The sequence below is a fragment of the Castanea sativa genome, chromosome 11 (assembly GCF_040712315.1).
Source record: "Castanea sativa cultivar Marrone di Chiusa Pesio chromosome 11, ASM4071231v1".
Lineage (NCBI taxonomy): Eukaryota > Viridiplantae > Streptophyta > Magnoliopsida > Fagales > Fagaceae > Castanea > Castanea sativa.
In genome coordinates, this window is record NC_134023.1 from 2,432,786 (window position 1) to 2,504,874 (window position 72,089).

The window sequence follows — 72,089 nt, forward strand, 5'->3', positions numbered from 1 at the left end:
TAACATGGAGAACTCTACTAGATTGCTGAAATGGAAATCCAAAGATAAAGAGCTCTCCATGAAGAATCCCAACTTACATAAGGCAAAAGCTATTAGCTGATAACCTATCACTTGTCCCCAAATCCATTTGGAAAATATTCTAATCATTGAATTATTATTCTAACACTTCCCATCACTTCAAAAATACATATTCAAATACCATAATAAACTACCATTTGTCTCAAAAGTTTAAGGTGTTTAACCATTATTCTAACAGTAATGATAATAATAATAATCCTTACATGGCCACACCACTATTTTTCCACAATTTATGTTAGTAAAAAGAGAACAAGTTATGATTGATGCACAGGAAAAACCCATTTACAAATCTCAAGACTGAATAAATCCAAATATTGGTGGACAAGATGGTTATAAGTGCAATGACAGACATTACCAAGCATGAGAGAAGGAGCAAGTTCTTGTAACCAAGAGATGAGTCACAAAGTGGCAACCACAAACACACCAATTAGGCAAGCCCATGAAGTTAAATGATGGAGGTAGGCTAGTGATGATTGAACTAGGTCATTCAAGGCCCATTCTAATGTGTTGGCCTTGTCAACAGGCCCATGCTATCAAGGAGATTTCCAAACATTGGAGCTTAAATATTTACATGTGATATTAGGATGGCTTGTATGAACTGGGCAGGCCCAAAAGCTCCTAAGCTTTTGGGTTTCATAGGAACAAAACAATGCTAGTGATTTAAAGTTGTGTTCAACAACTTGGCCTTTCGACATACTAGTTGGATGGCTACCATAGCTGCCCATTTAGTATTTACTTAGGACATTACTAAGGCCAGGAGGCCCGAGACTCAGGAGTACCTGACATAAATTGTCAATCTATGTTCACTAATTCAAATCTAGTGCATGAAATTTTACATTATCGAAAATTTTCTTCCACTAAAAGTTTACTACAGTAATTTTTTTTTTTTTTTTTAAATTCATAGAAAACATCCTCTGCAACGATCACTTTCTTACAATCTTGAACTAGGCAATTGAGAGGGAATTTTTTTTTTTTTTTTTTTTTTGGTATAATGGAGAGGATACTGTTCTATAACTGGAAAATGATCTTCTCCATTTTTCTTTCTTTTTTTTTTTTTTTTTTTAGAGAGTTTCAATATATGACGTCCGCTCCTGATAATAGCTCTTTATTATCAGACCAAGACACCAATCAGTTTAAAATAAGTTATCATTTCATATTTAGTATAATGAATTAAATAACGAAAGCCAAGTATGCAACTTCCCTCACACAAGTTTTAGTATTTAATATTCTTCTCACTTTCCTTATTGTTGGGATGCTTGGAAGTTGGATGTTAATCTTTTAATTATCAGTCACATATGAGCTCACCATAATCTAGGGGTGTCAATTTAGGTTAGTGTGTCGGGTTCATGTCGGGTCAAGGCAAGTGTATTCGACTAAATGGTTCAACCCTAACCCGACCCATTTAATAATCGTGTCATGATCTTTCAACCCTAACTTGATCTGTTAATAAGGCGGGTTGACCTGACCCAACCCATTTGACTCGCTTAATAAACAAGTTGTATTGGGTTGACACGAATGTAACACAACTCATTTCAACCTGCATAATATTAAATATAACATTCATCTAATTTTTTATTATTATTTTTTTTTTACATTCCAAAAGCAGTGCATACACTTCAAGTCTTCAACCCACATTCAAAATAATATAGTTCAACAAAAGTATAACATTCATCTAGAAATAAGCTCTTTACACTCTGAAATAAATGCATACAATTAAACCCAAATTCAAAATAACATAGTTTAACAAAAATAAAATAACATAATTTAACAAAAATATAATATCCTTGGAACTCGTCAAATGCTAAGTATCAATATTGAAAAAATTGGAGCAAATAGTAGGCTAATCCCGACTATGACTACGATTATCATCCATAGATTTTAGTTTATAAACTATCTCAATAAACTCACTTGCAAGATATGCAGACGGTGTCCAACACTAATACAAACACACGGCACAAGACAGAAGCTACAACCATGGCTTTAATCAACAATTGATATATCTCATATATTAACAACAGCACATGGGTTCAAAGTATATAGAACAAAAACATTATGTAGAAAAAATTACTGCTGAATTTTGAAATACTAAGAAAACGGTTTTCTTTAATTCTAAAGCTCACTAAACGCATGAGAGAGAGAGAGAGAGAGAGAGCAATAACCAGTTTGAAACTTTAAGTTTGAGAATTGAGCGTGAGACTATAAGATAGTAGAGTGAGTAGTACGGCTGAAATTAAAAAAATAAAAATAGATATTTATAAGAAGGTTTAGAGATTTGTAAAATTTTAATTTCCAATTATATCCCTTATAAGTTTTTGTAATTACTTACTTTTTTTTAAAATTAAAATATATGTTGGATATAAAAGGTATTTAACAAATCTAAAATAAAATGAATATTTATTTGTTATACGGGTTAAACGGGTTGTGTTAAGTGGGTTATTTCGGATTGACACAAATAAATTGACGTGTCAAACGTGTCTATTGAGGGCTATGTGGGTTGACCCGCTTATGACACGTTTCATATCCTGTCACTTTCGGGTTGATCCGTTTATGACCCAAACCCATTAAGACCCAACCCTAACCTGCAAAAACTTATGTCGAGTTCGTGTCTTGTTCGCGGGTTGGGCCGAACATTGACACCCCTACCATAATCTGTAATTTAAATATCTTTCATTAAGGATCTATTTGGAATCTATTTATTTTGCTAAAACTAAAATTTTTTTTCTAAAAGTACTGTAAATAAAAGTAAAAATTAGTTGAAACAGTATAGTAAGCAACAAAAAAATTAATGGGGTTGTCTCCAATTGTCAGCACCCATCACTCTTCTTCCAGCTTCAAAACATTTAATACTTGCCATTGACGAAATCAAGGCTTGTATGAACTGGGCAGGCCCAAAAGCTCCTAAGCTTTTGGGTTTCATAGGAACAAAACAATGCTAGTGATTTAAAGTTGTGTTCAACAACTTGGCCTTTTGACATACTAGTTGGATTGCCACCAAACCTGACTATTTAGTTTTTACTAAGGCCACGAGGCCCAAGACTCAGGCGTCTGAGGTACCTTACATACATTGTCAATGTATGTTTACTAATTTAAATCTAGTGCATGAAATTTTACATTATCGAAAATTTTCTTCCACTAAAAGTTTACTACAGTATTTTTTTATTTATTTTATAAATTCCTAGAGAACATCCTTTGCAATGATCACTTTCTAACAATCTTGAACTAGGCAAGTGAGAGGGAAAATTTTTTGTATAATAGAGAGGATACTGTTCTATAATTGGAAAGATGATCTTCTCTATTTGTCTATAAGAATTAGTTTTGATATGGTAACATTTAAATTATCATTCCATATTTAGTATAATGTATTAGAAAATTTATTGAATACTTTGAGAGTATTATAAATGAGTACTTCTTCCTCTCACATGAAGTGTAGGTCCCACCATAAATTTAATTAGTGGGACTTACAGTTATGTGAGGGAAGAGAGTGCGCATTTATGATACTCTAGGAATACTCAATAATTACTCAATGAATAAAATAACAAAAACCAAGTTGGAACTTCACTTTCTTGCCATGGCTAAGTATGCAACTTCCCATACACAAGTTTTAGTATGTTATATTTCTTCTCACCATCCTTATTTTTGGGATGCTTGGAAGTTGAATGTTGATCTTTTAATTATCAGTCACATCTGAGCTCACCATAATCTGCAATTTAAATATCTTTCATTAATTCATGTGTAAGGTGGTAGGCATGATTCATAAATTATTCAGTGTGACTATAGATCTAATTCTAATGCACCATTCTTCTCAAATCTCGAAGTAATATGGGCAACAAAAACCAATTTATACCACACTATTTTAAGAGGTTGCTTCAAGTTCAATGTAGGGTGATAAAGATCCACCATAGAAGGACTCTAACTTTATAAACAAACATATTAACAACTACAACAAAAAATTCATGGGGTTGTTTCTAATTGTCAGCACCTATCACTCTTCTTCCAGCTTCAAAATATTTAATACTTGCCATTAACGAAATCAAGGGTTATGAGCTACCAGCTTAAACATAATATTGATCACTATATTTAATCAAGTTACGTGTTGCCCAGGGCATTAGATTGGAAAAGGACAAAGTTTTATAGGGGGAAAAGTAAAGTAACAAACACAAAATTTTCTAGTCCTTGGCTAGTGTTCAAGTTTCGGTAAGATCACGTTGGTTCTTTTCATTTTGGAGTAACTTTCACAATTGTTTATGGACTATGATAGTAGGTAGGGCTTGGCAGTTGGCAGTAGAAAAATGAGAAGAACATAGAAAATGGTAGAGTTGGAAGCTAACCAATTAATACTACTGCAGTATGATAAAACTGGTGGCTTTGATAGGGGGGAACTTTTTTAGGTTACATGTGCCAAGATGCTCCCATAATATATATAAATTAACACTTTTAAAGTTACAGTTCATTTCACATTTAGTTTCCTGGGACAACATGCATGTGGATAGGGTTTGGTATAGGTTTTATGTTTGTTGCTTTTTTTATTAAAAATATTTTTGAACATTGGATGAATCTAACTAACATATGAATAATAAATCGGATAAAAGAACTATCGGTATGCTAATTTCACTAATTTGAGCCTTAAAACACTTACCAAAGTAAAAAAGAATACTCGGTCCGACAATATTTTATATAGGGTAAATAACAAATTACACCTTTAAAGTTTGGGGTATTTGGATTTTACATCTTGGTATTTTAGAATTTGAATTTTACCCCCTGATATTTTAAAATTTGAATTTTACCTCATAAATTTTAGGGGTGTTTGGATTTTACCCCCTAAAGTTTTGGAGTGTTTGAATTTTACTCCCTAAAATTTGAAGGTGTTTAGATTTTATACTCTAAAGTTTCAAAATTTTTGAATGTGAAATCCATATACCCCAAATTTTAGGAGGTAAAATTCAAACACCCCAACTTTAGAAAGTAAGATTCAGCCTCTCAAATTCAGAAAATAAATTCCAAATTCTGAACGTTGTGGTGTAAAATTCAATCACACTTTACTTTAAAGGAATAATTTGCAATTTACAATTTTTTATATATAAATATAATCAGGTTTGAAACTAATTATGACATCCACACATATGATTACTCATTATAAATATACTAAAACATATCTTTTTTTTTATGCATGTTTTTTTTAATGTAAATAAGATTGGAATACAACCATACGAGTCCATGACAAAAAATTTATCTATTAAACTTTTCTCTTTAAGGAAGATTCATTGAACTAACTAAAGCCACATGCTCACGATCAATTCATTGCAAAGTTTAAGCCCCAAAATATAATGCTTTTTGTCTTTCTGTAATAATTTTGGAAATAATGGCTGAAAAGCAAGTGTCTAAATAATTAATACTGCTACAATGAAAAAGCAGATGGCAACAAATCATCTCCCAAACCCGAAACCCATGCACTTGTTTGCTTCTACTATTAACTAGGTTAAATGGTTTCATCAATAATTTTTTACTACTACACTTGATGATTGCTAGTCAGTGGCCCTAGCTTGTCGTCCATTGTTGACAAATATGCTTAATTAGAGGCTACATTTCCAATTTTACAGCTCAATCACGTACTTGATTTCTAATTTGTTACAACTGCGGCGCTGACCAGCAAGTTTGAATTATTGATAGTACGACTTCTTACTTTGTTCAAAAATGAGAAATCTTAGTGGATCTAAAATGGGTTATAGGAGTTGAATCATTATTTTTTATATAGAATAGTAGTTGAATGATTGGACCAATGTGATTCAGGCAAAAAAAAATCCTACCAATATGAACTTAATGAGATAAGGCAATACGTAATTGTATCCTCATACTTGAACCTAAATAATTGTGGGAAGCAAAAATCCACCAATTATATATGCAGCCCATGAAGTAAGATGATGCAGATATAGTAATGATTGAACTAGCACATTCAAGACCCCATTCTGATATGATTTCCTTATCCGATCCACAAGTCCATCCCATGCCCATGCAGTCTTGGAGAGTTTGCAAAAAATATATTGTTGCTTGAATTGCATGTAGAATTATCATTGCAGTGCCATGTTGGCTCTGCATCTGTGTAGATACTAATGAATGTTAGTTGTCTAATCAAAGAGTAGTGTCAGTGATATTAGAATTGAGAAACAAGATAATCAGCTGAATTGGCCATATATATTATGTTGTACATTTCTCTAATGTTTATGGGTTCTATTTATTGGAAACAATGCTAGTGATTTAAAGAGGACATCCATTCTCTCGTACTCGTTATCGTACATTGTCCACACACATCACTCATTTTACATTTTAAACATGAACATTACACAGAAATTTTGGAATTTATGTGTACAAAGTATACATCAACAAATGTAAGAAAACAATTACCTATTATATAATGATATATTCGCCTTTTCATATCAAAAAATCTAGGAATATAACATTTTCATAAATTTTTTCACAATTTATTACTTAATAAAAGTGATAGTTAAAGTGAGTTTAAGTGAATGCAATATTACTTTAATCACAATACATGTCAATAATTATAAATAATAATAAAAAATGTGAAAAATATTGTCACCCTAACATTTCTCTTTCGGCATTCTGGTCGGTTGGTATACCATTCAGAAAGGCTTATGCGGGCAAGTAGGTAAACAAATCAATTTCTTTTCTATTGTGACATTACTATGTTTAGGCAGTATTTGACATACATTGACAATCTATGTTTACTATATTAATCATATTGTGCATAAAATTTTAAGCCACAATATTTTAAGTATCAAAATAATTTGGCTAGGGTTTTATAGTTCAACTAATTAATATTTTCTGGTGTTGCAATCAAAGTTATCTTGAATTTAAATCTCTAACTCTAGACTGAATAATATAAATCATTTATCTCACTTTTTTTGTTCCACTTTATTTTACATCAATTACAACATATTATGTATTTATTTGACTTTCCTTATAAAATAACTATAGTTATTTTTTTATTTTTTTTTTTGAGAATCATAACCATAGATTTAAATTGAAAAAAATAAAACATGTTTGCATACCATAATTATTAGAGCATAAAATAGAATATAAAAAGGTGGACATGGACTCCAACGACCAAAAAATAAAATAAAAAATTGTAAAATATTATTTTGATTTCTGAACTTTATCAAAAATTTGTTTTTCATCTCTATACTTTAAAATATTCATTTTTCTCCCCTAAACTATTGAAAAATTCATCTTTTATCTATAAAATTTTGAAATTGTTTACTTTATGCCTTTATACTTTAAAAATGATTTTGTTTTCATCTCTAAACTATTGAAAAGTTCTTTTTTCATCCCTATTTGTCTCTAAATTATTTTAAAAAACTCTTTACAAATTTTAAAGATGAAAAAGAACCTTTTAAAATTTATGGATGAAAAATAAACTCTTGATAAAGTATAGAGACCAAAATAAGAGTAGTATTTTACCCAAAAATATTTACCATAAAATAATTTTCTCTATTTTTTTAAAATGAAGAGTGCTCATTTTCCCTATAAAAAAAAAAAAAAATGTGTTCATTTCATTATCAAGGTTTAATTTGGTGTCACTATCTTTTGAAATTGATTCTCATTAAATGAAGTTTTAAATGACTCACTTGACCAAATTCATGGAGTTGTTAGCCCCTTCCAACTTCAAACATGTAATACTTCCCAAAATCAAGGGTTATGAGCTACCGGCTTACACAAAAGTTTAGAAGATTACTATATATTTAATCAAGTTACGCGTTGCCCAGGGCAATAGATTGGAAATAGACAAAGTTAAATAGCGGGGGAAAAAGCTAAAGTAAAATGACAATTAAGATTTACTATGTTTTTGCTGTTTTCTAGACTTTGGAAAATGTTCAAGGTCAGGTAATAAGACCACGTTGCTTCTCCTTTATTTCTTTCTCACTCTCTCTTTTTCTCTCTCTCTTTTTCTTTTTTTTAAGCATAAAAGATGACTCTTGCAATTCCTTATGTTCATGGGCTCTCTTTTTTTGGCTGAAATGAAAAGCTTTAGTTATGGACTATTGTTAGTATAATATGTGTCATACCTGTTTAACATTCATTTTACATGTTCTTGTACAGAACTAAAATCAAGGGCAATCAACATTGTCCTTATTTGTTAGCCTCAATCAACTTTGTCCTTGTTCAACGAGAAGGTATCTCATGCGCCTGGTGCATACAAGAATTTTGTCTGACCAATGTACTTGTTAAATATTATGTGAACAACTTATTTGAAAGAAATCCATTTCAAATTTTTAGGTTTCATTGTCAATGAGTTAAAATGAGAGTACTATTTTACTAAAAGAAAAAAAAAATGCTAGACATGTGGCTTTCTTCGAAATCCCTGTGTTAAGCAAACCTTCATGTCACAAGGTTTTAGAGGAGAACCGTACAACATACCTATTTCTAACTGTATGGAGCCATCATCGTGTATAGGATAGCCAACCATAGGTCCACAGAATGAATAAAAGTTATTTAGTCACATGACGTTTACGAGTCATGATAGCCAATGATAGGTCCACAGAATGAATGAAAAGACTCAAATAAAATTGCTATATAATGTCAAATCTAAAATTAATTTTAACATTTTAATAGATAAAATCAAAATGACTGCAAATTTAAAGGTTATAAATTGTAATTTAGTCAAAGTTATAAATAGGGTCATATGATATTCAAGGACAACCAAATGACACCTCTAGATATTATTTCATTATTGTATGCACATTTTTTGCCATTTGTTTTAGGCACACTTACGAAATTATTATGTTTCTCTTCTTTGATCATAACAAATGGAGATGAGGGAATTCCAACCTATAATTTTTTTTTAATGGAAAGAATCGGGTCATTCCACTAAACTACAAACCTGTTCACTTATTACATTTTTCTTTAATGGGAGGCAATGTACAAGCAAGGCTTCAAAAAGATTATCCTCATTTTTTTCACAAACATGATCTCATTATAGCACTTAAAATATTAGAATATATTTCGGATGGCTTCACCATTCTCACGCATGCCAATTGTTCAATTAAATGTCCCATTATACTTGGGAGTTCCAAAACTGTGATACTAACTAGGAGTTAAAGAGTATGGATTTTAGTTAACTCAAATGATAAAATCGCTAATAGTTAAATAAGAAATATGAGGTTTAATTCCTGTTTATGCTAAAAATTAAATCGATCAGTATCTTGATCTGATAATAAAGAGGTATTATCAAGAATGAATGTTATAAGTTAAAACTCTCTTTTAAAATTAAAAAAACAAAAACAAAAACAAAAACAAAAACTAGGAGTTAAGATTTAAGAGTAACCTAGCCCTACACACCCCCCCCCCCCCCCCCCCCCCAAACAACAGAAAATAAACTTTAAACAGAAGATGCTAAAAAGGTGAAAAAAAAGGAATAAAAACAGTGATGGACTAGCCAACTTATCTTGAATATGTGCGAACCATATTTACTAACCGTATCATTTTCCTATTTCAAATGGCTTCACCATTCTTACGCATGTCAATTGTTCGGTTAAATGTCTGTGTACTTGAGAGTTCCTAGACTGTGATACTAATTAGGATTCCTAGCAGGCTAGCACTACCTAGAAAAACTTTAAACAGAAGATGCTAAAATGAGGGGAAAAAAGGGGAATAGAAATAGCGATGGACTAGCTAACTTATCCTGAATGTCTATGAACCATTTTTATGAGGACCCAAAACCAATTCCACATGTATTATATTCTTTCCCCAACTAATGAAAGTCACAGTTCAACCTGTGGGAACAAAGAGCTTGGCTTTGAAGATCACTCACCACCTTATAAATGACCCATCTATCACCATCTCCTTCATTTGCCGCTCCCCCATCTCTCACTCTCATCCCATTGATGCCGACCCATCACCACCATTTCTTGTCACTTGTTGAGTCTAACTCCAACCCAATGTGCCGGCCCACCTCTCTTTTTTTGAGTCCCTACCTTACACTAATTCACATTCCAAAAAAGCTATCCACATGGATAACAGTCTATGAGTCTTTAAGAACTTTCCTAATCATAGAATAAAATAATTTACATAAAAGAGAGAGTTTTTATGTTAGTGAAAACAAAAATATAGAGACAGATTTATATGCTTGTGGACCCACTTTGGGAAGTGTATTATATAGTGTAGGCAGGAACCAAGATCAAATGAAGATCCTAAACTAGGCCTGATTCTTGTTTGGGATTTGCAACTAAGCATTTTTTTTCATTACCTTTAAAATGAAGATTTGGTAGATTTGTCCTACATGGAAATGGGTGCTCCCAGCATTATAAAAATACATGAAAGTAGGTGACCCCATTGGACCAATTGACCCATTTTAAGAGACCATAATAACCCTTGAATTTCAACGAGAAAAAAATTTCATTAAGTAATTAAAAAAAAAATTTCTCTCTTTCTTCTAAATTTTTTTAAAAAACAATATCATAGCCTTTATCTCATAAATTTATTACTCAAGATGAGTTGAATTTGAGATTTTCACCTTCAATTTTGTCATGAATATAACTTATTTTACAACTCACTTTTTCATGGAGTTTAACGCTTGAGTATAATATTTTAAGTGCAGAATATTAAATTTCTAAACGAATTTTAATACTTAGTTGCATTGATTAATAAAACACAAAAAATATTATCTTTTTATTTTCTTTTTAAATAATTAGTATTATCTTTTTATTTAAGGAACTTAATATACCGCACTTAGATTTTATCTTATTTCATAACTTGCAAATATGATAATTTATAAGTGGTAAACAATCACTTTCATATAAGCCAATTATTAAGCTCATTTTTATATATCGCTTTAAACTTATCATTATAGTATGCTATAGAATGTTGTTTTATTTTTTCACCTTTTTATGACATATCATAAGATTATAAGACCATAAAACTATTTTTTTTTTTTTAAAACACTTGGATTTTCAAGAACGGTGATCTCTAGTAAAATTGATTCACCATCTAGGATCTACACCAATTTTGCTACACACACTTCAAAAATATAATGATTAAATATTTTTCTTGATTATTTAAACAACAAAGATAAGTACATGTCTCGAAGTTACCATTGATAAAATCAATGCTTGTAGTGTGGCAATAAAGATTACAGACATTAATGGAGTCATCATTCATAGTGGCCACCTTAAAAAAACTGTGGTGTGGGATCTTTGTCCAAGAAAGATCACCTCCAGGGTAATTGAGGGGACTAATAGAGGGGTATTACCGTATTAAGGTCTAATATCAAGGCATGGAAAGAAAGAGGGAGGCTAAGCCAGCCTTAATGGGCCCCCCCTTTAGAGCTAAGAGTATAGATATAAAAGCAAACAATAAGCATATATTATGGACACCTCTTTTTTTTTTTTTTACCATTATTCACATAATTTGTTACCATTTTTTTTTTACATATAGATGGAATTTTAACATATTTGTGAACTTTGATAATTGTCAAGTATCATAATGTTCCCCATTTAGCGTAAATAAATACAAACCCCATAATTCTTATTCTACGATAATAAACTCTACAATTTGAGTTAACTAAAAACAACATATAACTTACCGTAACTAATATGTAATAAAATTGATACATTATATTTTTTAAAATATTTATACAATTTATTGCGGGTAGTTTATATTAAAGTAATGTCAATAACAAGCTTATCATAACTTATCATGTTAACAAAATTATTAAATATTGAAAAATTCTTACATTAGTGTCCAAAAGCAAAACAACAGGAGTCGTCCTAGAGAAAGAAGAATAAAGGTAATAGACAGGCCAACATGCGGGTGTGTCTATTATAATACCATCTCAGCCGTTGGACAGATAAGCTGTCGCTTTTGTCTCTTCCCACAAACAATGCTTCAAACTCTTTCACACTCCCTCACCTTTTGTTAAATATAACCACAAACCATGACCTCCATTAGATACTACTCCTTCTTCTTCTTCTTCTTCTTCAACCATTTCCATTATCTTCTTCAATAACTGTTCCTCTTATTCACCACTTTTAGTTTCATGATATGGGTTCTAAAATGAGAAGAAAGCAACAAGTGTGGTACGTGCCTCAACCATTGACACCCCTAATGGAATGGCCAGACCCAGAAATGCAAGAAGAAGGTAACAAAAAAGAGAGTTCTTGGGAAGTCATACGTGAATGGTTTAGAGCAACAAAAAGCTCTCCCGGGGCCAGTTTTTCAAGCCCATTTGATGGTGCCATTCAACCAAAGAAACAAGATTTGAGGCTTTTGCTTGGTGTTCTTGGTTGCCCTCTTGCTCCAATTCCCCTAGTCAATGACCCAATTGATCGTCTTCACATCAAAGACATTCCTATGGTACACACACATATACATGTTATATTCTTATTTCTACTACTACTTCTACTCAATTTTGTTGTTTGTAACGTTTTGAATTGTTGTTATAAACAGGAAACTTCAATTGCAAATTATATCATACAACAATATCTAGCAGCCACGGGGTGTCTAAAGCAACAAAAGTGTGCAAAAACCATGTACGCAACAGGGACGGTGAAGATGATTTGTTGTGAGACAGAAGTTTCTTCTGGGAAAAATGTGAAAACTTTGGGAACAAGAAGCGGTGAAAATGGTTGCTTCGTTCTTTGGCAAATGTTGCCTGGCAAGTGGTCTCTGGATTTGGTTGTGGGAGGCAATCAAGTCATTGCTGGTAGTGATGGCAAAATTGTGTGGCGCCACACTTCTTGGCTAGGCACACACGCAGCGAAAGGCCCCCAACGCCCACTCCGTCGCATCATACAGGTACTAGTTAACCTCGTTTCATATTAAATATTACAAGATACTGTATATTATTAGATTTGGAATCATTATTATGTCATATACAGTCAAATTTTCTCAAATGGGAAATAAAATATTCGGTATCTCAATTGTAATGAGATTATGTTTGCCAATTTTGGTGGATCAATTATGTTCTCCATATTGGCATTCGTCCACACCCTACACAAACCAAAAGTTTTCTTAGTACAGTTGTAGTTAAACCAAAAAATGGGTCAAAGTTAGGAAATTTTCACTTGGGTTGGGTCCAATAATCACGGTGCTCAAAATAAGACCAAACTTTTCTGTTTTAGAGACTCAAATAAGACCAAACTTCATTATCTAAGACAATGTTAGATATTAATGTTCTCGATGAGACTGAATGTACAACTATACTTTATCTAAATATTCTAATTTTTAAGTTTAGACTCGATGGATAGAATGTCATTATGATTATACTTAGATAAAAAATAATAATAATAATAATAATAATCAAATATCATTTACTCATTTTTTTCTCAAAAAAAAAATAAGAAAGAAAAGAAGACTATGTTAGACACACACCCCATTAAATAATTTTGTGCACTTAGTGAATAAAGACTCATTAATGCTCAGATAGGTAAAGTTCAATTTTGTTGTATAACAATATTTAATCCAATTCAATAAAATAAAATAGAGGTCGAAGACTCCAAGCAAACCCTAGGGTATTCAAAAATTCCTTTACCAGACAAGGATAGAGACCGAGGAACAAAGACATAATCCCAAGAAATGGTATATTTTGGCTGACAATGATGGAGAAACTGTCCCTTGCTTTACCCTACATATTAAGGCTTTATTTTTACGAACACTGTCACTCACTGAATTAGGTATAGCACGTGATTATCTTTGTGATGTCATCTATGGTCATTTTACACACTACTAATTCTTCAATCTTGGGATTGCAGCTTACTGTAACTAAAGTGCATGTCTATTATCCTTTGCCTTTAACTTTTTCTTCTTTATTTCTTTCACTTTAGTGAATAATTCCACATTTATTGCATCATAGCTCCCTGCTTTTCTTGTCTTTTTTCCTTCATCTTTTTTTCTTTGCCACTTATTCCCATATCACTCCTTACCTTTTTTTTTTTTTTTTTTTTTTATGGAGAAACAATATTTTTATTTTGAATAGCTCATAGAAATTAGAAACATCAATGAGCAATGGTACAACTTTTTTTCAAATGCATTACACCAAATTTTCAGAGCCAGCCTTTTTATCTTCTCTTTTCTTCTTCCAACATGTTTTGGTTCTAGAAATGCTTGGACCATTCTTCAACTAAAATTTCTTTGAATTATCTTATCTTCTTTTTTCTTTTCTTTTTTTGGCACAGAAAGGATCATAAAATTAATAATTTAGAGATAATTTATAAGTGAGTTTCAGAATAAAATTTTAAATAAAGAAACAATAATAACTTTGTGCTTTCTAACAAGTAAATTACTTTAAGATAACTTATATCTTTGAAGAAAAAAAAAAAAAAAGATAACTATGTAAATTTAAGTTGTGTTTGGTATTAGATGAAAAAGACAATTTTTTTTCTTCTATTTAGCTTATTTTTGCTATTATTCATATGTCTTATTGCACTTTTTGGTACTGTTTATTAGTTTTTAGATTTATCTACTATACTTTCAGCAAAAAAAATTTTAATTTCAATTAAATAAGTTATTGCCAAAAGAAAATAAAAAATAAAAGATGAATCTAAGTTTATGAATAATCCAGAATCAAGTTTTGATTATATTTACCATCTTAAATTAGCTAACATGCTATTGTTATTTACTAAACTGTTTTGGTCATATCAATATGTTCAGGGCCTAGACCCAAAAACCACAGCCAGCTTATTTGCCAATGCCCAATGCCTGGGAGAGAAACGACTTGGCCATGACGACTGCTTTGTACTAAAAGTATGTGCAGACCGCGCAGCTGTGATGGAAAGAAATGATGGTTCAGCAGAGGTGATTAGGCATGTACTATATGGCTATTTTTGCCAAAAGAGTGGTCTCCTTGTATACTTGGAAGACTCCCACCTCACTAGGGTACAAACCCCAGAAAATGAAATTGTGTATTGGGAAACTACAATAGGAAGTAGCATTGGAGACTATAGAGATGTGGATGGTGTGCTTATTGCTCATCAAGGCAGGTCAATTGCCACAGTTTTCAGGTTTGGGGAGTTGTCACAACAACATACTAGGACTAGAATGGAAGAAGTTTGGACAATTGATGATGTTGTGTATAATGTACCAGGGCTCTCACTTGACTACTTCATCCCTCCAGCTGATATTGTGGACAACCTACACTCCCCATGATTCACTAACATTAGGATTTTTCTTTTCTTTTTTTGCTTTTATGCTTTTTTTTTTTCTTCTTCTAATCACAATATTGGTGGGTTTATGGTGTAATTGTTTATTTAATGCTTTTAGTGTAGTATGTAGATGCTTCAAATGTCCAATCTTTTTAAGTTCAAATCAAATGACCAATTCAAGCATTGGGTGGAATAAGAGATTTGGTGTTTCTAAGGCAATGTTTTGAGAAAAATACTAAGGCAATATTTCATCTTCTTTTCTTTTTTTTTTAATGCATCCTTTTCTATATATCTTCTTGGTTTTGCTATGTGAAAGTAAGATCCAATCATGGAATTAGCAAGTCTCAATTGCACTAAGGAAACAGCCAATTGAATCTTAAAATATGGAATCCTTAATAATTGGACATATATAGTTAGAGGATTTATCATACATGGATAGAGGGAATTAAAAAAAAAAAAAAATTCTCTCTGTTTATTGAAGTACAGGATTAAATTTAACCCAAAGTGCTAACGTACAACTCGTTCTTATGGATAAATGTACTATTTCAAGGGAGTCAAGACTTTCTATAGCTGATGATAAGGGCGCAACTTTATTCCTTTAAAGAGAGGCAGCCCAACTCCAACGGGCTAACTGAGACTTGACTTAACATGGCCTCTGCAGGATGTTGGACTTGGTAGTAAGGGAGTCAAACCTATGATTAGACTCTAATACCAATTATTAGGACCAAACTATTACCCACTATACGAAAAGCTATAATTGATGGTAATGATACAATTTTATTCTCTTAAAGGGTGACAGCATAGCGCTAACAGGTTAACTAAGACTTGGCCCAACTTGACCTCCGCTTAACAAAATTAATATAACTAATCCTAATCCAAACAAATGTTTTTTTTATAATAAAACATAACTCTATTAGTATTTGTGGGGGGTAAAAGGACCCAAGTGGGCATATGGGCTTTTGGGCTGTAACATGGAGGGCCGACCTGCTCCAGGGTTAAAACTCTATGAGTTGGCCCATACGCCGAGGGTCCGAGGATACATCCGAGGACGAGTTTCTCCTCGGAAAAGCCCTAGAGAATTCAAAATTTCATTATGAAGGTCAAAGCACAACTCTGGAGAGACCAGTGGTTAAAAGGGGACATCATGAATCTTCTAGATGCATCAATATTAAAGAAAATATCAAGAATAAAGGCTGCCACCTCCGCATTAAAGGCTCTGCACCTACCTCCCTGGCCGCATTAATGGGGAGGTGACCCCTGAACAGTGAGGTGGAAACTTGTAGTCACTGTTCAAAAAGTATTAGGGAAAGAAGTATAAAAGGGGGGTAAAGGCCAAAGAAATGGGGGATCGGGAAACTAAGAAAGAAATTAAGAACTTGTAATTTTGAAGGAAGAAAGAGAAATAATAAAGAAGTAGTCATCGGCTTGAGTCCGAGGAGATCCATTTGTCATTATCGTTCGTTATTTACTTGTGTTTGCTTATAAAAGCCTGTTATCAAGCTCCCAGCATTTCTAACCTAAGTTTCAAGCCCACACTCTACAAATCTTATTGTTTAAGGCTCATTGGGCCTGAGCCTGTGATTGTCTTTGGGTCTAGGTGCAATTGTGCACTTACAGTATTTACCCAATAATATTTAAAATGAATTAGGCCCATTATACAACTAGTCCAAAATTGTTAAAATTCAAAGTTCAATATATAAGAGCTAAACTAAGCAATAAAGTATCTGGTATTTTTTCCCTTTCCCTCTGGCTCTCTCGCGATCCCTTATACAACTTGGTCCATAATACCTAGCTAGACCAACTCCATCTGGACCATCTCCAGTAGAAGCAAATCTGACAGAAAAAAAAAATGTTATTATGAATCAATCAATGAAGTTCATCTTTTCAAAACATCATGAGAAAGAAAAGAAGAAATATGATTTTTTTTTAAACATCATAAAAAGGTAATTCATTTTTTTCATTTTCATCATGTAAGAGTGAAATATTCTAATCATTAACAAACAATCATTCTTTATTTTTCTATATATCCATATTGAATCTGATTTCATTGGTATTTTGGGTGTTTAGTACAAAAAGTATTCATTCTTTTTTTTTTTTTTCTTTTTCTTTTTCTGCTTCTAGCTTCTCGCCCACATGCTATTGCATCCTTGGCCACATGTTTATCTGCAAGTATCTTATGGTACAACCTGATGTTGATACGTTCATTTACTTTTTGTTTCTCGGATAGAACTTGTTAGAGGTATGTTGGATTCATCGTACCAGCATCTTTATTCTTTAACATTGAAAGAATATTCTCATGCTATGTGTTCTTGCTTCTTTTTTTTTTTCTTTTGGCTTTAGGTGAAAGTAATTGTCACTGTCTGTTTGAATATCGCTTATTTTGCTGAAAATTAGAAATTAAAAACACTGTAATAAAATAATTTATAAATATGTAAATAGTACTATGGAAGCCAATTTTAAAGTTTTTTTTCTCAATAAAATACTTGTGGGTCCCATGAACAATGCACAGAACCCACTGAACAATACATAATCCCACTTGTGGTGCTCTTCTAAAAAAAAAGGCCAAAACACAGATACTTCAGTTTTTAGCAATATCCAAACAGATACTCGGTCATTTTGGTAGAAGATAAAATCAAAAAAAATTCTGCCAATTTTTTTGTTTTACTGGAAAATAATTTTCTGCCTCTAATTATGATCAATCGTTACTAAAGTTGTTAATTTTGAATTGGTAGTCATTCAGTTTTATCTATTGAAACAAAATATTTCAATATTGGTCTATTATTGTTAAGGATAAGATCAGCAACAAATTCAAAATACCAATCCAAGCTCCTTGTAATAAAGAGGAGTATTTGAATTTCAAAATTCAAAAGAGTTGTACAGATAACAATCAAGCTAATGATAAGAACAGCCGTCAAAAATAGACTTATTTTGAATTTTAAATTCCTTATATCTGTATCTTTATCCTCTTGTAATTTGTAACTCAAACACATATTATATATATACAGCACAACCAACATTGTTTTGGTAAGGCTAGAAAATTCAATCATTATCTTCCACTTATTTGTTTTTACAATTATAGTATGTGATTTCAGAGTCATCATTAAGGTTATAATATATACACACATTACAAAATAAATATACATAATTCTTCGTCACATAACAAAACGTGTCATTTAATGAAGGAGAAAAAGACATGTCATATCTTAATAAAGTAAACAAAAAAACCACATTATGTCATATGTGAGTAAAATAATGAAAAAATAGGTTTAAAAAAAGTAAAATAAAATAATTTTATATATATATATAAACTGATTTGTTTGCATACCATCAAAATCATCATTTCTGACCAAATTTAGTGAATGGATTGGAAGATGAAACAAAAGGTGAGTCGAACCAGTTAGCTAATTGGAATGGAAAATTCTAGCTATTACAGAACGAAATTCATTACTTTGATCATTATTGCTAAAGAATCCGAACTTCATTTTGGTGTCTCAGCCTATATATTGACGGGTTTTTCTTTTGTTTAATACTTTAATCCTTGGGCTAGCTGGGCTAATTTATTATTAATCACAGGCAGCTTATAATTTTTGTCTTGGGCCAAAACAAGCAGGCTTGTAAGTATAGTCATAGTCTTTTATCATGTTATTTCCTTAAAATGGGCTAACATGATGTTTCTGTTGGATCCAAGAGTGTTTCTATAAAGCCCACATTAGTCCACTTTATGGAAATATTGTAGTCAGGCCCAATAGAATCTTTCTCGTCGGCATCACCTAAACTTTTAAGGTTATGCTTACGTGTTATGCCGACATAGGGGTTTCAAAACAGGGAGAATATCTGTCCAAACAATACCAAAAATAAAATAAAATAAAATAAAAGTGGGAGAAGACTAGCAAATAGTAATAATATAAATACTCGTTTAGCAAAAAAAAAAAGTAATAATATCTTTACTCCTAATATTAATGCATTTTTTTTTTTAAATCTTGTTATACAAATATTTTATATTTCTACATGTCAACTTGTCAAGTCAATTTCTACTCAAAAAAAAAAAAAAAAATTGTCAAGGCAATTGAGGTTCACTCCATCTATATAGTTGTAGGTGTTCTTACAACCCATTTCACATGCACTAGCTAGTTGGAGTAGCAACCGTTTGTAAGCGGTGTTATTACTCGTTATGGATTAAAATTAATCACATAATAATGGAACTGGCTTGGATTCAGTGCATAAGAATACAAGACTTGTCAAATATCTGCCATGTGTCAACATCTCAATGGACCCAATAAAGGATCTAATGCTCCTATACACTAGACAAAATCCTTCCTCCATAATAATAATGGATTTAATAGAATCTGACCTAAAGTCAAATTTTACCTAATAAAAGGATATGCGTAATTTTTGGAAAAATCAAAGGAAGACTCTTTCAAATCAGGAGGCTCATTCAAATCCTATAAGAAGGTCCTACATCACATAAAAGGTACATTGAAAATATTATCTCAAAAATCGCTCTTCCATAAAAAGTATTCAAAATATTTGCTAACTTAGGCACCGGAGACTCTTTTTCAAAGCTCACCTGGCAATTTCTTCAAACATTTTCTTTCATTTTTGTAGATGTTCGGAGTCCAGATCAACTATGAAAATTCTTGCATCATCATTATTAGATTTAAAATTTTGAAATTTAGCAATAATTAAATGAAATTCAATTGGCTTATGGAAGTCATATGTGGATCACAATAGGCATTAGCTCTCACTTGAGCCATACTCTCCATTAGAATTTGATTAGGTTTATTTAGGATTGGTGTTTTTTTTTTTTTTTTTTCTGAAAAACAAACACACACACAAGGGAGAGGGTGACACCACAAATCATATGTTGTTAATTGACCAGGAGAAAATTTAATTAGGTGACACCACAAATCATATGGCTAAAGTTTGTAGAAATGTAAAAATATTTTATGTGATTCAAAATAAACTAGAAAGTAGCCATGAGAAAATTAAGAACCATGTGAACTATAACTTGGTATATATACTATTCGGACAAGTTTGGTCTGGATGTTCTATATATATGTAAAAGTTTGGGTTCTCAAGAGAAAATCATGGCTGCTTTTGGGACCGTTTTTTGTTTTGAACTAAACATATTGAAAACTCTTCTTATGTCAAGTCCCAATCAATACAAGAGGAATAAATAAATAAATAAATAAATAAAAACTGATGACAGCCTCTCTATCGACAAGTACATGACTACATGTACATGATAGAAGGTTTAAATTGGAACACATTAAATCCTAAACTCAGATTAATGTTGAATATAAATGGATTGATGATATATATTGAATCTGAGCTCCTCCCGTTGAGTCTTGAGAGGCTTAATTAAAGGGTTTTTTATATCTAAAACCATTTCTATATGGTATTCTGGGGTGGGCAAGAGGGAAAAAACAAGTGGTATTAGTGTTGGAATACAAATCTTTTATCCTACTTAATGCATAACTGCTACAAAAAGCCCCATATCTAAGCTAATCTGATATAGTTCTACAGCTAAAACTAAAAGACTTTAATTTAGCCTCTTTTTTTTTTCTTTTTGAGAAGATTTATTTAGTCACTTAGTTAACACTTATTTAACATTAAAGCATAACTAACTTTGTACAAATCTATAAAATTTTATAATTAAAATACTTTTATATGTAACTTTATTAGACCCACAACTATTTACAACAAACCACGCATAAACTATTACATCCGCTCCTGATAATAGTATTTTATTATCAGACCAAAACACCAATCAGTTTTTCGTGTAGGTGGGGATTGAACTTCAAATCTCTTATTTAACCATAAAAAAATTTATCAGTTAAGCTAACTAAAACCCACAACCATGCATAAACTATAGGTTGCTAATAGTTGACCAGATATACTAATTCAATGATATTGCTCCACTTATATATTGTGAGTCAATAGTTTTGTGACCATACCATGCCTCTAACAATCTCAGTTTTGGGGCAAATTTCATAAGGAAAACTAAGTGGGGTGACATTATAACAACCACATCAATGAGCTCCTAGCTAGCAAAAAGCCAATGATTAATTCTTAAATTCTATCATGAGTCATTAATTTAAAATGCAATTTTGATTCACTGTTATTCGACAAATTTTAAGTAAATTAACATGACCAAGTAACTTATTACCACACACTCTTAGTGTGATAGTCACTCCACAAATTTACTACACTTAAATTAGGTTCATGTATAATTTTTATATCAAAAGAAGGAAAAAAAAAAAAAAAGACTAGGTTACTTTCTTTCTCTTCTCTCTCTCGACAACTTTTTTAGGATGCCCATTATGATATAAAAGTTCTACAATTCTAGTGTAATTCAATCAACTTTTGCAAGATATGGACTGGGTTTTCCGAGGAAAAAACCAAGCTAGCTAGGGACGGTACTTTAAAGTATCCATAACTAATTGGTACTCATTACCGCATGTTCAAAAACAATTTGTCTAACAAAAAAAAAAAAAGAAGAAGATAAATTTACAGTTCTACAGCTAAAATATTTCTATTCTGGAAAGAAAATAATAGAAAAAAAAAATCTATATTTCTTAAAAGACTTCTATTCTGTCACCTACGTGTCACTAGTACTAATTCATTTTTCTAAATCAACATTGTAATTAATACATTTTTTAAATAAATAAAAAAAGTTGGAGTTTGATGCTCTACTAAGTGTATTCTTCTTCAATTTACTGTAAATCTCTTTCTAGTATATTGTTTAAGTTCTATGAAATTTTATTGATTTTTGATAATATAGTTTTTGGTGCTTGATATCTATTGGGGTTTCTATGAGACTTTCTTTTTCTTTTCTTTTTTTGAGAAACTATGAGACTTATTTTTATAATACATTCAGTAATAGTTATTTTAAGAGACTATAGGGTAAAAAATCAGTCTAAGCAATATTTAAAAAGAGAGGAGACAGAAATCAACACAGAAATTTTACTTGGTTAAATAACAGGCTTATGTCCACATGAAGTGAGCGGCTATAAATCATTTATATGAGAAATTAAGATATACCAATAAGCTTATATAGCATAACCCTACCCAATACAAATCCCTGAAATACCTCTGAACAGTACATTCGGCTTGTTATGCTCTATGTACTCTACTTTGCTACGCCCATATAATTCTTTGATTAAAGCGTAGAAAAATATTTGTATTAAAAGGCTTAGGTGAAAGGTGTTATTGTCGAAGTTCTATTATTTTCTTAAATTCTATGGTTTTTAATTATATTATAGAATGCAATTCATAATGTGTTTCTAATTGGGTGTTCCTCATATCGCAAATCAAGATCCATGCTATTATTCCCCAATTCTGACAATGATTTATTTATTTATTTATTTATTTGAATAAACAGTAATATTTATTAGAACACACACAAAAATAGTAATATTAGTATTTTAAACCAGGTTTATAATACATTATATAACCAGAGTACAACTACAAAAGGGTCTAACCTTTGTAGTTGTAGACTGGGGTTAAAAATAACAGACACTAGATATACACAACCAATATAGATTTTATTATTTGTATTGCAAATAGAATTCTTATTTTCTCTTGTGGGTTATGCACATCATTAGTTGTAATAAAATCGTAGAAAATGAGGGTGCTACTATAACTCTTATGTAAGGAAATTAAATTTTTCTTCCCGTAAACTAGAGTGTACCTGAATCAATTGTGTATGAAATCATATTTATGTTATTAAAATCATGTTCATATTTTAAGATGGATAAAAAATAAATGTATCCACACATTGCTTACATTATGGACTAATGATAAAAAAAAATTATGAAAAACTGATAAGCAAAGTATAGCGATGTGTTGTCAAAGGCCTTGTAGCTGAATTGACACCTCTCATGTACAAAGTATTTAAGGGTCTAGAAGAAAAAGGGTTCGAGTTGCGGAGTTAGCAGCATGTTGTAATTATTTATCAAAAAAATAAAAGTATAGCAATGTATTACTCCCTCTAAATTTAATTAGAACTATTAATTATTTTGTGAAAAAGAAAAAGAAAAAGAAAGTATTACCTTGCTGCACATTCCCACAGTAGTTACTCAATTTCTACCGACGTTTAGTTACTTTATGATTGGCTCCATATATGGCACAATATGCGTGGCTACGTGTAGCCTTGCCACCAACAAAATTGATTGGTTCTAACAAGTAGAAAGATATATTCTTTTAAGGATATATAATCTTAAATTCATTATTAATTTTTTATTTTAAAGAAAGAAAGTACACAACATGAAGAGCAATAACTAGATTAATCATAGGTTAATTGCTAAATATATATATAGTTCAGAACCTAAAGGTGTCTCTTTGTCTTTTTTTTTCTTTTTCGCTTTTGTTAACATCAAACTATATGTTTAATCCCATAATTGCCTTTTTTTTATATTTAAAATAACTGCAAAGTCTCTAGCTAACAGCCTATATGGCAGAATTTGTGGTCACAAAAGACATCAAAGATTGAAATCGTAGAGTTTTGTTGACTGTTTCTTTCTAAAAAGGAAGAAAAAAAAAATTAATTTCCCAGATGTTGTTGTAATAATTTGACTAATCTTTTAGTAGGAGGCTCCAACTATGAGAGTGAGGTGGGCTAAGGGGGAGACAAAAGAAGCTTCTGAATCGTACTTTGTTAGAGCTATATAGGAAAATTGTTTACTATAGACCTAAAGCTGTGTAATGAGTGAGCAAAAAGAATCCAAAGTGCTTGAAATAAGATGCAAATGATTTACATTTGCATGGAAGAATGTGCCTGGAAACACTCTTGCCTCATTTTGACACACACACATATATAAGTATTCCTCATCATATATACATGATGATCTGTGTGAGTGTGAATAAACAAGAACCCAAATGCATGAAAATCGTAATATAAGGAAACCAAATCCATGCATCATCAGCTTTTATTGTAAGTGAGATTTAGACTCTTTAGCTTTGGGGACATAAAGGTAGAAGCTTCCTCGATATGTGCACGCATGGAAGTGCGTTTTATTCTTCCTTCCCTTTAGGCTTTATTAGCTTTTCCTTCACTCTCTCTCTCTCTCTCTCTGAGTGTTTTTGGAAGGAGCTTTCTTGCCAACTTGCAGTGGCTACATTTTCTCTGCAACCAATAAAGCTAGTGGCACCACCATCCTTTTCAATCAACAAAGAAAAACCTATGCATGGAACTCATTTTAGATCGGCAATCTAGAGAGAGAGAGAGAGAGAGAGAGAGAGAGAGAGGCAATCTTTTAACATAATAAAAGGAAAGAGGGTCACACTCACCATCTTGAAGATCAAGGAAGCCTAAATTAACTTAATTAAAAACCAATAATTGTAACTAAATATGTATACATTTATTGCAAAACTAGTGAAAAGATTGTGTTGGAAACTACTCTATGCTAGATTTTCAAATTTATCATAAAGTTGTACTATTAAGCACTTTTACACAATACTATATGTAGTGTTTTTAAAAATATTACTGCAACATATAGTGACTTCCTAAGTACATGTGTCATGATGGCAGCTACCCTAGTTGTCATCTTTAATTGTTTTGATACCTTGGGAATATGGAGTACTAGTAAAGAAGATAAAAGAGGATGAAAGATGGATACTCTTTGTCGGCTTCATTGGTAGGAAATTGTTTTTGCATTCAAAGGAAAAGAAAGCTTCTTTCAGGATATATTTAGATACCGCTTATTGCTGAAAAAAAAAATTGAAAATACTGTAGCAAAATAATTTTTAAATGTGTAAATAATACCATGAGACCTAAATTTATATTGAAATCTGTGTTTAGATAACTTTTATAAGTCTTATAAACAATGCAGTAGGAATCCAAAAAAAGCAAAACGCAGCACCAAAATAATTTTCAGTGCTACGCAAACGAACACTCAATCTTTCTTCACATGCACGCTAGAATACCAGATGATTGTATAACATTTTCTCTTTTTCTTTGCTATTGTATGTATGTGTTCCCCAAAATCCTATCTTTGTCCTTGATGGGATCAATCGTATAATTTGGGTTTTTTTTTAAAATTTAATTTCCCAATGTTTTTGTCTGCAATCATAGTAATAACTAACTTGGAGCAACTACCTTAAAAGTAAACAATTAGAAAAAGGTTACTAAATTAGCAAGAGTATTAACCATAAAAACAAGATGACCCACTTGACAAACATATATGGCACAATCTATGGTAATTGAAAAGGTAAAAAGAAACACTAGATTAAGGAAATGAGATTTCATACACTTAATGCGTTTATCTCTTCTCTTTTTATTTTTTCTTTTTTTCTTTCTTCAAGAAAAATACAAAGGAAAAGTTGAAACCCCAATATTCTTATATCATCATGACCTCTACAAAACTTTACCACCAGAACTGATGGCATTTAAAGGCATTGTGAGTTTTTCCCACCAAAATTTATGAAGAAGAGTTCTTAAGTGCTTAATTAAGAATGTTCCGTGCTAATTGGCCTGATAAAAATAGGAGAAAATAACCAATGTGATTATAAGAAAAGAATAAATTTTATTACTCCCATTTCTTTCTCACACACAGATGCATGCTAGTGTCTGTAGCATCAATTAATGGAATGTCAAATAATTGTCAAATAGGCCATAATAAAATGGTACCTCCCTAAATCAATAAGCTATGAGGTATATTAGAGTAAGAAGCATCAAGAACTTACTCACCTTGTTCACAATAAAGTACCAATGTACTAGTTAGAATTTAGAACAATAACAACTTATAAGATCATTTGCCATGCAAGGCATTATACCATAGTCTTTAAGTGGAAACCCTAACTCAACTGCTAATTTTAAAGACCCAAAACCCTAGATCTCAAACCCTTAATATTAAGTCACTTACATCTAATAAGAAACGATTTACATTTTACCCAAATGGTGAATTTCTTCCTTGTGTCATGGAACCAGTGTTGATCATAGGGTTCATCCTGTCTGTTGGAAGTGGCCCTCTTCGTGGTGATGGCCTTTCAAGCTTTACAGATTCAAATTTCTTTTCATCACTCTGGAGTACTGGCTTTGTTTCATAAATGTCTGAAATGTTATCCATGTCTGTGCTTCTATCCATTGATGGTGGTGAAATCTGAATTTGGTCACCTTTGAAAGGATCATCTTGTGGCCCAAGGCAAGATGGGGCTGTTCCCAAATCTTGTAGCCTAAGATCATCAGACCAAATTAAGGGACTCTTGCCACTACCACCATAAGGGCTATTCCTCTTCTTGCCAAGACAAATACTATCATTATTTCCCATCATTAATCCATCAAGTTGTGGCCTATCCATGTGTTGAAGATCAAGTTGGTCACCTCCATATATGTTAAGGTCTTGAAATGATGGAAAGTTAAGAGGTGAACCAAAATCCTTCATTGCTGATGATCCCATGTCACCAAGGCCTTGATTTCCAATACTCTTATAGCTTGCAGATGGCATGCTATTTTCTCCAGCAAGGGTTTGACAAGCTTTCTCCAATATACTTTGCATATATTTTCCTTGAGCTTCAATCCTCAGCTGAAGGTGTCTTTGCACCTGCCATATGTACCCAAATCCATATAGGATACTTGTACAAATTTTATTAAGAAATGAAAAATAGATGAGATAATTAATTAGGCTGTTTTGTTACCTCTAATTGTTCATGAAGTCTTCTTTGCACCTCCATTTGCATCCTGATTGCATCAACCATGTGTGAGTTGCTGTTATATACAGTTTCACACATACAATCCACAAGAAAACCCAAACCCCATACCCCAAATCAAAATACAAATTTCGGTGATTCATTTTATGATTATATTAAAATTTTAAAAAATCAAAATAACAAAAAAAAAAAAAAAACAGAAATACTTCTCTAGCTATTGGTTTAATTCAATCCTTTATTATGTTACCAAAAATAGAAAAATATAATACATACTCGTTCATACTACGGGCCATGATGCTGGATGAAGACGCAGTATTTCTTTGAAGTTCAAGAGCTGAAGCTGCCATGGAAAACAAACAAAATTTAGCCATGTCATGTAGGTTATAATAAGTACATAAAGAAACATGTCATGCTCCCAAAAATAATAATAAAGAAACCCTAGAAAGAAGAGTCACCTCTCATACCATCCTTAATTGTGTGATCATTGAATTCCTTGTGGGGTTGCTTCCCAAGCCTGAATTTCTAATCAAGTAGAAGAAAAAGAATAAAAAAAACATAAAAGGGAAAAGAAAAACAGATAGAGAAGTGTCAAGCTAACTAAAAATCAGGAACAACAAAAAGGTGTGCAGTTAGAAAAAGCAAAAGAAGCTTGAAATATTGTTGTATTCAAACCTGGAGGTGGCTCTTGAGGTGGTAAAGGGTGAGACCCTTCACACCCATAACTCTCATGATGGTTTTTGGAGTGGCCTCTACAGATTCAGACAAAGAAAAGAGGCAAAACAAAGCAATAGAATTAATTAATACAAGGAAAAGTTATTAAATACAATAATATAGAATGAAAACAAAATCGGAAAGAAAGCATGGGAAAGAATAAATACTATCTGGCCCTCCAAGCTGAGTAACAGCATCAACGAATCGTTCATGGAGTTCCACAGTCCACCTGAGTCGGGGCTTAGGATCTGTAGTGAGGACAAGACCAGAGTCGCCTTGAACACACATGGGTCTATCATGGGAATTCATAGTTGAGGGCTTCTTGTGTTGGAACATTCTCTCTCTCTGAGGGGCTCTGAGAATACCAAGAGATTCAAGAAGAACAAATGCGATGCAAATAGGGAAGAATAGGGTGCGCTTTTGAAGAAGATGGCGGGTGGCTTTGGCTTCTCTCAACTAGAAAGCACAAGGGGGACAGACAAAGCTAGCTTATCTTGCATAAAAAGAAAAATAAAAATATAAAAATACAAACTATGTTTTAAAAAATTGAAACTAAAGTGTACCTATTCTAATATGCAGGCCAACCTTTGCCAGATTCTCTTACTCTCTCTCTACTGATATACTCTTTCATCAAAGACTCAAATATACCGATATACTCTTTCAAAAACTCAGATATACGAGTGATACTAGAAATATATACTATAAATTTTACTATATTACTTTTGCAAATTGACTCGCAAAAAAATTAGCGTTAAAGATATTACAAACTTTATCATATATATACCTTATGACCTATGTGTCAATAATAAAAAAGTTATTCAAGCAGTTATTTATTATATTGTTAAGATAGCATCAATAACATTCATTGTTACACACTTATACCATCTTGTAAATCTTTTATATTAAAATTAGTAGGTGTCATAGCATTTTTTTTTATAACAAAATGTGATTCTGATATTTATATTTTGTGTTATTGAAGTGAAATCAATCGCATTTATTATCAATGTTACATCAATTTGGAAGACATTTATATTATAATTAGTAATATTTTTAATATTTTCAGAAAATGTATCTAATAAAGAGAGAGAGAGAGAGAGAGAGAATCTTTATTTATTTATTTATATTTTGGAATGAAATAGAGTATCTTTATATTGTCATGTGTCAGTATTTATGTAATGTGCGAGTAGTATATCTTTTGTAATCACCAAAAGAGGACTATATATCTTTAGTAGTGTATTCTTCTACACCATGTGACACTTTTTTGGCATGAAGCTATGAGTGAGAGAGAGCCTCATGTAATCATGATGATGGGCAATATATATGTAGCACTTTACCCTTCTTTTTTTGTGGAACCATATGCTCTTTCACGCATTAAAACATAATAAATCTCTCACTATAATAAATCTCTCACTATATCTTTTGTGGAACCGTCACTTATTTCGACATATCCTTCTGTGTTTTCGTAGTACGACCCCTTTTTAGTTTAATTATTATGAACCCCATTAACCTATCGGCTATCATGACTAGAACGCAAAGACATGCTTTATGTCATTACCAATAAAAAGGTTTTCATGATGCTTGACATAAAAATTTCATGTTTAACGGATTCGCTAACTATATATTGGATTCTAATGGCATTATCATATTTCTCATGTGGATTTGATCTGTAAGAGTACTTAGATTTCTTTTCTTCTTTTTGTCTTTTATTTTTTTTTAATCTCATGTTATAGCTCTCATTAGTATATAATTACTCTTTGTTTGGTGGGGTTGTTTTAGGGCCTTTTAACTTTCAAAATAAAGAAGTTTATGTAATTCTTGATTTGATATTTAAGTTTATTAAAAAGATTGAGAAGCCAGCTTCTCTTATTTTAATCAGAAGCTGCAATATTGTGCTCCCAACTAGGCCTTATAGTTTTTTTTTTATATATCTCCCAAGCCACTGTCCAAAAAAATAAAGGGAAAAAAGATTAATTATCAAGTCCTTAGTAACATATAATTTAAATGCCATTGTAATTGTGACACTTTAATTAAAGCCATTGCATTGTTGAAGATAAAGTTAATTATCATTTTATTTATTTTTGTAATAATTAGATATATTAAGTGGAATAGATACAGACTTAGGGCAAAGCTTCTCATAATACAATCTCAAGTTATAGTAGAAAAGAAAAATATAAATATCATTGGGAGTAGTAAAAAAAGACACAAATTTCTATTGCAGGGCATTCGCACAACAGTGTTGCGGCTGGCTTCACAATAGCAATGTTTAATCTTCACCAACGGTATTAATCTCAGAAAGTTCCTACAATCCATAATAAAATGTGGATGAGAAATACTACTACATGGAGGACCATCAACCCATTAATCTACTACCACTTTTGCATCAATATCAATTCTCACAACCTAAAGATTCAAATTAACACACATCCTAAGAAAATCTCTAAGGGTCCACAGTTTCCGCATCTACACTAGTTGTTGATACACTTAATTGTATCAAGTAATATTCATTTATTGACTTAATTAATGTATGTGATAATTATAATTATGAATTAGATTCTCTTTATTTTAAGTGAAATAGATTCATATCAAATGGAGGGAATTCTGATCCTCCCCAAATGAGATTTAAAACATATATGTAGTACTACCTTATTCAAGACCACCTAGTTAGGTCACAGTGATGCTATATAGTGATGCTATATTGTTCACCCGTTCATGTGCATTTGAGATCTAATTTCAACTATGGTCATATATAAGAAATAATTTCCTGTCCTTCTCTAAGGTATAACTATGGAAATATTTTGATTTTCATTATCTGAATTATATTATTTCTCAATGAAGCTTTAGTACCTTTTTGGTTAATGAATTGACATTGTCATTTTCCATGATCTTCTCTTGTGCCAAATGTATTAAAGCTAAGAGAAATTATACATAATAAAGCATTGAGTTAGAAGATTAATAATCAAAATGTAAATTTCCTTCGATAGATAAGAAAAGCACTAAAAAACAAAATGATATGGAACTACAACTTTAGGGTTTGTGGTTCGTAACATTTTGGAAATTGAACATCAATGCATAAAGGATTTTCGGACGTGGAGCTTTTGATGACAGGAGTGGGGGACCTTCTACTTCTAAAGCTTGTTGGGGCTCATTCCCTTCTAACTTTTGTGGAATTGAAGATTGTCCTCCCTGGCATTCCTACTTCCTTCCAAACCATAACAAACAATAAAGCTAAAAAATTGAGTCAAACCCATAAATAGATACAGGGCCCCACACTAATAGTTTAAAAAGTAAATCAGGATATATAAGAGCAATGTATGCAAGAACAAGGTTAGAAAAAAAAAATCACAAATTTTTTCACGACATTATCAAGTTATTATAAAATGGTATAACTTTTACATGAATCCATCACGATTATCATTTTTTTAAGGAAAATATCAGACCTACAAATTATTACAATATTTTTTTATAACTGCTGATATGGTGAGTGATTATTGGTAAATAAAAAAATAATGTTAGTGATAAACCCAAATGAGAACCAATAAAAATTGACCACATCAATAATTTGTAAAAATATTGTAAAATAATTTGTAAAAATATTGTAAAATAATTTGTGTCTGTAACATTTTTCTTTTTATAATACACTTATAGTAATAGTAGTAAAAAACATTTGTTATACCAAATATGTTATACATACAAAGCTCTCTCTCTCTCTCATGTAAAGCCCATGCAAAGATGAAGCATGTCAAAGCTAGAGATATCATGTAACGCATGCTATTCATCCAAATCCAAAATGGAATAGATGCTTTCTTCTTTGACAATTAAAGGGAGATTCTTCTCCCAAAACTCTAGAAAAAACCCTCAATTTTGCTCAACACTATACTCCTATTATATATTATTAAGAATTAGTTTTCATACCTTCAATCAAATTTACGTGCAAAAGTTTGACCCACCTATAGTATAGAAAAGTTTAACTAGGTCCCACTTAACAGTCCACAAATCAAGCCAATTCTTGCTTGACAATATCCAATTTATTAGCTGATTTGAGCTCTAGAATTCCTTCTCTCACCGACCCTTAGCTTACAATATGAAATGCTTTTCTTTTTTTTTTTTTTGTTTATTTCTGCACCACTCTATTCTAAAAATAAGAAGAGAAAAAGAAAAAGGAAAAAAATATGTATAATTTAGACTAATTTGTGAGATTCGTTTTTCGACTACTTGTGCCACAATGGCTCCCTTTATAATATATTGAAGCAAAGTTAGGGTTTAACTTTTAGTTCAATAAGTGTCAAAGCTAAAACCCAGGTGGAAAAGTGAGTTAGCTTAGTATTAAGGGCATGTTTGCTTGAAATTTAAGCATCTTTATGTTCTCTAGAGAATTATTCTCCAAAATGAATATATTCCTTTAGGGTGAATTAGTGGGACCCCATGTTTCATTTCCAATTTGAATACTTTGCAAAGCTTCTCTCTTTTTCTATCTAGTTCTTCCCCCAAAGATTTGATAGGGTGGTGCACCGTCCATTACTTTGTTGAAGAAACTGTGATTACTATATATTAAGTTTCAATTTGTGTGATTGGATGATTATTAAGTAATTAAAGAGATTGATGGGAGAGCATGGTGATAATAACAATGGTGATGGCTGAGGATCCTCAAAGTCACATTGTAGTGGGGAATATATGACATTCCTTTGTCATATTCAGAGATCTTTTTCGGATGGGATGTTAGATTGAAATGCAAATACTGAGGCAGCTCAGAACTCGGGCTATATCTAGATGACCTATATACACCTTTAAACCCTTTTTTTCTTTTCATTTTTTTATTTTTATTTTTGCACAATAATATCATATATTGTATAACAAAAATTGTGTCGTACATGTTATGATTGTATCAAGCAAATGCCATCTCCTTTTTTTCCTTTATATATTTTTTTGTTTTGTATTTTTACCATATATGATCAGTCATTATGTCTATTTATTTTACTCCCTTACTTTACACCCTTACAACTTTTTATCCGACTAAGAAAATAGTTCTCCCACAAAAATGTGTTGCAATAAAATTATGGTAAATTATATCCTCTCTCGAGGTTTACAAAAATTTTATTAAAAAAAAAAAAACTTTTAAAAAACAGCATATTTTTTATACAATTAAAAAAAAAACACTCCCCTTGAGGTATGATTTAAATAATAAATAACCCCATATGATCATTTATGCCTACTACAATTTGAATCAAAATACATATTTTTCAAACTAAATTCTCATAAAAAAAATAAAATAAACTTCAAAATAAAGCCTACTAACCATAGTGGCTATTATAACTTCTTCTTTTTAACTCTAGGAACTAAGTGTTATTTTTAAAAATATGGAGTTTCCAACATTTTTCCAAACCTCAAGGGGTAAGTGTAATTCTATTGCCAAATTTTCAAGAAATGTATTTAAAATCTATTACTAAAAGTTTCTAAAAATTCAAAAAGAGTTTCATTATTTAGTTTAAACTATTTTGATCATCTACCATATTTTGCATGACTAAAAGTGGAGAGTGGACCTTAGATGTTATGCTTTCACTATGTGGCTCAAGAAAATATTACATAATTTGTTTTAAGTAAAACCCTATAATCAAAGTTATAAGAAATTTAAAATATTACTCTGATTAAAACTCAATAACCAAAAGTTTCAAGAAATTTAAAAGAAATGTGATTTTTAATATTTTGAGAAATTTAAAAGTAGTTTTATTATTTTATTTTAAAATATTTTAATATCTATTTTTAACCTTTTGTTTTGATAAAAGAAAATTGAGTCTTATACGAAATGCTCTCACCACAAAAGTTTAAAATAATTTTTTTTTTTTAACTATTAACTTTATCCTTCAATTTTAATTATATTATTGAAATATATATTTTTTTAGATTAAATATTTATTCTTTATAAACCTGAGTACTTTTTGGACATAGTGTCCGTTTGCCAACTTATCTTATTATTCAGCTTATTTTTGTTATTATTCATAGTTTCTACTACACTTTTTGATACTATTCACTAGTCTCACTATACTATTTCAGCAAACTTTATCTTTATTTACAGTACTTTTAGTAAAAAGTTTTCAGTTTTAACAAAAAAAACGGATCCCAAACAGGCCCATAATCTAGTTATTTAGAATTTTTACCAAAAGAACCTAATATATCTAGAAATATTAAAATTTTCATAATTTTTTACTCAATTATTAGAATGGTATATTGTATAAATTGATATATGATAAAGCGATGTCGGTGTGATAGGTCTATCTACTCCAATCTATTTCAACAAGTTGTAAAGAAAAGAGAGAGAGAGAGAGAGAGAGGGAGAGATGGTGTGCATAACATTGCTCATAGCCCAATGTTACTTTGCAATTGAGTCCGGCCCGGCCCAGCTTCAAATCAGATAATAAAGCTCCAAGGTTTGACTGTGCTGTCAAGTCTCAGAGCCCAAAAGAGCAATTTATTTAGTCTTATCATTTAGCAACAAAATAAAAATAATAATAAAAAAATAAACTTATTTAGCAAAAAAAAATATATAGTTTAATCAAAGGCCTAAGATGAGTTTGGTAGTGCTTCAGATTTTCAAAATATAAAAAACTGCCACAATTGTGAGAAAACCCACTTCACAAAAAACAATGAAAAAGAGCATTATGAAACGGGCAACAGTGAAACTTCAGCTCTATTAAAACTAAAACACCCTTGTGAAATTTAATCAAGTTGAAATTCTACCTTTGTCATTTTTATGTGAACAAGATGCAATCATGCAAGCAAGAAACTATAATATTCATCATGGGTAAACAAAACATAGCCATATGGCATAAGATAAGTCATTCTAGAACCTCACAGTTCTGCAAAGATTTCAATATTCGTGGTTAACTAAAAGGTAGCCATATTTCATAAGACGAGTCATTCCAAAGCTATCAATCTTGCAACACTAAGTTTAGAGACATAAAAAAATCCACAACTATCAAAACAAGTAAATTGTTATTAGTAAGTATAAAAGTGATACAAGTGATGAGCCTGAATAAGAACTAATAAAAATTTATCAAGTCAACTCAAGTGTTGTAAAAAAATGTTGCCGGTAACATTACTCATCTTGCAAATGTTACATTTGAGCCATTTCAATTCTTCTAGGATTTGTTTTTCCTTAAACTTATACTTTAAATTTAAATATATGGATAAATTACATATACTATCTCTATGATATACCATTACAAAATAGAGCTATCATGTTCTTTATTTTGCTAGACTTACACCTCTCATATGGTACCGCCATCACCTACTGATAAAGGATTGAGGAAAAAAAAATTGTACTCTTGACATTTTTTGTTATATTTCTAATTTTCTCTATTAATCCTAATTTAGGTTTGTGATTGTTTTGTTCACGTGTAAGCTTTAATGTAGAATGGTCTTTTTGCAGGGACATAAGTTTCATAAAATAAAACACATGGTAACTATATCTTAAGAGTATAATTTTCCCCAATAAAAAAAAAAGAGTATAATATTCCCCTTATATATTTATATAAATTAGTCAAATCAATTTCAATTACTCATAAAAAAAATAAAAAATAAAAAATTTCCTTTCAAGAAATCAGTACTTACGTTGAGTCTCTTTGGTGAAAGTAAAGTTAACGGTAGATCCATAAAACAATGATGTTACTTCTATCAAAACTTCCCCACTTGACAAGTTGAAATATGTCCTCCTACTACTCTTACATTTCACACTTCCCAGCTTGACAAGTTGAAATTTGTCCTCCTACTGCTCTTACATTTCACACCATGGTTACTAGTTAATGCATACATACTCAACTGCAAATGGCAACTGGATTGGACATTGAAGAAAAGCAAGTAGCATCACATTTTCATCTTCATTTTAGCCAAGAGGCTGAGAAAGTATTAGCCCTTTATGATCATAAGGTTGATACCTAGATTGTGTATCAAGGTTGGAACAACATTGAGTGTATTAGTGCTACAGATATGCCTATCAGTGCTACTAAACTTACACTCGAGTCCCACCTTTGTAAAAGTACTAGAAGTGAATCAAAACCAGCAACCAACTCTTGGACCAGTAATTTCAATGCTTGAACTAACCCCAACCAAGCTCCAAGACCAATTGTCCCTATACATCCTTTTTTTTACACTTTTTTTTTTTTTTTTGGGATTCAGTTAGTACATTACAAATTCAATTACATGAGCCTGCTTTATGTTTCTAAAATATCCCCTGCTGGATCTGTGTGCCTGTTATCACAAAGACAAAGTGGCAAATGGTGCAATGCGGGAAGGTAGTGCCCATTTGTTTGCACTTTCCTCTGGCAAAAAACGCTTTTTGAAACCAAAAAAATAATATGTGCGTTTAGTAAGGTTTTAAAAACTGCTTTTTCTAAAAAACTGCATTTTGAAATGTGAAGGAAGTCCACTTTAACACCAAACAGCTCTTGAGAGCCTTTGGCAAAAGCCAATGCGCGTTTCATAAATATTAATGTTGAAGACTGTTCAATTACCAAATTGCCCAAAAGTGGCAAATGGTGCAATGCTAGGATGCAGCTTTCGTAGTAGCAAGTACAAAGGCTACAAGCTACATTTACCTTTTTTTTTGGGTGGGGTGGGGCGCTAAATTCAAATTTCATGAGAAAACAAGGAGCATTTCTCATCCAAGCCTCCCTAACAGGAGGAAGAGAGGAATTATTACAACCCAATGGAATAACACAAAAGATTCACATGTTTATTTTGCCAAAACTCAATTGTGCAGCCAAAACTGTTTTATTGACAAAATATAAAATTCACAAGAAGGTAATATTGTCAACCAACCTTCAACAAAAGAGCGGGGTTAACAATATTGACCACTGAGGTATAATTTAACTCAACTTAATCCTTGACAAGTCTACACTTATTTAGATAAATGCATACTATTTATATCTTGCTCATCTTTTACTGTTGATATTGCGCTGTTCCAGCAAGCTGTCTGCAACTTAAGCTTAACAGCAGCAATGTCACTGTCAAGGCTCCAACATGCGCTACATTGACAACAGTCCAAGCAGAGCCCTTTCACATTAGTTGCTGTTCATATTCCCCAAGCACACATATTTTATCTGCAACCATTGTATGAAAAGATGTATCAAAATGACAGCACAGATATAAGCAAATTGATATCTAATCATTACTGACTTCCATAAAGGAACAAAAATTTTGAGCCAATATGGAAAATGTAGTTAATAAGTAGATAATTCAAGAACTTCAGCAGAGTGAAAAGCAAGGGAAATTACATGCAATTGCCCCATTTTAATGTTTTTTTCAAGGGGCTGTTCCCGGATTAGGTAATTAAAAAGAGATGCCTTACTGACAACAGCTATCCTAAATTATATAATTTAAAAGGTCAATACTTCCCTCAAATAAATTAAGTATATCTAGCAACCCATCAAAGGAAAGATTGAAGTCTTGTTGGCAGTTTTAGATTATTGTTTGAAGTCTTGAATTCCAACTTCTGACAGAGCATGAAAATTAGAAAACAGAAGCAACATACATAAAGATGCATATATATTTCAATATTTGTTACTGTTAAGTAGACAAACAATAACTTATTTGATAAATCGGATTGTCAATCAAAAAATTATTTGATAAGTAGCAAATTATTGAGAACCTAATTGGGTACTACTAAATAGTGGACGCACAACATGAAGAGAAGATTCCTTCCCAACCCCACCCCCCACACTCCCCCCCCCCCTCCCCCTCCCCTTCTCCTATTCTGGCAACAAAAACAAAAACAAAAAAGAGTTGCATTAGGACATTGTCAGTAAGCTTACTTCCAGGTATTCATCCATCCCATACTTGGAACCTTCCCTTCCAAGACCAGACTGCTTGACACCTCCAAATGGAGCAACCTGCATTTGAACATACTTGTGATAAGCTAGCTACAATAATTTCTTAATCTGTTCGTGGGTGCAGGATGAAACCAACCTCTGTAGAAATTATGCCTTCATTGATACCAACAAGTCCATATTCAAGAGCCTCAGACACACGCCACGAACGTTGTATGCTGTTTGTAAATACGTAAGCAGCCAAACCTACGAAAGTATAGAGGAAAACAGTTAACCATGAAATTGAATAGTAAAGAAATAACAAAAAATTGAATCAATATGGAATAACTTAAGCATAAATGTGAAGCAAATGGTTTTTTAATTGACCAAGGAAGAGAGAGAGAGAGAGAGAGAGAGAGAGAGAGAGAGAGCAGGATATTCTGTATGTTTTGAATTTCTTGAATTAAAATATAAATCATGTTCAGAAAAAGAACCTGCATTGGTGTCATTAGCAAGGCGAATAGCTTCTTCCTCTGTTTTAAACGGCAATAAGGGCGCCACAGGTCCAAATACTTCCTCTCTGACACATGGCAAACCGCTTAAGTGCATAAAAACTAACATTCGAAAATCCATCTATTTAAAAAAACTAAGAAAAACATTTAAAGCGCATAACAAGCCAATATTTTTTTACTTAAATACACTGTTCTGTCTAAAGTTTAGCCCCTGAGCAGTTTTAGTCCCTGAAGTTTGAATATTAGGGACCAAAAATGATGACTTTAAGTTTGTTAAGGACTAAAACTGAACACTTTAAGGAACTAAAAGTAATCACTTTAATATTCAGGAACTAAAATCGCTCGTCGGCTAAATTTTGGGACTGACAATGTATTTTGTCCTTTTATTTTCTTCAGACCCAGAAGTATCCCTATCACATGAACAATATAGTCTTAGGAGTTGAACTCATTACCACTGACATCAAAGCAGTGCATGCAATCTGCACTCTACAAGCATTACATGATACTAGCTCAATTCATTCAGAACCCAGTAATTAGTGTACTGAGGCATGGATATACATGCCCCACTCACATCAGTCAATTATTCACAGTTAATACCAAAAAAAGCAAGCAAATTCTTTTTTTTTTTTCAATAGCCTTAGTAACGAAGAAACTTTCTTTAAATTTTTCTTAAAATAAAATTAACAGATTACTGATCATCAAATTCCAAGTCCAAGTTGTGTTGTGGGAAAAAAAAATCTTTGCCAAACTAAACATAAAATATGCCTCTAAAAATAAAAATATATCTAAAAATATTTATTTATTAATTAACTAAATTGCAGTATCTGTGTCATATCATGTTTTAATTTTTCAAGAATTGCCGTATCACTGTGTTCCACGTCATGTCCATGTCTCTGATTCTCACCAAAAAGAAAGGGGGAAAAAGGATTTTGTAAAACATGGACGATTGAGTCCAGCTTGCTAACTCAATTTCATTTTTTGATCGCCTTATGCAAAATCAAGGATAACATTCCTAAATGAGAGAAGTTCTACTATCAACAATGAAACGACTCCAAATTCTAATGAGTAGTCTTGACACAATTCATGAACAACTCAAAGCTAAACAAAGTTAGCAGTTTGGTTTTCACCTAAATTCCTAGTCTTGTTTAGGTAAATTGGGCTCACCCATCTTATGCATATTGAATAGCTCATATTTGAGAAACTTTCCAAACCCATAATTGACCTGCATTTGACACAAATAACTACCCCCTTTGACAATATAATGATTCAACCCAATATGGCAAACAACTTTAACGTTATAATACTACTTTTTCAACAAGATCTTTCGCGGCAATATTTTAAGACGTTGAGTTTGCATTATAACAAAAGGGAGTGTAAGTGGTCTAATATTCTAAATAAAACGTTTGACAAAACAAATTAAACTTATTAGTTTCATGTCAGATCAATAGGTAACCCGAGTGAACCAAACTTATTTCACACCAGCCACGTCGGCCATGCCATGTCATTTTACTTGTACAACCTTTGAATTCCGTAAAGGTTTGGCATTCTAAGAAAATAAAAAAATCGTGTTCAAGACTTCATGTTCACACATTTATTTGTGTTCTTGCCTCTCAACTTTTTCTTTTTCTTTTTCTTCTGACATCATGTTCAAATTCAATTTTCTTTTTAGAGACATGTTCAAGTTGCCTCTTGAAACTTGTCCATGACAATTAAATAGAATGACCCCCATATGTGGAATATAATGGCCCAGCTACCATTGAGGTCACAGTATAAAACATTAATATGCACACAAGAATAAGTGCAATATCATAACTGCGATTAAAAAAAAGTCAAATGTAGAACAACAAATGTAAAAAATTTTAAAAGAAAACCATTTACCTGGATAGAAGCATCTCGCTCTTGACATCACCAATAACTGTAGGCTCATAAAAAGTCATACCAAGACTATGTCTTTTACCCCCGAGTAGGACTTTTGCTCCCTTCAAATAATATCATAATTTATAAGAGGTGCATTATTTCTTAACAAGAAAAGGTCTATTGACTGTCATTTTGTGAGCTATGCCGAATACATTTAAAATTGCAATATCAAGCAAAAAGGAAAATGAAGGGTACATATTATTTGATTTCATTAAATATTCATTACAATCACCTTCAATATGGGAACATAGTTTTATTTTTTGTTTTCATTCTTCAGGTATTAAAGCAAAGTGTGTGTGTGTGTGTGTGTGAGAGAGAGAGAGAGAGAAGAGGGAAATAAGATAAATGTCAAAATAACAATCGCATTGTGAATGTCATATTCCTGAGAATTACCATCCAGTTTCCTGTGCCAAACATCAAAGATGTGACTCACGACTGACTTCTACTTTTACACCTTGTGGTGGTCCACAAGTGGACTTCATGATTGACTCAATATAATGACTCCATGCACACTATATACTGCACATAATTGAGAAGATTATTCAATTGATAAAACACTAACATATAGCCCTATTTTACAGCCAAAGGATAAATAACCATCTACACCATTAATCCTTATGACAGGTTGAACACCAAATCTCCACATGTAAAAGGAGAAGTACCACTAAACTACAAGGCCATGATAACAACATGTAGACTTATTGGAGAGATTTGCAACTCTAGCATGAAACAAAAAGAAAAAATGAAACAGCACCCAGTACACAGGTAGAGTACAAGCAGTGCATCGAAACTAAAGAAAATATATATTGGAGAGATTTGCAGCTCTAAAATCAATTAAAGATTTAAAGGCACTTGCCATGGTGTCAAGTGTCTAAGATGCATAGAAAATAGTAGCCAAGTAAGCATCCTTCTTTAGTAGGTACTCAATGATGTTAAGATAATCATATGACATAATGCCGATAAGAAGTTAACATCCTCCAAATCAGCAATTACTAATTCAACGGAATAACTGAGTGGACAAACCTTTGAGATTGCATCTTTAACAAATGATTCAACCTGCAAGGAAAATTTAAAAGGCACCAAGATAGAAGTTGATATCAGTAACTGCAAGATCACAACATAATGCTCATTAAAAACTGGAAAAATTGAAAGCAAACATACCTTCTGTACTGCAGCTTCATTGATTAAAGGACCCTGTGAGGAAATGAATAGTTAATTCCAAATCTGATTACATCTCATTGGGGAGAAATAGAGGAGAAGATAAAAAAGAAGTTTAAGAGTAGCCCCAAAAAACGTTCATTTCTATATGTATGGGTGAATGGAATATCATCTCCAATTTTCAAAACAAGTCATATGATATAGAAAATAAAAGAGATCAATATTAAATGTTACAAACAAATGAGACGGTATCTCTTTTATAATTTTGTGACTCTAAAGAAAGCATGAAGAATAGAGTAGCTTCAGAAAGGGGGGGACCACAACTGTGACACAGAATGCACAAATGCCTACCTGGGCCACACCCTCAGTGAAGCCATCCCCAACTTGGAGATTCTGGACAGCTTTTGAAAAAGCATTTGCAAATTTCTCATAGATACCTGCAAAGAAAATCTATTAATTGTGTAAATGGGAGGGAAAAAAAGGCTTATTTGGAAGGAGAATACCAGAAACTTCTAAAAAATCCAGACTGATGAACCAGTTCAGACCATGTAGTGAAATTTTTTATTGATGAATCAAACATATTTTTTTATTTTGAACATAGGAAACCTTCTAAAGAAGAGCCCTTTGGACTCACCTGTAGCCAGTAAAACCTACGAGCCCCCACCCACCAGAACCAGTTGTTGAGTAATTCAGGGGAATCCACCCTTGACGAGATAAGCAATTTATGCTCATGGCCAGGAGCAAATTAATCAAACTTTTTTTTATATTAATATTAGTGATGTATCGAACTATACCTTAACATTTGCATGCATTAGAAAAAGAATCAAGAAATTAATATGAGTTATTCTATTGAAAACCAAAATATACACATATATATATATATATATATATATATATATATATAGCCACATCTCTAGGTATAATTCATCTTGCTTATTGGGAGTTCATAAGGCCTTATAGGGTCCGAAACCAAATCAAGAATATAGTAAAAAGACAAAACAGCCGTTCTAAGGTAATTTAATAGTCATGAAATACTTCTTAAGAATCCTTACAATTTTGGAAGTTAGACTCTATAGGACAAAATCAACATAAAATAATACTCAATGTTATGACCACCCCAGACTTCCAGTCTTATTCATCTCAAGTCAAACCTTAGCAGATCCAAACTAAGCCCTTGAGCTGCTAAGCTACTATCATTACTGTTAAACTATTAATTGTCCCAAAAGCTTAAGCTATTGAGATATGAAAATTTAACCATTTAACCATATAATTCTAACACTTCTACTTATCAAAAAAATATATAATTCTAACACTTTCCCTCTCATTTGGGCCGAAACTACCTCTTAATAGGTGAGGCTCAACACATGGGAATTTAAATGAGAGATAGAGTGGAGGAGACAAAGATCAAACTCAAGACCTCCCGCTCTGATACCACGTTAAATTACCAATTGTCCCAAAAGCTTAAGCTATTGGGATATGGTAAATTTAATCATTTAACCACATACTTCTAACAATTACCTTACCCATGCAATCCAACCTTTTTCCCTCTATTTAAAATCATATTGTTCCTTTTGTTGCCCTGAAATTTATACTCTAAATTATTTCACCAATATCTATCAGCTACTATGCTACTACTATAAACCAATAATCAACTAAGATAGGATGTTTTACATACTAAATTACCTGAGGGGGGTTTCAGCTCCATACTAAATCCTATAATTTGAATTCTTAGTTACTTTCCAAAATTCAAATCACAATTTTAGTCATTAAAACTCCTTTAAGCCTTACACAAACTGCAGATTTCTTTATCAAAATTTTACTCAAGAACCTGAATGACACTATGTGTGTGTTTGGGAATAACTTATCTAGCTTTTTGCTGAAAGTGTGTTAAAGTATTCTTATACCTTGAAAAAATTTGAAAAAAAGTAAGAAAAGACAGGAAAAAATGAGGTTTTAAAAAGCTATCCATAAAAGCTAAAAGCTAATGCTTAAAGCTGTGCCCAAACACACTATGAAGCCTAAAAACTGCATTTGAATCATGAATCAACAAATGCAGTCTACAATTAGTATTATGTTCTCTGCCAAACGTGATATGTTTTAACAAACAACTAAAAAATAAAAAGGGAAAAAGAAGAATCTAAGAAACAATACTCAATCAAGATACCAATGTGCATTTGGATAAGCATTTTTTGGTAGCTTATTTAGCAAATAAGCTTAATCAGCTGTCCAATTTTCTTTTTGTTAGTGTTTGTATTCAGCAAGGTGATAGACACCAAAGATCTCCAGAAAACAAGAGGAAGAGAAAGAAAATTCTTATTATTGACTTGTCTTTGAAAGAAAACCTTCCACAATTTCGACTATTGTTCCTTGCCCCTACAGAAAGTAAAAGCTTATACATATAGACATTTAGAAGATTGAATCTATAACTTTGGTAACATTTGTCAAATATGTGGGTTGTTTGAGGCATAATCCATGAAATTCTCTTTGTTTAGGGTCCATATAGGCATAATTTATAACACTTGAGCATAAAATGATGGGCTAATTGGGTCTGTTTAGTCATGTTTCTATCTTTGGGGGTCTGTTGGATTTATTGAGGGTGTTTGGCTCTGTTGTATTTGTATGTCTGTCAGGCCTGCAACAAGGAAGTGTTAAAACTAATCCCACATTGGTCGGGCTTGAGCTTAGTTATGGGTTGACATACTAGTTGGGCCTCTCTGCCTACTAGCAGTTCCAACTCTCCCCCAAATCAGACTCCCAATGAAATTTGATGTCATTTCTTGTGCCAAGGACTATCCAATGTAGTAACAGGTATTAGCAAGTTCATTATATAATCTTTATAATTGTTACTAAAATGCAGCAAATGCTTAGTGCAAACATAGCACCAATGATTTGCTATATTGATGAATCAGTACATCTATGTCTCCACAAACATTAAGAGTTCACTTACTATATATAATACCGACAAGCAGTCAAATTTAAGCTAAACAATACAATAGCATCAACCAGACAAATTAATATATCCATAAATACAATATTTCCATCTATACCTTCTTGCACAAGAACTCTATTTGCACAAACACATGTTTGTCCACTATTACGGAACTTTGCTGCTATCTGCAACAACAAAATTGCATTGTCCAGTAAATGAAACATCTAAAATAATTATATTCTGGAACAAAGAATGTAAAAGTAAAACAGAATAATAATCAACTACCTAACCTTGTTTAAAGAAAAAGGGCAAGAATAGTTAATACTTAATAGTCACCCAAAGCATACAAAGTAAAATATAGTTATGCTAAATAGAATCTAACTACTGGCCAGAAGCTAAAACAATAAATTTCAAAAGATCAACGTAGATCGCCTTATGCAGCATCTCAGGTGTATCTTATAGGTAAACAAACAACAATGGTTTCGTACACAATCCAGATGCGTATTAACTCATGCAATGATATCTAAGATGGAATCAACACCATTACGACCAGTGCCTAGATGGCCTTATGCAGCATCTCAGGTATATCTAATACTGTACGTAAACAAACAACAATGGTTTTGTACTCACTCCAGATGCATATAAACTCATGTAATGATATCTAAGATGGAATCAACACCACTACAACCAGTATACATAAAAAATCACCCTAACTTACAGCTCCTTTTACTGCCACATCCAGGTCTGCATCATCAAAGACAATGCAGGGTGCATTGCCACCAAGTTCCAGAGATACCTAGAAAATTCAAAACAAAGGCCATTAGCCACATGGTGATTTCTAGCGCTTTCAAAATTGTTAGCACATGCCCTCATTTCATATCTTGTGCATACCCTTTTAACTGTCCCAGAAGCACCAGCCATCAACTTCTTTCCAACTGCTGTTGAACCCGTGAAAGTGATCTTTCTTACCTGAATACATTGAATATAACAAGAACACTTAATGTCACATCATTTGTATATCCTATTATCTAGAAGGATATATAGTATCACATGGAGAGGAGATCAGGGAATATATTAAAGGTAAAAAACCTGTGTACTCGCAAGTAAAGCATCCCCGATATCAGCAGCATTTCCCATAACCACATTGACAACTCCCTAGACAAATAAGAAATCAGTACGCATTAGAAGCAAATGAAACTACAGAAGAACTATCGGTTGGTCAAGAAGAAGAAAAAAGAAAAAACACCGTAGTCTAAGCCACGTTCTAGAAACTTGGGCTTAGGCCAACGCTTCAGATACCTGAGACCAGCATCATTTTAATTAATGTGCTTTTAGTTTGAGCTTTAAGGATGTCATGCTTCATGATTTTCCTATTGTAAACTAAAAAACAATTTTCACATATAGGACATGCCACCCACACAATTAGTTAGGCCCAAAAGCTCTATATCTTTTTCAAATTTCTATATATAGTTTAGTCCTTGATGTATGTTTATTGGCCTAGGAAGGTCAGTTTCAGTCTTCTTTGGAGCTTGAAAGTAAAAGAGTCTCATGTATTTGCTTATGGAATTATTGCTTCAAAGAATCATCCTCAAGAATTACAACATTGGCTTCTTGCTTATTAAAGGCTCCGGCCCTTATAAAACCAAAAGAACAATCTAATGATGGACAGCTTGCATCAGTGCTTAAGCTTGTCCCCTGAGCCTAACCAAACCTTTCAATGAATCAATGCTGAGAAAGCACCTTAGAGTATGTACAGTGAATTTTTTCATTTTAGAGCAACATTTAAATGCCATTAATAATGGCAACCCAAACCAATTATGTATCCAACATACACAAGCCAACTCAAAGGCCACGTAAGGGTAGAAGTGCAGGACAGGCTGGGTTAGGACCAAGTTTGCACCTCAGATTGAGCCGGAGATGAGCACAGCCTGCCCAAGTTTTATCCCTACTGGAAACATAAATAAGTATCTAAATGGAAACCACTATGACACAGAGCAACCAGATTAAAATGAAACAACGGGAATATAAATGAATATGATTTAAGAGTCAGCACCTAAGTCTGGCTTGGAGTCTGCACAAGCAGGAAAACCACTAGGAGTCAACACTTAGGGTGGACTTAGAGTCAGCACCACACCAAAGAGAAACCAAACGGCCATTTTTTTCATTCATCAAAGTATCAACTATCTCCTCAAGGAGTACAATAAGTTGCTTATAAAGGATTGTTAAACCCTAGTTCTAATTGGCTAGAAAACCCTAAATGCCTTATTACAAAAATAATCTTGCTTCTATATTAAAATACTAATAACCTAATAAACTACTACGACCTAAAATATAAAATTCAATTGACTTGCAAACATAAATAATACTAAATACAAATTTTCTTGTGTCTCCCGCGCCAACAACACACCTGTTTTTTTTTTATAGATAATAGAAGTTTATTGAAAAAAAAAAAAGCAATGTGTTCACACATATGCAGATAAATAAAAGAAATTACCGGTGGTATTCCAGCCTGAAGAGAGAGCTCAGCTGCTGCTAAAGCTGTGAGGGGTGTGAGTTCAGAGGGTTTTATGACTACTGTGCAGCCACATGCAAGTGCAGGACCAACCTGATACAGGTGAGGCACAGAAAGGTGATTTTGAAAATGGTATTCAGTCATTAAAGTTGTCGAATCCTAAAACAATTTAAGGATATGCACCAGAGGATATTAGACTGTAATAATCCTAATTAAGCACACCTTTCGAGTAATCATAGCCAAGGGAAAGTTCCAAGGTGTAATTGCGCCAACAACACCTACAGGCTGCAAAATAAAACTTACAAATAATCTTAAATAAGAGATCAAATATAACAACTTGTAATAGGATATCTTTAAAACATACCAAGAAATCTCCATTAAAAATATTATGTTCAAATTGTCAATCAAGAGCAAAATCGTCAAGGGTCATCTTTCCAACCACCACTGGTACAAGAAGGCAATTCAAAGATGCAACAGTTCAGAAAAGGACACTAAAGCAAAAAAGGAAAGTGAATGCTGGCAACTGCTCTGTGTGGATTGTGAAGACTTGAATATCATGTGAAAGAGGGTTATCATTTAATACTGATATTCCTTACTATCCTAAGAAGTCTTAGAGAGTGCAAGGGCTGTGCTAGGACGACCATAAACATGCCATCAACTGGATGGACAATATGGATTCTAACCCATGGACTCTCAGACAGTTCTGAAAAGAATATTTAATCTTGCATCTATATTAGACCTGCATCCTTAAAATAGATGTGTCACATGTTGATCTTTTTTTTAATCTTTTTGATGTTGCTATTTAAAGCACTAATATTTATTTTGAGATTAAGACCCAACTCCTTGACAATGTTTCCCTCAGGCAAGGATGAGACATTTTATGTATAACAGACATTTGACAATTAGACAAAATATTTAACTTAGAGAGGATAATGATATAGAGCTTGAACCATCAAGAAATAAATAAGCACACCTGCTTTAAAACAAACAATCGACGATCAGGCAGAGTTGCTGGAATTATATCACCATATATACGTTTGGCTTCCTCTGCAGAGAACTCAATAAAACCAGCCCCATAGCTAACCTGTTAACTAAGTCCATTACATAATATGTTGCAAAAACATTGATGACTTATGCAGCCAAAATAATATAGTTGATGATGAAAACAGGAAAATATGGTGTCCAAGCCCAATGCTCAGATATCTTAAAGCAAAGTTAGAAGGAGAATAGGAGATACCTCGCCCAGGGATTCTTTCAGAGGTTTTCCTTGCTCTAAGGTTATAAGTTGTCCAAGATCTTCTTTGTGGGCGATTAGTAGATCATACCTTGAAATTCATGTAGAAAAGTCTAATATTAAAATTTGCAAAAGTATAAAGTTTCCCAGCCAGCATTTTGGAGGATCTATTTATGTGAGATTAAATATTGTGTATCTTTCTGTTAAATTACCAATTGTCCCAAAAGCTTAAGCTATTGGGATATGGTAAATTTAATCATTTAATCATTCCATAAAACCAACGGGTTTACTAGATTCAAAAGATAGCTAACATACCATTTCCTTAGAAATTTGCTCCTTTCAGTAGCTGTCAGTTTGCTCCAAGCTACAAAGATAGATTGTATATACATTACATTAGTTAAAAAAAAAATTCAAAAGTGTATTTTACGTCCCAATATAGTCAAAAATATCAAGCACAATTTCAGTCCATTTAAGTATAAGGTTTGAATAACATTAAAAGTATTAATAGTTAGAACAATTATTTCCTTAAATAATAATTACTGAAAGTACTATAGTTAAAACAATTATTGACATATTGGTTAAACTTAAAGGTTTGAATAACATTAAATTTTAGAAAGATGTAGTATATGTCAAGCATAGAAGCACCAACGTTTTTGTCTAACAAGTCATGCCAAAGCCCAGAATATAACACAATCAGAGTGGTTCAATCTAAAGTTCATACAATAAAATGCCTCATATGCTGAAGATATCGCATCATTTGTCTCCTTCTGACCCATGCATGGGACATCTACTATAACTTCACCAGTTGCTGGATTGCAAACCTGCCATGACATAGAATAAGTGTGATTTCTATTATGAAAAAAACCGGCACCTTTAAGGCATATTTAGATGAAAGAAAAATCCACTTGGAATATAATAAAAAGTGCAAGCAATGCCAATCTATATCATGGTTGGTGTTCATTTAGTATAGCTTATTTCATTGTTTTACCTTGTTAAAAAAATACATAAGTAATAAATAATATAGCATGTCTCTGTACTTAGTGTTATATTTTGTTCATAGCAATTCCAAGCTTCGAAAAAGAGGAGGGTTATGGTAGGTTGACAGCCAGTGTAAAAATTATTTCTCTAAAATGAATGGATCCACTACGAATACAGGGTGGAGCGCTCCCTTCTAAAAAAATAAACATGGCCAACCTTGACTGGTTTCTTGAGGATCCATAACTGGCCAAAAACGTTGGACTAAAGCTTGATTGTTGTATTTTTAGTTGTTGTTATTTTACTATATAAATATAAATAAATAAATAAATAAAAAGCTATGTAAAAGTACAGCCATACCTTGAAAAATACAAAACAAGACAAAGTGGAACATTCTCCTTTAAGATGAAAATACGCTAAACCATTTGGGCACCTAAATATGAAGTATTCATCTTTTCTTTTCTTTTCTTTTCTTTTTTGACAACTAAGGGTATCCGAACCTCTTCAAGCATCCATTCATCTTTGGAAGCCTGAGACTAAGGCAAAGCAAAGCAAGAAGCTTGCTTGGCCCAACAGTAAGTATCCAAATCAGTTTCTTAGGTGCCAATGAGCACAGGAAAGTAAGATGGAGGGTGAGGTTGTTCAAGACCAACTAAATGCGTGTATAACTTACCTAACTTTTTTATTAAAAAAAATGGTTATTATGTATTCAATTAAGGTTAAGGAGGTGACTGACAGAGCCTAAAACAACATTAGTATAAGTAGTAAAAAATATGTGTGTGTATGTCAATTATAATGATGTTGAATATGATACAATCACCTCCTTAAAATTAAAAGTGCAAGTGATGTCAATATATAATATAAAAAATTATTATCTTTTTTCAATGGAGACACCTGTATTCTTTTTTGTCATTCAAATTTGGATCCTTAACAAATTAATGAGGACACCTATATTCTTTTTCGTCATTCTATCATATCCAAAATCATCTATCTTTTTCAACTTGAAATAAAAATGAATAAAGCAACTGATGCCAATCTTTTTTCTTTTTTCTTTTTTTGAGAAAAAACTGATGCCAATCATTTGGTATAGCTTATTTTCCTTGGTTTATTACGCTTAATAAGACTTTGTCTTTGTTTGTACTTAGTGTCATATGTAGATCAATGTAAAATTAGTCACTTTATTATGAATGGATCTACTACATATACACTTTGGGGCATCCCCGACTTAAAAAAAAAATACGTGTGACAGACCTAACTAGTTTGTTAAGGATCCATAACCGACCACAAAATTATTTGTTGAGTGGTGATACTTACACACAGCTGAAATTGAAACACGATTTCAGTTAAAATTGTGAAATTGGTTTCACCATTTCACAACTATAACTGTCATAACTGAAATCGTATTTTCACAAGTTGTGTGTACAGCAGTGTGCAACAATAATTAGCATTATTTGTTAAGAACCCATAGCAGACCCAAAGTTTCTGCCATTGTTACATGCATTCAATAAGTAATTGACAGTAAAAAAAATTTTAAAAAAATAGAGACCTTAATAGTTTTTCTGTCATGGGCATCAACCCATTTCCCAGCAATGAGGCCTTGGCTTCGTAACAAGCCCGAATTCTTGAGCCGAGCAATAACATTCTCAGCCTCCGTACTCATCTGCCAATACAATAATAATAATACCCTTTATTAATTCTAGTTTTAATGTTATCCAAAACACTATGACACTTAGTTTGATTCAAAATACAAACAAATTACTAAGTAAACAAACAAACCCAGATGATATTTTTACCACATACTCTGAAAAATCAAATAGAAGCTAACGATCAAATCACAGATTTAGAGAGAGAGAGGGAATGGTATTATATATGGTAAGTTTCTTGCCTGGTGGCGAGTGAGGAGAGAAGCAGAGGGTCGAAGAGAAAAGGAACGCGAAGAAGGCGATAAAAGCTTGGTGAATAAGTGCGTTGCTCTCATCAACGTGCTCATTTCTATCTATATATCTCTCGCTCTTTGTGTGTGTGTGTGTCTCTCTGTCTCTCGCTGAAGAGTCGGCGAGTGTGTGTGTGTGAGTGTGAGTTTTGGTTTGCTAATATTGAGGTTGTTCCGACGCGTGTCTGATCTATTTTGACTATTTGTAGATGTGGACAGGCACTTAGTACTTGCTACAATCTGTTGTTCACTGTTTTTAGTCTATCTCATGATTCATTAATTGTGAAAATTGTATTTTCATTTCAAGATATAACTTCACAGGCGTTTGATAATTTATATCTATATATAGATATAGAAAGGATTTGTTTGGATACAAGTTATTTTACTAAAATTAAAAATATGTTTCTGAAAGTATTGTAAATAAAGGTAAAAGTTAGTTAAAATAGTATAATAGAGCTCATTAATAGTACCAAAAAGTGCAGTGGGCTTATGAATAGTGGCAAAAATAAGCTGAATAGTTAAATAATTTTTATTTTTTATTGGTATCCAAATAGAGGCTAAGAGAATTCAGAAAGTTAGTTTTTTTTTTTCAAAAATACCCGTAATTTAATTAACTTAAACTGTAAATTGATAAAAAAAAATTATTAAAAGAAAAACCTACCCATTTTATAAAACTACTCTATGTTCTATAAAACTTTTCACTACCCCATGTATATAACCAAAATTACCCCCATGTTCCTATAAAAAAAATTAAAAAAAAAATACCCCAAGTTCCTATAAAATAAAATAAAAACCTAAAAAAAAGTCTCATTGCACGTGCATGGGACTCTTTTTTTATTTTAAGTTTAATATTATTTTTTTAATTTGAATTTATCTATTGTTAGTGTGATTACACATGAAAGGAATTGTAAGAAACTAAAATTTAGAATTTGAAAATGAGTAAACTGCTAAATTTAGTGTGCGGTAGTTTTTAGGGAAAAAAAAATTGTATCAAACGTGTGTAAAATATATATTTAAATAAAGAGTGTACTAACTTTTAGGAAAAAAGTTTATGTGATAGTTTTCTTTTTTTTTATTGAATTTTGTTGAATTATAATTTTAACCCAATTTTTTTTTTTATCTATACTACTATTTAAGAGACTTCCCTTGTTTGGAGCGAATTTTTTTTTTTTTGTTCCAAAATAACCTACAACCTACATTTAAGTATGGGCAAAACTTAAGAATAACACAGTAAAAAGATATCTCCAACTCTCACCTAAAACATTTCTTACAAATATATATATATATATATATATATATAACAACAATAATATAGTTGCTTTGAAAAAGTGGGTTAGTGGGAGAGTGATCCTATTTTGTAGGAAATATTTTAGGTGAGAGTTAGAAATATTTTCTTACTGTGTTATGCTCAAGTTTTGCCCCTACTTAAACATAGGCTGCAGGGATATTTTGAAACAAAAAAAATCTGGTCCAAACAAAGAAAGCCTCTTAAATCATAGTATAGATATTACAACTTATTTAAACTGTTTTTAACTTCTTAATGAAAACAAAAAAACAAAAAAACCTAATGAAAAAAAATCTTAAGTTTTAGTTAAATTAAAAATAAATAAAATAAAAGTTTCTTCTACAATTCTATACACATTTCACACCTCCAATCAGTTTCCTATCATCATCTGGCAGTTACAATATTATCTTAATTCCATCCATCTCAATCCTCACAAAAATGAAAAAAGGAAAAAAAAAAGACTTATTAAAAAAATTGCTACATTAAGAGACAAGCAAAATAGGACTACAAAGGAGGCCAACAATCAAATTAGAATTTAAAAAAATGTAGACTACTCAAATCTTTCTTTTTGTGATTGACATTTGAATTATTATCATGTGTTGTGATTTATGTGGGTTGTGATCCCCAAATACTCGACATGAAATTATCAATAAATTGTAATTATCTTCATATACACTAAAGTTACAAATTTTTTAATTCTTTAATTTCTTGAATTTTTCTTCGTCTTTTGTTTTATATAGAATAAGTGACCAATACATATGGTTATATGTAATTTTGTCAAAATTCAACATTCTGATTTTTCTTTCAAGAAAACGGTGAAGACGAATGTATTTTGGTTCTAGATGATGAAGTTTGTGGCGATATGTGAATTGAAGAGAGAGATGAAAATAGGATTGAATTCGGGATTGGATTTGTGGTTGAATTTAGGGAGGTGAGGCATTCTCATAGGCCGATCTCAATGATCTATGTACAGATCCCCATTATCAAAATTTACTACTTCTTCACTCTCTCTATCTGTGGAGATCTTGATCTTGAGGTTTGATTATTCTGAAACATGGCCATTGAGTTGTTGGAAGTGATTTTGTTTGTTTTCAAGCATAGTAGGAGTGAGTTTCAACTTTTATCAAAAGTCAAAACCGTTTAAATCTGAGCTAACAAATGTATTCAAGGTTTTATTTTTTATTTTTTACTCTACAAGAATATCAGACTGTTTACAATTTTTTTAGTAATTTTTTACATCTGAAATCTAAGCCACCCAATTTTCATGAGGATAAAAAATATAATTTTTATAACTTACAAGGAAAATGGGAAAAAATACACACACACAAATCAATTTTTTGTGATTTCTATTATCATTTAATATCAAAATCCCCCTTTCATATTGTAAATGTAATTCTTTCTTCTTGTTTTTGAGAAATAATTATAACATGCTGCTAATCCCGCAGCTCCCCTAGACCCTAAGCACTTTGTACATAGGGAGGTGCCAATTCAACTACAAGAACTTTGGCAAAATGTAATTCAATTGGTGACATGTAGAACATTTATTAGTAGGCAAGACTTAGGTGCAATATTTAGGTGTTGTACGTAAGTTTTGTCCTTTATCATTCAACCACAAATATTAAAAAGAAAAATGCAAGTAATAACTTTTTAAGTAAATACTCTGAGCACGTGCTCACATGCGTGTTCAGAGGCTCTTCTATTTTTTGGAGAAAGAGTTAATAATTTGTATCCATTATAATTTGGAATTACTATATTCACCAATCACAAAAAAAACCTAAGGGTGTGATGAGTGTTAAGGGTAGTAGAATTCTTATTATATATATAATTTACTTATTATTGATTGTCATTTTTATATTTTTTAACTTTTTAAAAAGTCTTATAAGAATATTATTGTGTAGAAAATGTAAATTGTCCATTTTTTTAAAATTCATTAATTTTAGACTCTTTGATTTCTGTATGTAATAACTCACTTGGATGGATATTTATGATGGGGTTCCACATTTGACTCCAAAATTAAGAAATAAAATTCTCTCTAAAAATAAATAATTTAGGACATATGGTGCAAAACTGGACTTCAATTATAGAACTTAATTGGATTTTGTCTAAGCTTTACCAATTAATATATATATATATATATATATATATATATATATATATATATATTAATAGGTAAAACCTAGATAATTTGCACTACAATTAAACCTAGATAATCCAATTAAATTATACAATTGAAGTCTAATTTGCACTACATATATATATATATATATATATATATATATGTGTGTGTGTGTGTGTGTGTGTAGATAGATTATCGAATTAAGGTAAGAAATTGTTATTTTGGTGTTTTAATATCTTTTTGGTAATCTATTTTGTTTTAAGTAAGTCTACTTAATAATAATAATAATAATAATAATAATAATAATTGTACTTCCATTCTATTTTCATTTTTAAGCTTAGGCAAATGGGTACACAATCCTTTTATCAGTTTATGTTCCTAAATTTTTGTTTTGAATTTTCATGCTTAGCAACGGTAGAAATGGAAAATTTTTAACCAATCACAAATTTCCACTTCATACTACAATCAATTCCAAAATATTACGTGGTACTTTGTGGGTCCCAATATTGTTATGAAAAGTTAATAGTACAAATTACAAAGAATATCTAAGGAGGTGTTTTTTTTAAAGAAGAAATCGTTGAATTATCATTAAAAAAATTTAGTCATGATTGATAAGAAGAACATCATAAAAGTGTGAAGGAACATCATCTATCTATACCAATAAACCTCTAAGAGACCTTTCAAAAATCACTAGAAAGAGGCCTCATTCAAAAAGTTTATTTCCTCTCATTTTACCTCGCTACGAAAATAAATATTTTTAATTGATATATTATAGGAAAAATATTCTTAAGAGATAAGACATAAGGGTATCAATAATTAATACAAGTTAAATATGGGTTTGAGTTACACCTGGTGTAACTCTTTAGAGTTACATCTTTTATAAACTATTGATTTAAGTAAATCTAACGGTTAAAAAAATATACTCATTAATACTATGAATAGAATTTCATTTATTTTTCCTTATTTATGATATTCCATACTTAATTCTAATGATAAGGAATTCAATCAATTTACTTTAAGTGGTTGTAAAAAGTTTCTCCAAAAAAAAAAAAAAGTGGTTGTAACAAAGTTGGATTCTACCATTCTAGACTATATGTGTGTGTGTGTGTGTGTGTGTTGTATTTCCTCTACTTATCACCACTATTGCACAAAAAATATTTATTATTGAAAAGAATAAAAAATTAAGCTCATCCCCTAAAAATTGTTATCTAGTGCATTGCATGATATGATAATTTTTAACTAAACTTTGACAAATGATATGTCTTACCTGAATATTTTTCTTGTAGCAAGGATAGATAGAATGAGACGTGTTTCATGACATTTAAAGCAAAAAAAATTCCTCTAAAATTTAAGAGAAAAGGAAAATCCTATCAATGAAACAAAACCAACTTAACTGATTCTCTCATTTATCAGATAAAAAGAATGGCTAGTGCTTCTGTTAGAAGGAGCAAGAGAGAAAGAAATTAATGGTGAAGGAAGAAAATATTTCAAAATTGAACTTCCAAAGAACAAATAAAATATTAAACTATGGTGATATATATATATATATATATATATATATATATATATATATATATATATATTAAAAACAAACAATTAATTGAAATATGGATCATACATAAATCGTATGTGAAATTGAATGCGGTAGTTGCTAGGGTTTTGAGGTAGGAAGAGAGGGGTTGTTGCTAGGGTTTTGAGGTGGGAAGAGAGGGGTCTTAACATGAGTATCTATAAACATCTCTCTCTCTCTCTCTCCTAAATTATTGAACTGTTCACAAAGACTAATAAATTATTCCTATTAAGTAGCTTTAAGAAAAGCTCTTGACAACCTGACACACACACACATCCTATTAAGTTGCTAGAGTTTTGGTCTTTAACGACGGCATATAGTCATCGCTAATGCTTTAAATATCGTCGCTAATTATATTAGCGACGAAAAATGTCGTTGCTAACTTTCATTAAACGAAAATGGTAACAAAAAAGTTTTTTAGTGACAATATTAATGTCGTCACAAATACAATACTATTAACGACAACAAAGTCGTCGCTAATAGTGACAATTGTCGTCATAAATAACTCGAGACCCCAAGACAAAATGTCATTGCTACTAGCTCATTAGTAGTGACGAATTTTTTTGTCGTCACTAGTAAATTATTATTAACGACGACATTTGTGTTGTCGTTAATATGTCATTACTAGCGACGACGCTTGCCGTCGTCACAGATAATGATATATAAATGACCACAAATATGTCATCACTAAAAATTGCATATTAGCAAAGATATTGTTTGTAGTTACTAATGATATGATAAAATATTAGCGATGACATTGTCGTCGCTAATAATATTTTACATTTTTTTTTCTTTAAAATTTATATTCTGAATTTTACATGGGTACCTATTAGGAAATAATAAAGCACAATCATATGCATATAAAAAAATTTCAATCACAAATACTCATATAAGCATAACAACGGCTCAATCAATAACTACTAATAGGAGAAAATAATACCCAAGTTCAATATCATATACATAATAAAAGCTCCAATCTATTCACTCAAATACTAATCAAATGATAACGAATTCCTCATGAAAATATGCAACCAAGCTGAAACTTGTTGCAATGAACAAATCACAAAACAAGAGCCAACAAGGAACATTACAAAGAAGAAAAAGAAAAGAAAAGTAACCGCTAAAATTCCATATCCAATTTTCTCAGTATTTCCAAACTAGTCTCCTTTAAAAAAGTACTCCATAACTCAACCTAAATTAAGACCCTTTTTACAATTCACCAATCAGTTACACCCAAAACATACAAAAACTCCAAAATCATTCAAAACCCATGAAACTCTAAGACACAGAGACCCACAATTGAACCATGTAACAACAGTATGTGTGTGAAGAGAGATACCCACAACTTGTTTACCAAAATTAAGGAATACTCAGAAGATAAAATGAAGAGAGATCATCAAAAGTACCTCAATTTAACACAACCAGGAAAGATGTGAACTTTGACACTCCCCAAAGTTGAAGTGTCAAACTTTGAGTTTAGTTTCTTTTTCGATAAAAAATATAAATAAAAACTTTGTTTCTTTCACATAGTGTTTAGTAAACGCCTTGGACTTACAAGCTGAACAAAAGAGTGAGATTGTGCTCTTTTCTGATCACGTTTGTGCCTTCAAAATGAACCACCACTGTTACTTTCAGCATAACCTTCAAAACAAGACCCAACAGAGGTTAAGGCTCCGCTTGGGAGTTTATAAGGAAATGGAATAGAATTGAATGGAATGATCATATGGGAATGAAAAAGAATGGAATGGAATGGAATGTATTTAAGTAAGGGAAATGAATGGAAAATAATGAAATGGAATGGAATTAAGTAACCTTGATTGGATGTTTTAAAATAAAAGAATGAAAATGAATGGAATGTAAGTAATCTTGTTTGGAAGTAACATGGAGGGAATGGAATGGAATCATTTTATGACAATATTACTATTAGACCCCTACTTTAAAATAAAGGGTTGAATATATAGGGGTATTTTGAGAGTTTTAGTAAAAAATTCATTAAATCTAATTTCATTCCCTCCCATTTCTTCCAATTTTAGGGGGAATGAAAATTTGAAGTTTTAAGGGAATGGAGAGGAATGAGTGTTCCCTCCTATCCATTTTATTCCCTCCCACTTAAACTCCCAAACAATGGAATGAACTTTTCATTCTCTCCATTAAAACTCTCAAACAAAGGAAGGGAAGAATATTCTAAAATTATTCTCTTCATTCCATTCCATTCCCTCCTCCCAAGCGGAGCCTAACTCTACAACAAATGGCTTGGAGGCAATAAAGTCATTAAATTAAATTGAAGGTGAAAAAAAAGTAACAATTTAAAATGTTATGATAGTTCAATTATCACAAAGAGTCTTTTCCATCATACTTTTTTCCATTTAGTTTTTCATTAAAAGATGTCTAAAACATTCATCTGTTTTCTTAAACTCTCAATCTGCAATCACACCTACAAAGCTATAAAAAAAGCTGCTAGAGTTTTCTTAAACTCTCAATCTCTATATGAATTTGGTTGGCTATCTAAGGCCTTAAGAAATAGAAGAACTATTAAAGGAAAAAGGAGTTGCAAATTAAAAAGAAGACTCATGGGCTTGGTATATCCAATTAATTCTCATTTTAGTAAATCTTGAATTTTCCAAATTATGCATCTTACTAAGACTCATCAATGACGAAAAAAAGCTTTTGAATGGTGCCAATTAGGTCCCACATCAAAACTAGACTCCAATTCTAGAATCTTCTTGTTTGATCTTTGACCTCTATGCTAGTTTCATCACTCTCAAGAGGTTGGAATTTAAAATTTAAGAGAGCAAATCAAAGAAATGGTGATCAATGCTGCCTAAAGCATGGAGTTTATTTTCTTCAAAATATCATACCATAAGTAATTGGGTTATGGTTTATTTTATTTTATTTAGACTTGAATTATGTAACAATGGTTTTGGATATTTTTCTCTATGAGGGTTTATCACCAACTTGATTGCAGGACTTTCTGACATCCATTTTGTTGAAATCCAATAAGACTTAACAGTATTTCTGCTGGCATAACTTGTACACACATACTCTAATGTTCAATATGCAAAATTTTTAATACTATTAAATAGCATAAGTAACTATATTAAACTTAAATACTACCAGTCAGAAAATTTAATTACGTAATTGTATAAACCCCGTTATACTAGCGAGAATTATACTTGGAGGAAAGAATGAACCACCCCCCCCTTAAAGGGAAAAAAAAAAAACAAAAGAAAGTAGTTGTCAAGTTGGACATGCTTTCACATCAAACACAAAACATTTGTCTACTTTGCTGGACATAGAACTAATGCTAAACAAAAGATAAAAATAAAAAATAAAAAAAATTTGGGCACCTGGACTTCGAAGTAAGAGGACAAACTGTTTCCCAACCAACTAAGCTTACAAATATGCAAGTAGCTACAAAGGCTTCCATCCACAGCATTAATTGCTTACACTTTTGTATGTCAGGTTAAATTCAAAACACTCTCAGAGTGTCCTACATATGTCTTAAACAAGTACCTCATAACCACTCAAGATATTCTCATAAAATAGATCGAATAGTACCAACCAACCAACTTTTCCCCAATTCTCAAAACAACATGTTGCATAGAGAAACAATGTCATGCAAACACAAGCATACATGCCAACAACACAACCCCCTCCCCCCCCCCCCCCTCCCCAAAAAAAACATATGTAAATAAAAAAAAAATTTAAAAAAAAAGAGAAGAAGAATAAGGGACAGATATGGGATAAGAAGACTTCAATTAACAAGTTCCAACATTTCTCTTCTCCTACATGACACATGAAAACATTGCATTTACCCCAAAAACTAATGATGATTACCAGCATGAACTTGCAATCAAACTACAATCAACTAAAATACTAAATGGCTAAAAAAGTAATGTAAACTCTAGCATGACAAAGAAATGTGTTAGGACTGGGGAAAGACTGAATAGATAAGAAAATGCAAGCATCCTAATAAACAAGAATATGTCAAGCTTCTTCATGGTTTTACAAGGAAATAGAATCTAATGACACCTTTAAAATTTTAGATTTATACGAAATAAATTACAATAATATTGAATTATAGAAGTAAACACAAAAGAGGGGAAAGTAAAGGAGACTACTCATAGCCTTTGAAGACCAGGAGACCCGAAACCAAAATGTTGGAGGGCTTTGACACTTCACCAGCCAAATTGTTCAGCTCCACAATAGCAGCAGAAGCTAGTTCTTTTGCTTAAAAAGCCTCTTCAGCCAATTTTTGATTCTACACACATAACCCACTATTCTCCTCTGAAAGTTAAACATGTTCTAACTTAAGTTTCTCATTCTTAATCTCCTATCCAAACAAACAAACACAACAATGAGATCCAAGATCCAAAACTACAGGCACTTGTCAAAATGTAGAATGACACATAAACAATGTGCTTTAATACCAGAAAACTGTGTAGTATATTTTGTAGATGAATCAGGAAGTTTCATAGCATGAGTGGGTCAAGCAGCTGGATCTTCTACAAGGATCACATACTAGCCATTCGTGAATTAGATTTTGCCAGATGGATTGCCATGATGTAGAAGACAAGGTGTTATTTGCATGTTATAAACATGAGTTTTAAATTGGGCGAAAAAATAGGAACTCATGATAAGGACAATCAGGTCGCTACCATAATAATCCAACTTTAATAAACTACAATTCCACACATCACAAATTTTCAATCATAGATACTCATACAAGCATAACAACTACTCAATCAATAACTACTAATAAGGAAAAACAATACTGAAGTTCTATATCATATACATAATTTAAATTCAAATCTACTATCTCAAATAATAATAAAATAATGACAAATTCCTCAAGAAGATATACAATCAAGTTTGCAATGAAAAGTATCTCCCCTTAACATCATCAGTAGCCCAAGGCATGTGACATTTTAACCTAAAATAAAAAGAATAAACCAATGTAAAGGTGAACTAAAGTAGATGACAAAAATGTGTACAAAGTGTTTTAACATCCAAGTAAAACTTTAACATTTTTATTTTTCAAAAATATCATAGCTGAGAAGATATGAAAGCTTTATGTATTTAATAAAACTTAACCTACATCAAAACTCAACTTAATCTTCATCCCCAAGATCTCTAATAGATTCATCATTGCTAGATAAATCTTTTTCCTGATTAGAGCTTGAAACATCGTCATCACTATATGTTTCTTCTTCATTGTTGGAATTTGTATCCCATTCCTCATTAGACAAGTAACCATTGATGAACATACTTTCATCAAGTTGCACATATACATCATCAACAGGTATTAAGTCCTCCAAATCTATTGCTGGCACATCATCTCTACATAACAAAGTTGAGTCTTCATCATTTTCTTGTTGAACTGTTGCATTAACCCCAATACATTCACTTTCTTGGTATACCGCATCACCATTATCTTCTTTATTTTCTTCATGCACTTTCTCTGTACCTATGATAATATCATACATGTTTCTATGCGTCATATGTTGCACCACACGCTAACTACTGCCCAATTTGGTATCATTCAAGTAAAAAACTTGTGAAGCTTGGTATGCTAGGATAAATAGGTCAGAATGATACCAAGTACGAGATGTATTCACACTTGTAAAATGCTCATCCCTTTACATTACTATTCCATCCCTAGTGTGCCACCAATCACACTCAAATAAATATACACGATTATTGCCCAAGTAGGTTAGCTCCAAAACATTCCTTAACTTACCATAGTAGTCAGTTTTTGTTCCACAATCTTCACCCAAAACAAAGACACCGCTATTTTGAGTACAACGAGTATGTTCACAGTCTATTGTGTGGAACCTAACACCATTCACAATGCAACCTTGGTAAACTGCAACTAGAGCATCAAATCCACATGCAAGACTATATAATTCTTTTGACACATTTGTCACATTACTCCCACATATACAATTGTGGAACCAATTTTTGAATTCAACTTCATGCTTATGATCAATGTCAATGACGCCTTCTCCCTGGATCTCCAAATAATGCTCACTACATTGTAAATACATTAAAAAAAAACTTCATTTTATTTTCAAGTAACATGAAAATTTTCTAAAATACAAAATCACTGGATCTTCAAATAACGCTTACTACATAATAAAAATGTATAAGCACTTCATTTAATTGCTAAGTAACATGTAAATTGGAAAAAAAAATATTCAATGAAACACTTGCTTTTTTGTGCGAATCAATTTTTGAGCAATTGCTAAGCACATACTATCGAGCTCGTGTGAGATGGTTATCATCAAGTCTTACATATTTTGTTACTCCTAAAGGACGTACTGGTTGTGAAAAACCAGACAAGCCTACATCCCTTTCCCCATGGCACCTGTCACTATTCCACACCTCACAACTCCATACTGTCTCAATCTCACGAAGATACATGGAGCAGAATGTCAAACATTCAATAGATAAATATCCCTTAGCAATTGACCCTTCTGGACGTGCTCTATTTCGTACAAACCGCTTTAATTTACCAAGAAACCTTTCAATTGGATACATCCAGCGAAATTGAACAGGGCCTACAAGCTCTACCTCTCAAGGTAAATGAAGAGCTAGATGTACCATTATATCGAAAAAAGCAGGTGGAAATATCATTTCCATTTTGCATAAAATCACAACAATGTCTTACTTCATTTGATTTAAGACATCTAACTTCAATGTTCGTGAACACAAGTCCTTAAAAAATAAATACAATTCAATCAATGTTGTACGTATATTATACAGGAAGTAATCGTTGTAAGAGTACATGAAAATCATGGCTTTTCATTCCTGAAATTGTACCCTCATCAATGGCAGCGCCACGTTCATGTCAGGGTGTTCTCAAGAACACCCTGACTTGGAAAAAAAAATTATATATAATAATTAAAAAAAATTTATTTGTTTACCCTCTAAAAAAAATGAGGAACACGCTCAAATAAAAAAAAAATTTGTTCTACTTTCAAGCCAAAAAAAAAAATTTGAACAAAAATCTAGAAAAAAAAATTGTAACAGGCAAGCCCACCAAGGAAAAAAAGCCCAATATACTGAAAACAGAAACCCACAGATTCTCCACACAAAAAAAAAAAACAAAAAAACAAAAATGATTGGTACAAGACTGATCGGTGCAAGACGCAAAGAGCAAACCCACGGATTCTCAACAAATATAAATTACCTATTACCCAATCATATTTTTAACTAAAACAATTCCTAACCTAATAAGAACCTCACGTCCTCACTTGAGTCACTTCTCAACAGCGACATTGACTCAACAAGGAAGGCAGTGATTCTAAAAAAAAAAAAAAAAGACTCAACAAGTCAGATTTTGGTCCTCAGCAACACTGCAACAGCGAGATCGGAGATTGACTTAGCCCAGATCAGAGATTGCGAGATCAAACTCACAAATGCACTCCACCTCCTTTTTCTTCTTCTTCATGCAATCCTATCTCCCATCTCAATACCTAAGCCATCATGCCGCGTCGCCGTCAGTTGCCTTGCTGCGAATTTGTGGTCGTTCATCGACTCTAGGCTTCATCGCAGTATCAACGGTATCTCTCTCTCTCTCTCTCTCTCTCTCTCTCTCTCTCTCTCTCTCTCTCTCTCTCTCTCTATCGGTTTAACCTGTGAACACTTAATAACTCTTAACTTTGTTTACTACTTTTGTTAAACTGCATTTACTGCTTTTGTTGAACTTTGTTTACTGCTTTTGTTAAACTTCGTGTTGTACAGCTGTATTGCTAATTTGCTATACTTTAGTAATTTAAACAAGGTTGAGTTTTATTTGTGGGTCTACCGATTTTCAATAAAAGAAAAAGTAAATCTTGTGGCTGTAATTTCCTTACCGTGTAGTGTTTTTTTTTTTTGAAATGTTTACTGTGTAGTGTTTTGTTGTTGAGTAATGGGTGAGTCAATCATCTATGTGTCATGCAAAGTAAATATTATATAAGATTATAAAAAATTTTGATTATAATGAGAAGAATTTTGTGTAACAGGTCGTCATTTTTGTACTCTATCATTAAGCCCAAATATTGGGAAAAATGTTTCTTATAGGACCTTTAATCCTTCCTTAACAATTGTACTCTTACCTATACTAAAATTTCCAACTTTTTGAATCATATTGTTTTCTTCTGAAGGCCCGTGCTTTTACCAAATCCATTAAATATCATTATCTACGTTTTCACACTAAGAGTTTGTGTTCTAGTAAATTTATATCTTTGTGGTGGGGAGTTTAATGAAAATTTTTTAAAATTTCATATTCAATAGTTTTCCGTGCATCGCACGGGTTAGCAACTAGTATATATTATTTTTAATTTTTTTAAAAACCCTGAAACACCTTGAAACGGTATGTCGAAATAGATCGGTATCGAAATATTCTGTTCCACTAAACAAATCAAAACAAGGTCCAAAACGGTATTCATAACATTGCTTTCAAGCAAAAAGAAAAGGCTAAAAACAAACTTTGAACTAAAATCTAAAAAAGAAAAAATTGTAACAAAGAATCTAAAGAAAAAAAAATGTAACAGAGTAATCCCACCCAAGAACACCCTGAGAAAAATTCCTGGAGCCGCCACTAACCCTTATTGGTGTTCATGCATCTACTAATGTTAGACGCATACCCATCAGGAAACTTCACATATTTCAGCCAATCACAGAATCTTGTATTCTCAGCTTTTGTCAATGTATAGTTTGCTTGTGGCATTTTTGTAGATGTACTAGTTTTCTGTAAGTGAAAATCTTTACGTATGCCCATATCTTCTAAATCCTTTCATGCATTAGAAGTGTCTTTATGTTTCCCTTTTTCACTATCATACATTAGTGTACCTAAGACATTGTCACATATATTTTTCTCAATATGCATGACATCTAAGTTATGTCTTAGTTTCAATGTTGACCAGTAAGGCAACTCAATAAAAATATTATTCTTTGTCCAATTTAACTCGATCTTCGAACACTTTCTATTTCTTGTAGCTTTATCATTTCCAAATTGCACTTCTGGAGCATTCATTAGTTGTAACAGTTGATCTCCTGATAATTCATTAGGGGCTATCCTATGCTCTTCAGTTCCATCAAAAAATTCTTCTTCTTCTTTTTGCCAATTATCCTCCTGAGGTAAGAATCAATGAAGACCCATGTAACACAATTTGTGGCTAGACTTCAAATAACTCGACTCTATATTCTTGTTACATATGGGACATGCTAACTTTCCCTTGGTAGACCACCCAGATAAGTTCGCATATGCAGGAAAATCATTTATAGTCCATAATAACGCTGCATGCAACGTAAATGAATGTTGTGTTGATGCGTTATACGTCTTGATGCCTTTATTCCATAATTCTTTTAAATCATCCACTAACAGTGGCAAGTACACATCAATTTTGTTTCCAGGTGACTTACGTCCAGGAATAAGTAAGGACAAAATCATATATAGATCCTTCATACACCTCCATGGAGGTAAATTATACGGCATAAGTGCTACTAGTCACATGCTATATAATGTACTCATGTTACCAAAAGGATTGAACCCATCACTTGCTAAATCAAGTTGCACATTGCAGGAATCTACAACAAACCAAGCATGTTTTTTATCAAACTCTTTCCACACTATTTATTAATTTAATGACTAAACACTAAGAACAAAACCAAAAGTAAAGAAAAATGAAAATACCTAAACAGCGGCAGAGGATCTTCAGGTTTAGCGGGTATGTGAGAAAGAATGAGAGAGATGATGAGTGATATATAATTGGCGGTAATAACTGAGAAAGACATGGGGATCATGCTCATCATGGGACTTCAAAATCCGTTATGTTAGGTGTTTTTTTTATTCCCATTTTCCTTGACCCATTTTCCCTCCAAATACAAACAATCCTTTCTCTCAAACATCTCTAAACTACAGTCAAAAGCAAAAAAAGAAAAAAGACAGAAGCACATACAAAAAAAGAATTTTGATACCCATTTTTTGAAATACCAAAAAAGAATTTTGATACCCATTTTCCCTCCAAATATAATTTTTGGCCCATCCCTAACCCATTTTACCTCCATATACAAACAATCATTTCTCTCAAATATTTCTAAACTGCAGTCAAAAGCAAAAAATAAATAAATAAAAAAGACAGAACCCATCTGGGATGCATTGAGGAGGAAGATGAGAAGAGATTATGTGCAAATCCGCCCCAATTTTGTGCAAATCCACCTCTTGCCCTTGTTGTTTGCATGGCTCTAAGTGATAAAAATAAAAAGAAGATAAAAAGAGAAGAGCTTTACACTCTTGAGCAGCAAAATGAAGAAGATAGGTAGAGAATATAAATTATAATTCTTGAATCTTGAGATTTATAGACTTGGGGAGCAAAGATGAGACGTGGGAACTTAAAACATTTCTTAAGAATATAAACTATAATACTTCCCAGCTGTATTACTAGCCTATAGCTACTATTACTAGTCTATATAACTACTATCTTTTTCTTTTACATAAAAGGTCAGAACTAAAAATTGAATGCAATGACCAAGGTGGACTATATATTATATAGCGTATATAGCCAATAGCTACTATAAACTATGATGGGACGTCTCAAACCCATTAAATGCAATGACCAAGGTGGACTTGAGCAATAGACTAAATAAGTAAAAACTGGGAAGCTAAATTAACGTGTTTGAGTGGAAAACTTAAAAAGCTAGGTTGGGAGTTGTGAAAAAACAATAAAAGTAGGCTGTCATTTTTTGGGTTTTATCACCCCTTTGACTAATTAGTTTATTTAGAATATATTTAATATCATTTTGCTAACCAAGGCAAATCCCCACGTCTGATCTATTGATACTAATGGATATTTTGTGGTTTTGTTTAACTTTTTAATAAAAGTTACAAATCCTTTACTTTATTATTATATTTTTTTTATAACTTATAAACTTGTAAGCGTTGTAAAATGTATTTTGTAAAGATCCATAATAAAATATACGAGCTTCTATCTAATAATTAAATCTATAAATATGAAAGTATATATATATATATTTTTTTTTCTCTTTTTAAATTCATGAATATATAATTTTTTTTTAAATAGCGGTAATTTTGAAATGGTACATCAGTATTGACCGGTACCAAAATATTTCATTTCTTTGACTAAACTGAAATGGCTTCTGGTACAGTATTGACTCTCTTGCTCTTGAGGCAAAGAAGATTGTAATACAAAGCTGTTGTTCCATGGATAATAAATTAAACTCGATGAAGAATAAGTAAAAGTGTGATTAGTAAAAGTGTGTCTTCACATGACCCACTGACACACTTTTGTCAATCACAATTCGCCATATGGTAAGTTGTAGCATAAAATTATGCCCCCTAACATAATTCCAAAATAATATCAAATGTCTAAATAGATAATTTATAAAAAGAGAAGTGGAAGAGTCCCAAAACATGTGGAGGAGAAACAACTAGAGAAAGAGTTTTTAGATTTTCATCCACAAATTTCTAATTTTTTAATATTTTTTACTCCCAACATGTCCATCAATGTATCATTTACCTTCTTTTTTTTTTTATGTTGTCTTGTCTTGTCTCAAGGTCTTTTCTTTCACTTCTTTTTTTTTTTAATTATTTATATAACTTATAAGCTCATTGGGTTAGTTATAAACTAACTAGTTACTGTTATCATTTATAAAGATGCATAACATATTATAAAGAATAAAAAATCACAATTGAGAAATGCTACCATAATATCTTCACAATAAATTTTAAGTAGTAGATTATTATTAGCAAATATTGACGAGTAAAAAATTAATTTTTTTGTGGTGAATTCAAATTAAAACTAGTAATAATTTTTTACATAATTTGTGGGTTCATTTACCATTTCTTTTTAGTGTTGTCTTGTCTTGTCACTGTTCACTTGTAAACTTTCTTCTCAACTTGACATTGGTTTTGTGCTTTTTTACATGCTTTACCTTACTTTACTTTTTCAAGTTCCAACTTCAGCCTCCTTATTAATTTATTTTGAATAAAATAATTTTATATTTTGCTTTTTTGTTTTGTGTGTCTGGCGTCTAAGATAAACACAAACTTCACAAACAAAACTTCAAATACGGTACACCAAAATACATCTAAAAAGAAGAAAGAGAAGCTGACAAAAAATCTTATCAATGAGCAACAAGGGGGAATCAAACACATGAGCAAGTTCAATGCAACTAGGAACTAACCACTATACTATTGCATGGCATGTTTGATTTATATGGAAGCTAAATTAATTTATAATAAATCTAGTATGTATTTCAAGTTTTCAAAGACAATAAAAACACACATTTTTTTATGGGAAGTGCTACATATAGAAACTAAATTATTTTATTCTAAACCTAGTATGTATTTCAAGTTTTCAACAACAATAAAAAAAACACACATTTTTTTTATGAAAAGTGTTACATTCACAACATTTTCACAATAAATCATAGGTGGTTAGTTGTTATTGGTTCATATTTGAACCTAACACTACCATTACTTTTATACCCCAACAATAATAACTAATAATAACCTACCACTTAAAATTTGTTGTGAAAATGTTGGTGAAATTTGAGAACAAGTGGATAATCAAATTGAGAGAACATAGCCATAAAGGTACACAACACATGTCCATCACGTGCCATCCTTAAATTTGAAATCTAACCTTTGGATTCAAAGAGTGTAATGAAAGGTTAATTCTAGTAAATTATTGTAACAATCAAATGGTTGGATTTAGAGAAAGGCGCGGTCAAAATTTAGTTAAAGTTGGTCAAACCTGGTCAAACTTAATAGATAGTCCCAAGACCACTAGAATTTGTGAAATTCATATTCGAATATTGATCATTGGCATTGAAGAGTATCATGACATATTGGTGTTGATGAAATTTGAGAACAACTAGATGGTCAGATTGAGAGAACATAGCCATAAAGGTACGCAACACACGTTCATCACGCACCATCCTTAGATTTGAAATCTAACCGTTGGATTCAAAGAGTGTAAAGGTTAATTCTAGTAAATTATGGTCACAATCAAATGGTTGGATTTAGAGAAATGCGTGGTCAAAGTTTAGTTAAAGTTGGTCAAACCTGACCAAACTTAATAGATGGTCCCAAGACAACTAGACTTTGTGAAATTCATATTCGAATTTTGATCATTGGGATTAAAGAGTATGGCGACATATTGGTGTTGGTAAAATTTGAGAACAATTGGATGATCAGATTGAGAGAATATAGCCATAAAGATACAAAACATATGACCATCACGCGCCATCCTTAGATTTGAAATCTAACCATTGGATTTGAAGAGTGTAATGAAAGGATAATTCTAGTAAATTATGGTCACAATCAAACGTCTAGATTTAGAGAAATGCGCAGTCAAAGTTTAGTTAAAGTTGGTGAAACCCGGTCAAACTTAATAGATGGTCCCGAGACTACTAGACTTTGTGAAATTCATATTCGAATCTTGATCATTGGGATTAAAGAGTATGGTGACATATTGGTGTTGGTGAAATTTGAGAACAATTGGATGATTAGATTGAGGAATATAGCCATAAAGGTACATAACATATGACCATCAAGCGCCATCCTTAGATTTGAAATCTAACCGTTGGATTCGAAGAGTGTAATGAAAGGATAATTCTAATAAATTATGGTCACAATGAATCGGCTGGATTTAGAGAAAGGCGTGGTCAAAATTTAGTTAAAGTTGGTGAAACCCGGTCAAACTTAAAAATGGTCCCAAGACCACTAGACTTTGTGAAATTCATATTTGAATCTTGATCATTAGGATTGAAGAGTATGGTGACATATTGGTGTTGGTGAAAATTGGGAACAATTGGATGATTAGATTGAGAGAACATAGCCATAAAGGTACATAATATATGTCCATCACGTGTCATCCTTAGATTTAAAATTTAACCGTTGGATTTGAAGAGTGTAATGAAAGGATAATTCTCGTAAATTATGGTCACATTCAAACAGCTGGATTTAGAGAAAGATGCAGTCAAAGTTTAGTTAAAGTTTATCAAACCCGATTAAACTTAATTGATGGTCCTGTGAACACTGGAATTGGTGAAATTCATATTCAAATCTTAATTATTGGGATTGAAAATTATAGTGACATATTGGTGTTGGTGAAATTTAAGACCAATTGGATGGTCAGATTGAGAGAAAATAGCCATACGGATACACAACACATGTCCATCTCACGTCATACTTAGATTTGAAATCTAACTGTTGGATTTGAAGTGTGTAATGAAATGTTTATACCATGTAAATTATTTTCACAATCAAACTTTTAGATTTAGAGAAAAGCAAAGTCAAAGTTTAGTTAAAGTTGGTCAAACTCGGTCAAACTTAATAGATAGTCTCGAGACCACTAGACTTTGTGAAATTAGGTTCAATGGGAAGGTTTTTAGTGGATTATTGGGTATTGGAGTAGTTGTTAGAAAATGTTAATAAAGAAACAATTTTGAAAGATGATGAACATCATGTTAACATTAACTTAGATAAAGTTCCAATTTTATCGGAACTTAGATAAAGTTGATTAGGTAAAATGATGAAAATTTTTATTATTTTCGCTCATATATCATGTATTATCACTCCTGATTTTAATTAATTTGAATATGTATGTTATAAATATATTTTAATTTGATTTATTTACTTACTTTTGGTAAATATTATTACATAATTGATGATTGAATTGGTTATTAGTTGAATATATTATGAATTTATAATGAATATACCTTTCATATATTTATAATGAATTTATTAGTTTGGTAAATATTAACTAATACCTTTCTTATGAAACATGATACAGAAAAATCAAAAATTGTTTCACGATACGATTCACATTTTGATAACTATGAGAATTAGTTAGTATTTTGAATGGAATCAGAACTTTCTCAATTTTTATTATTTTATCGATTTCAAGTCTCAAATGGGTAACATTATGATTTGAGAGTATTTTGAAGTAACAAGCCCCCCGTTGTCTCATTTTTTCTTCTTCTTTTTTTAACGGATTTGAAAGCTTTAAGTTACTTTGAAGGTTTCAAGTTTATTTTGGTCATTATATAAGTTTGGTGGTATTTTGGTCATTTTGACGAGGTTAATGGTATTTTAATCATTTCAAATATTTTAAAGGAATTTATGTCATTTTAAATATTTTAAGAGGCATTTGGAGGATTTTATAAAACCAAAATCATATTATATCAAAATTGTTTTAGCCATATATTAGTGACGACAATCTTTGTCTTCATTAAAAGATCCCTTATAGCGACAACCTAATTTGTTGCTAATATATAATCTACTTCCCTCCAATAATTCCCACCACTTTTTGAGAGTGAAAATTTTACCCTCCATTATATTTAGGTAGATATATTTGCGATGACATGTTGTGTCCTCGCTAATAGCCTTCTAATAGCAACCACTAATGTGTCATCGATGATAAATAAAGCATATATATAATTTACTTACTATATATTTTTGGCCACATATCTGTGATGAAACATGAGGTCGTCACTAAAGATGATTATTAGCGACGATAGATGTCATCGTTAAAATAAACCATATTTTAACGATGTAAATGTCGTCACAACAAAATTTATTGTCATTGCTAAAAATCCCTCATGGCGTTAGCGACGACTTATTAGCGACTACCTTAGTGTTGTCGCTACAATACACTTATTAGCAATGACCATTTATTATCGTCTCTATGTATGCCTAATAGTGACGACTTTTTGGTCGTTGCTAAAACATTGGTCGCAAAAGACCAAAATTCTTGTAGTGACCCATTGCCACCATTTGTGTTTAAGCTTGAATGAGAATTATCAACAAAACAAACTCAATCGAGTTCATAGATTTAATTATCGAGTTTTAGAAAATATACCAAGCATTCCACCTGAGTTCTTAATAGCGATATTGAATAGTTGGTCCACAGAGTAAAACTCAATGAAATTTGATGAGTCTATGGCTGGATTTCTATGCAAACTAAAATGTTCATTCCCATGGTAATGACGTCCAAATAGGAAATAGGGTGATGAGCGTTGGTTGTTGCAATGCAAGCAAGGTAAGTGGTGGCAAAGTGAGAGTTAGAGATGAGAGTACCATACCATGTCTTGCAATTGAACCTCAACATTGGCTTTCGGATCAACATGGTTAGAAATACTGAATTTAATAGTATTGTATTTCACACTGAAAGAATATACATGAGTGCCTTTATATAGGAGGCATATGAGTGCAGTACAAGTAAATATGAGTGTAGTACAAGTAAGAGTGCTATACAAGTAAGAGTGCTAAACAAGTAAACTAGTTGGACTTAAAGCCCACAACACTATATATGTTAACAGCCCCCCTCAAACTCAAGGTGGATGTGAGACCAACTTGAGGTTGTCAACCAAAGTACGAAGGCGTCCCTTAGGATGTGACTTGGTGAAGATATCTGCAAGTTGATCTGTAGAGGAGACTGAGATTAGCTTGAGAGCACCATGGACAAGATGATAACGGATAAAATGACAATCGATCTCGATGTGTTTAGTCCGTTCATGAAAGACATCATTGTGAGTAATATGAATGGCAC

The 72,089-nt window shown here is 31.9% G+C and overlaps 3 protein-coding genes across 5 annotated transcripts; 1 reads left to right on the plus strand and 2 right to left on the minus strand.

The window, feature by feature from the left end:
- The first annotated feature begins 11,937 nt into the window (after nt 1-11,937).
- Nucleotides 11,938-15,423, plus strand: LOC142615157 (uncharacterized). The gene is made up of 3 exons (XM_075787861.1): nt 11,938-12,441; nt 12,535-12,882; nt 14,737-15,423. Exons 1-3 carry the CDS (start codon nt 12,130-12,132, stop codon nt 15,229-15,231), a joined length of 1,155 nt encoding a protein of 384 aa, XP_075643976.1. The 5' UTR covers nt 11,938-12,129; the 3' UTR covers nt 15,232-15,423.
- Nucleotides 15,424-25,921: 10,498 nt separating this feature from the next.
- On the minus strand, nt 25,922-28,052 carry LOC142615045 (myb family transcription factor IPN2). 2 transcript variants are annotated; one of them, XM_075787728.1, is made up of 6 exons: nt 27,755-28,052; nt 27,549-27,625; nt 27,332-27,398; nt 27,150-27,216; nt 26,865-26,907; nt 25,922-26,770 (listed from the first exon to the last, which is right to left on the minus strand). In XM_075787728.1, the coding sequence occupies exons 1-6, from the start codon at nt 27,921-27,923 to the stop codon at nt 26,117-26,119; spliced, it is 1,077 nt and encodes a 358-aa protein (XP_075643843.1). In that variant the 5' UTR covers nt 27,924-28,052; the 3' UTR covers nt 25,922-26,116. The 2 variants fall into 2 exon arrangements, with proteins under 2 accessions (XP_075643843.1, XP_075643842.1); XM_075787727.1 differs by having other exon boundaries at nt 27,341-27,398; nt 27,755-28,043.
- An 8,278-nt stretch (nt 28,053-36,330) lies between these two features.
- Nucleotides 36,331-50,729, minus strand: LOC142617209 (succinate-semialdehyde dehydrogenase, mitochondrial). Of its 2 annotated transcripts, none has more exons than XM_075789974.1 (20): nt 50,506-50,729; nt 50,167-50,280; nt 48,367-48,466; nt 47,961-48,009; nt 47,649-47,736; nt 47,385-47,495; nt 46,634-46,696; nt 46,394-46,504; nt 44,989-45,054; nt 44,791-44,868; nt 44,618-44,695; nt 44,018-44,084; nt 41,322-41,407; nt 40,974-41,006; nt 40,836-40,868; nt 39,774-39,874; nt 37,878-37,963; nt 37,544-37,650; nt 37,390-37,467; nt 36,331-36,678 (listed from the first exon to the last, which is right to left on the minus strand). In XM_075789974.1, exons 1-20 carry the CDS (start codon nt 50,608-50,610, stop codon nt 36,640-36,642), a joined length of 1,593 nt encoding a protein of 530 aa, XP_075646089.1. In that variant the 5' UTR covers nt 50,611-50,729; the 3' UTR covers nt 36,331-36,639. The 2 variants fall into 2 exon arrangements, with proteins under 2 accessions (XP_075646089.1, XP_075646090.1); XM_075789975.1 differs by having other exon boundaries at nt 50,421-50,729.
- Between the last annotated feature and the right edge of the window lie 21,360 nt (nt 50,730-72,089).

What these genes read in the sequence shown, in the direction of transcription:
- LOC142615157 (XM_075787861.1), top strand. Translation starts at nt 12,130, where the DNA reads ATGGGTTCTAAAATGAGAAGAAAGCAACAAGTGTGGTACGTGCCTCAA. An exon ending in ACATCAAAGACATTCCTATG is followed by an intron (nt 12,442 to 12,534) that starts GTACACACACAT and finishes TGTTATAAACAG; the next exon opens with GAAACTTCAATTGCAAATTA. An exon ending in CACTCCGTCGCATCATACAG is followed by an intron (nt 12,883 to 14,736) that starts GTACTAGTTAAC and finishes CAATATGTTCAG; the next exon opens with GGCCTAGACCCAAAAACCAC.
- LOC142615045 (XM_075787728.1), bottom strand. Translation starts at nt 27,923, where the DNA reads ATGTTCCAACACAAGAAGCCCTCAACTATGAATTCCCATGATAGACCC. An exon ending in ACCTCAAGAGCCACCTCCAG is followed by an intron (nt 27,399 to 27,548) that starts GTTTGAATACAA and finishes CTACTTGATTAG; the next exon opens with AAATTCAGGCTTGGGAAGCA. An exon ending in AATTAAGGATGGTATGAGAG is followed by an intron (nt 27,217 to 27,331) that starts GTGACTCTTCTT and finishes TTTCCATGGCAG; the next exon opens with CTTCAGCTCTTGAACTTCAA.
- LOC142617209 (XM_075789974.1), bottom strand. Translation starts at nt 50,610, where the DNA reads ATGAGCACGTTGATGAGAGCAACGCACTTATTCACCAAGCTTTTATCG. An exon ending in TCACTGAGGGTGTGGCCCAG is followed by an intron (nt 41,007 to 41,321) that starts GTAGGCATTTGT and finishes ATTTCCTCACAG; the next exon opens with GGTCCTTTAATCAATGAAGC. An exon ending in AAGGCATAATTTCTACAGAG is followed by an intron (nt 37,468 to 37,543) that starts GTTGGTTTCATC and finishes GTTCAAATGCAG; the next exon opens with GTTGCTCCATTTGGAGGTGT.